Source organism: Oreochromis niloticus, linkage group LG15 (genome assembly GCF_001858045.2).
Source record: "Oreochromis niloticus isolate F11D_XX linkage group LG15, O_niloticus_UMD_NMBU, whole genome shotgun sequence".
NCBI lineage: Eukaryota > Metazoa > Chordata > Actinopteri > Cichliformes > Cichlidae > Oreochromis > Oreochromis niloticus.
The window spans coordinates 30,617,296-30,689,384 of NC_031980.2; the positions used below are offsets into that span (position 1 = coordinate 30,617,296).

General features: G+C 40.7%; 1 protein-coding gene across 1 annotated transcript; it reads right to left on the reverse strand.

The window, feature by feature from the left end:
- Positions 1-12,502: 12,502 nt before the first annotated feature.
- Positions 12,503-16,976, reverse strand: LOC106097162 (retrovirus-related Pol polyprotein from transposon 412). The gene has a single exon (XM_019345533.2). It carries the CDS (start codon positions 16,947-16,949, stop codon positions 12,900-12,902), a length of 4,050 nt encoding a protein of 1,349 aa, XP_019201078.1. The 5' UTR covers positions 16,950-16,976; the 3' UTR covers positions 12,503-12,899.
- Positions 16,977-72,089: the final 55,113 nt, after the last annotated feature.

The window sequence follows — 72,089 nt, forward strand, 5'->3', positions numbered from 1 at the left end:
ACAAGTGACAACAGTGTTGGCTGAAAGTCCCTGATTGTGAATCAGCACCATCTTTGAAAGAGACAAAGGAAAATAGCCTGTGGCTGTCACAAGCACTCATCTTTCCCCAGTGAAAAGGAGAACAGGTCCTACATCCTAATCTTGGATATAGCTCCTGACTAATTTATGGCATTCAAGGCTGTTACCAGATCGTTTAATGCCATTTGGTTTAGTAGTGTTTGTTGTAACCATGACGACAGCAGTCAGCCTTTCTAAATTTACATAAGTCTGAATAATTCAAATACTGAACCTCTTCACCTGTTGCTTCATACAATCGTATGCAAACCTTCTCCTGCACTGAGTGATGATATATCTGCGGATTTGCATGTTTAGTCTGTTTACTGCAAATCACATTAGTAATGATCAGTGTTGCTAAGGGTTTGCTAGTTATTTTCACAATCGGCCTGACTATTTCAGCTTCCACAAACAGCCTCTCCTGTTTATATTTAGTGCAGTCAGCTCCATTTAATGCATGATAGTGCAGGTGCGTCTTGATTTTGAAACTTCTCCTGCGTCTCATGTTTGTTTCTCAGTATTTTCATTATTTGCACCACTATTACAGACCAGTTCCTGTTTTTATACAGACATGCAGTGATTGAAACATCCCCTTAATCTGAAATCAGTAAATTCATTTAGCCATAAATACAGACAGACTGACAAAGTTCTTTTTTCATTGAAAACTGCTTTGATTCACTGACAAATATTTAAATAAGTCTATTTAACATTAAGGGTTTTCTTTCACATCTATCCTTTAAAAAAAAAAGTCTTTCAAGAGAAAAAAAGATTTGAAGCCTTTTGAAGTTGAGAGCAGCGTCATGGCTGTACCTCTCTTAAACTTGCTCACTGACTCAGTTTTACCCCCGCACCCAACTAAAGGAATTAGTCAATAGTTTCTTCTGTCGAGGCTGTGAATCAATATGACAATAGCAAAACAATGCCAGTGCTACTAGTTCTCCATTTCTTTCCAGTGGCTAATTATCATTTTCTGTTAAAAGGGTGATACTCTAAAAGAAAGGATAGCAATCCATCTCTCTTTGGATATTTTTGTATTGTTTCTTTTGGTGTCAGAGATTTTCCATGGTTTTGAAGTACGCCTCTCCACTGCAGGTGAAGAAGTTCTATGTTACATCCAAGTAGCTGGGAAGACTTCCCCATTGAAACAGAAGCAGAATAATGACCACAGACCTCACTTTTTATAAATATGGGGATTATTTTTGTGCTTTGGTTGAAGTGGGAAATTTCCCCTTGTAGTGGAGGACACATTTTATTACCTCTGGATGAACTCATGCACATGTAATACATAATGGTTACTAAATTGAGGTTTCTGAATTCAATATTTCTAACCGTATATAAACATATCCACCTCAAATATCTAATAATAAGACAAAAGAGCCATCTGAGTAAAAAAGAAAAAAAATCACCACTCCAATAATAATAAAAATAATAATAATAATAAAAATAATAATAATAATAATAGGATTCTTGTCGTGTAGTAATGACAATAGTAGGTGAAACTGAAAATTAAAGTGATCTGCAAACAGCTGTCAGTCATAGACTGTATATTAAAGACGCACATAGCCCCCCAATGTCACTCACTAGTTTGTGAAGTCCTGTTGTAATGTTTTAGTTGTGTGTGTAGGTTCTTGGCCATCCAGGTAATGGTAGTCTTGAGAGCTTGAAAAAGAAGCAACTGGACTTCTTTGAGTTTGTGATGACGTTTCATCTCAGTGAATCATGATGGGTTATGGCAAGGTCTCAGAGTGGTTTCACCTGACCAAAGTCCTTCCTCAAGCAAGTCTTGTCATGTGGCATAATCTAAATTACTTTTAATGTCAGCTGACGTAATGCTTTGCACTTTTTTTTAAAAAACTGGAAGTACTTCAACAACCATCTTTGATGCTGATGAATCCTGATTTCAGTTCATGTTTCTTTGTGTGAGACGTCTCTATCTCAGATCTAAGATATAACAGACATGCTGTGTGTTCATATGGAAGCTACTTCAGCCCTAAAGTATAGCTTGCTTTACCTTTTTCGCTCTTCATGGGAAATACCATTTGCAAAATGAGAATCTTGTTGTAATCATCATGTTAGCCATTGCCACATTTGGAGCTTGATTTTGGGGCCAGAAATGTTCATCATTTCACAAAAAAAGTGGACTGCTATTCTATCAGCTTATTCTACTAAACTTGGCTAACGAGCTAAATACATACATGTGTACATTGTTTAATACGCAAACAAAAAAATCTTCTAATTAATGCTAATAAATTAGGAGAATTTCACTGGCTAAAGCTGAAGCACAAAGCTCTTGAATGACTGGATTCAGTGAGAGCTAAGCAGTAAATAGTGTGGCACAAATAGACAGATGCATGCGTAGCTTTTGGCGGTTATGTCATATTCATGCAACATTAAACAAACCCCAAAGTAAAAAGATAATCTGACCCTTTCCAAATCCTCACTTCTTTCAAGTAACTGCAGTGGACTGGCTTTTCATTTCTTGCAGCTCTCCGTTTAACGTAAGAGCCAGTGTTCCCAGCCCCTCCCTCCCTGCCTCCCCGCCGTTGCATTTGCCTCAGCCTGCATCTGCTCTAGAGAATCCTACTGACCTACATTCAGCTGCAGTTTACTGCCGGCTCCAGCCTGGGCTTCATGCAGTCCTCTGCCAAAACCAAATCCACACTGTTCTTGCACATCAGTGCTCTGACCCACATCTCCATGGCAACAGCTCCATAATGCCATGGCAGTGTAGTGGCGGCTGGTTAGGGCTAGTGAAATAGGGTTCCCTGACCTACGCAGTAGGGAATGTTGAGGTTGCACTCGCCTTCCAAAAAACCACCACCCTTTCGCTCTGACTCTGATGAGGGGATTAGCAAATACATGATAAAATATCTCCATGAATTTAGGGACTCCCCAACACTGAGCTGGCCTTTTTCTAATCTGTCATTGCCGTTTAACAATGATAAAATTTTTCTTGTCTCCTTTAAGCCATCCTGATGATTCCCGTTGCTCCTCTCATCCTGTACCATATGTTCCCACAATTCCCTGCCAGATTTTTCACTTCACGTGCTGCATCGCTCTGTCACTGTTCCTTCCTCTTTGTTTTCCCGCTATTACTGCTACTAACATAAGTGTGAAATTCCAAAACGGGGCAAAGTGTTTTTGGTGAGTATTTCAGTGGAATACGCTCATATATTTCTCCACAGGTAGGGACTGAAAGGGACTGAGCAGCGACAGAAAAGGGCTGCTAGCTACAGCAGATTCTCACTGCTCACTCAAAGAGGAAGAGGCAGTTTGGGTTGAGCTCTCATTAGAAAGTTGGCCCCTATCACCGTATCCTTGTCTCTGGCCGGCTGAGCCCCCTGGAATAGGACTGGCCCCTGTTTGATTTTTATCACAATAATGCACTGTCACTTCACATGTACACTGGGTGAAACTTACCCCACCAACTGCCACCACTCGGTTCAGATAACACCAGTGACAATTGGCGCTCTGTCTCTCTGTGTCTTTGGGTACCTGCTGCGGCAGTTTATAACGTGGCTGCCAGATGGCCCCCCAGGACACACAGATCCCACCCGTAGATGTTCCATGTAAAAGTCTGCTGACAGTACAGACTACTTGCTTACTGATAAAACTATGTTCTGTGAAAACTACATCTACATGCTACAAGAGAAACTCCACCTATATACTTTTACTGGTCTCATTAGTTGCATCTCTTGCAGTGTAAGCAAGCACTCTGTAATCACAAATAATCAGATTCATAGCAGACCTGTACTAATGTTTGAAGTGGATTCAAATAATTATGTACCTATTTCACCAACAAAGGTGCGTTAGGTATTTAATTCAAATGTATGCTTGAAATAAAATTTTTGAAATAAAATTAAAAGATTTTTTTTGTTTTCTTTTGTAAACCCTTGTTCTTGTTCATTTATGCACTGTGAAGAAAGTCTTAAAATTGACATTTTCTACCTAGACTCACCTTCTGTGCTAATCTGAGTTTTATATTCAGTATAATTTCATCTTGTGTTGCCCGCTGGTATGAGCAGACTGAATGGTCTCTTCATGTCTTTGGAGGACACAAGTGCGCTGCATGTGCAGCTGTTTGCTTTTGTCAGTGTGTGAAATTAGATTCTTCTCACTCTTGTAGTACTTCGTTCCATCAGCCTTTTACCAGTTCAGACCTGTTTTCTTTTTTTTTCCCGACGTATGTGCCAAAATGGGAAATCACAATGCGCCAATGTGAAGGTTTCCTTGGGGTTATTTGTCTGATATTCCATCTCTGCCATTTTTCTCTGGCCTAAACAAGCTTTTCCAGTCTGTCAGCTTTATTCTGCGGTAACCAGAGAAAACAAGGTCAGTTAAAGAAAGACACCAGACCACATCATGTGAGCTTGAGCTCAGTACAACTTCTGAAACTGATATTATAAATGGATTTCAGCCCAAAGTAGATTGTTTTCACACTTTTCACATTTTGGTTGTAGTTTCTATCATAGATAAAGGCAACCACAGTAGGTTATTAGCTGTTATTCCAGTCACCTTGTTTCTTCTCACTACAACTGGATTTATGCAGTTTGTATTTAAAAATGTTTTTTTAAGAAACATATTTAAAGGGGTAATTATTTAGTTATTTTCTGTGCCATGTCCCTTAGAGGGGCAGTACAGTATTTTGGCTGCTGGTTTATCCACTGGAGATTAGTACAATCAAATTTATTCATTTAAATTATGTGTAAATTTAAAGGAGGCCCGAAATTAACTCTAGAGGAAGCTGGAAAAAGTCTAAAACTAAAACCTATTTTGCAGTGGCGTGCTCTCTAGAACCTGCTAGAGTTTCATGGACTGGTCCTCACAGCACTTGAAGTGCACACAGCAATGGCACAATGAAATAAAGAACATGTCGGATTGAGTTCATTCAATAGTGGACATTGGTTGCACAGAGATGTTTTGCTTTGGCAGCAACTTAAACAACTGAGTTAAATTGGCACAAGTTATTCGTAGTCAATAAACATGTGCATTTTGTGTTGACATTAAACTTGTATGTGGATATTTTTTTCCTCCAATTTAATTGAATTAATAACAAAAATCACATAGTTGTCACATCATCCGTCCGCTTGTCCTTTTCAGGGTTGCAACAGCTGGAACTTGGCAACAGTTGTTTGTTCACATTGTTGTATGAACACTACAGAATGCGTCATTGGTTATAGTGGAGGAAAAGCTGTGAGAAGGATGTGACTGTCAAATGGCTATAATGTCAAGCATGGACAGTGTCAATGCATGCCTACCTCCCTCATGCAATACTTTGTACTTTGGGACAACTTGGTGCATTAGTTGATTTTTCAATGACCAGACAAGCACATAGTGACTTTCCTGGAGCCCCTGGTTCCCAGCACCTCTAAGCCTTATAATAAATCCAGCCTCAGCAGTTGTAGTCCAGCTGTTGCGTATGAGTTGGGCCATAATCACAGATTGATGTGTGAGCTGATGTGAGCACAGGCTGGGGGCTTCACACAATGTACCACCCAGAATGTCTTGAATTGCCTAATCCTTTCCCACCATTGTGCACATATCTCTATGGCTACAAGTGACAGCTATCATTCTCATTTTTGTTACTTATGCCTTAGTTGAGAGTTTTGGTTTAGTTGCCCTGGTAATGCTGTTTGTGCCCTAGAAAATGCTGGCCTTCTTCAAACAGCGCTTGTTTTTTTGTTTCTTCAAACGGTTAGAGTGTTGTCTCGATGTGACTTACAAAAGCGTCTTTGATAGCAGTCCTCTCCTGCCAGACTCTGTTCACTTTTTAATGGGGTTTTGACTAACCTTACTGCCAGTGCTGTAGCAGTAGCTACACATCCAAACAATCTAAAACACAGCCTGTAGACTTATTAAACCTACTCGGTGACTCTGAGCTCCCTCTGTTAAATCATGCACTTTTAAAGAAAATTTCATTTATTTGTTGACATGTCACAGCTCAAATTAACCAGTGGATGAGTGCATTTTATGGTTTGGTATTAGCGTCACTCATATGTTTTACCACATGGATGATGTTGACCAAACAGAAGCTTGTCTTACTGGATGACTGATTAGTCATTCCGGTTTTCTTTCTAAAACTGCATCCAAACAGAAAGCAACTCATACTGGAGTCAAAAGGACCTGGATTGATGTCGTCATGTAACAATAATAAAAATCAGTGTTTACTTTTAGCATGCTTTTTTCAGACAGGTATACTAAATGGCTACAGTTTCAGACAATAAGCTTAGGTTATGTACAAGTAATCCCTCCATTCCACTAAAACGGCTTGTTTTATTGACATTGTCTTCCCTGTTAGATAATATTCATTTGGAGTAGCATCTCTGTGCTATGTGGCAGTGATCAAATAAACGTAGGTATTACATTCAATTGATGTATGTAGACTGGAATTTGGTAATAACCACTGAATTGCAGAGTATGGCACAAAGCTGCTTTTCAAAGACATTTATTTCCTTGTTGACCTTCTCTGTGAAATGGATGAATAGCAGCAAATGTTATCTGTGAATGCACAGTTTCTTTGTCATAGCTGATGAAAAGGTCGCATTATATGACCCCCAAAAAGTTGGGATACTGTAAAATGTAAATAAAAAACTGAAAGACGATTTAAAAGTTTGATAAACCCATATTTTATTAACAGTCAAATAAAGAAAATATCAATCTTTAAACTGAGAACAAGTATAGTTCATTTTGAATTTATGGCAGCAACATTTCTAAAATAATTGGGATGGGGCCATGTTTTCCCCATGTAGCATCTATAAATGTCTGAAAACTCAAGCAAAAATTCTACTTCAGTACAATAACGAAGGATTTGTACTTGTTGCTTCCCACCTGTGCAGTGGAGGGTACTTTGATTGCTCTCAGCTTCTTGACTGTTCGAGGCTGACTCATGTCTTGTAACTGCACTGGTCTACTAATTAGGTCTGACAGAGAGTGATGGGAGCCATAATGTGAGAAAAAGAGCAAACAAGGCCATAGCAAACAGACTCACCTTGACCTACAACACAGCAGTTTGATTTTCCCACATACAGCATGGCTTTATCAGGATTTACACAGACCACAGTATAACCTTTAAATCTTCTTCCTGACTTTGTAAATGCATGCAACTTGGGGAGATGGCCATGCTAGCGAGGAGTTAATCATTATAAGAAATGCCTAAGAAAGCGATGGTTCATTTGAGTCATTAAACAAAGCCAGTCACGGTGGTGGTCTGCCAGTATCAGCCAGAGCCTTTGCACATTGTGTTATGGGAGATTGGCATCCAGGGAAAACACAGATTACTGTAACATAGCCATTAGCGCCTCTCAGCTCATCTCACATATTCAATACACAACAGCTGTCCTGGTTAAGCAGCAGTAGTGTGAACTGGAAGAAGTTTCAATGTTGAATACTTTTAACTGTTCAGACCTTGTTTCCACAATTCAGGGCTCTTTTTTTCTCCTGTTTTTTTTTTTCTTTCTCAGTTTCAAAAAGCTTTGAATCCTGTTTGATCACTGATTGATAGTGAATTTTCTCCATCTGTGCTTAAAAAAGAAATCTGATCTAATACTATGATATATCATAGTTTTAGTAGCTGTGTCACAGCCAGGTACTGTTTTAAGTGATAGTGAACTAATGAGACCAGGGGTTCATTACCCTTACCTGTATTTTTATTAATTTGAGTGACTGGTAAGTGGTTGAAGTGTATATGTTATTGGATTATTATGTTATTATGTTATAGGACTTGGTAGAAATATGAATGTGTCTTTCATGTGTTAAATTGTGGTTTGATGTTTTGCTCGTGTTATTTTTTTATTTAGTTTGCTAACCCCAGACTTGGGCTATTCCAGATGGGCACCTGAATCAGGTAGAGTATAAAAGGAAGCCAGCTGCTTTTAGTCTGTTTTTTTGGTGTGTGTTGGGGTGGGAAAAGTCTTCCAGTCTCATGCCCTTTTATTTGAATCAACACATGACTGCCGGTCAAACTAACACAAACTAATTGATCTCCTGTAAAATGTCAACATTTTTGAACTTCGACTTCAATCTATGAAGCAACCAATGTCCACGCTGCTAGAAAGGCAGCAGCTCATGTAGAAGGAGATGTAGCACAAGTCACACATCCACTTTTATTAGCGGCACTTTAAATTTCTCTCATCACAGAAGATGATCCTGCTCATCGTGCCAATGGAGGTCATTTTCGATAGGTGTTGTCACTGGAGCTGCTGCTGCTGCTGCTCTTTGAGCTGGGTTACCAGAACAACCTGCCCCAGACTAATAGAGCCCTGAGAGCTGTCTTCATTAAGACAGCCGGCACTGGATGACACACACAGGAGGTCACAATGGTGACGAGTTTTGGGTGTGCTGACGTGGGATCTAGAGGGAACCAGAGAGAGTGTTCCTCCAGGGATACACATACACACACGAACCAAGAGAGGAGGAGTAGGAAAAACAAGGCCAGCACTACACTACATACAAAACTATTGGTCTGTGTTCTAAGCAGTATACTGTTAATCAGACACTGTTCATATTTGAAATCCAAATATGACGTTTTCACACTGTTTTGTAAGAAACCACTGAATCAGCAACAAATATCAGGCCTCTTAGAATAATTCAAATAAAAATACTGTAATAAAGACTAATACTGTAATAAATAAACAAGGTAAACTTATGTATTAAGGGGTTAAAAACAGTCTGACATTAACAGAGCAGAAGTTGTGGGTGACTGAAACAGACGCCAGTTTCATGTAAACTGTGACAGTATCACTTTCACTTCTTCTTGGGTTCATTGTTGCTTCACTCAGCAAACCACGCTGTTTTATTTCTCTTTTGCTTGGTGGTTTAAATTTTTTCCTTCCTCATCCATGACAGCGAAGATGAAAGTATTTACACCGTCAGTGATGCAGAACTTGCAACCAATGAGGGAAATTGTGTTTGTGCATAACAGCTCCCCGATGCCCCTGAAGCGCAGCAACGCGGCAATTTGAAGAAGAAGGAGGGATGTTGCAATCAGCTGATAAAACCCTAACTCCTGGTGCTAAGTTGAGTTTATGCTGTGCGCCCACTGCATGAAACTCTACATAGCAGATAAACTAAGTTATGGTATCTTTGACTGGAGTACCAGGTTCAGCAAACAGCGCATTTCAGCACTGAGTGCTCATGCTTTGCTGCGGTGTTTCAACACAAAAAGTGTAGGAAATGTGTGCTGACTCCGAGTACAAAGTGTATACTAACAACAAAATACACTCATTAAAATATCTTAAAGCTGTATGACGTTTGAAGTTGTATCTAGTTGTACAATTTGGCAACAAGTAGTACTTGAAATGAATCATTGTGTTTCTAAGTGTATTCAAAATAGTTTCCAAAAAGGGAATTGCTTATTTTAAAGCACCTTTGAGCAGACCTTTTCCTTCCTCAGAAAACCATAGAAAATGAGAAGTGAGAAAAAGAAGTGAATTAAGGGATCCTGGAATTATATTAAGGGATGTGTGCATAGGTTAAAGATATATAATTAAGTCTTAGGGAGAATAAAGGTATAAATAAATACGATAAAGGGATTTTAAAACCATTAGATGGGTCCCACTGGATGGGGCATGGAGCCACTACAGGTGGGAATAACACTAAGCTAATGTTAGCGCCCATGATGTTACTCATAGACCAGTGAAGACCCATTCATGAACCCTCAAACTGATGATTTTTGAGTCTGTAGATTTTGATTTTCATCCCCAAAAAACAAAAAAACAAAACAAGACAGCAAGACTGATTCACCCAACCACACGTGCACATTCATACAGTGTTTTCTCTATGCCTAAGCACTTTTATCTAACACACTTATCTAACACACAATCCAGGATGGAAAAAAAGCATGTGCTTTTAAACATTAAAACTGTTCATATTTTAGCAGGAATTCTAAAACTGCATCAAATCTTGGTTAAACAGATGGTTGCCAAGGGGTATTAGGCAGGGTTTGTTCACTACGATAGAAAAGTATGGAATTTACTAAATAACAATGAAACTCCAATCCAAGACTCCAGCTCTGACAGAAGAGAAGTGACAAGGCACTTTATGTTAACTTGTCATACAAAGTAATTTCTGCTCATTACACTGCACACAGCTGGAGAGCAGCCTGGCCTGCCCCAGCAGTCTAATTGCTGTTCTTTATCCTACCCACCAGCTAAATGGGTTCGAACAGTTGAGGGAACAGGGTTTGAGTTTACCTTTTCCTTAGTGATGTGCAGAAAGCAGAAATGAGTGCTTGTGTTTGCCTGTTTGTATGTGACTATATATAGCCAAAAAGGAAGAAGAGCTGAGAGCTGACTAGTTATGTTATTGAAAGTTGTCCTTAGGAGACTGGACTGCTGGTTCGCTTGTACAAAAAAACGGAACTTAAATGCAGTGAAAGCACTTCCTCCACTCAGCCCTACACTTACTTTCAGAACACATTATAAATGAATGTTAAAATTGGTCGCAAATGTAGGGCTACATCTGAATTTGTGTGTTTTATCTACATTCGACGTTTAAACCTCTTCTAAAATGCTTGTGACTGAAATGCAACCCGTTCCTAATTCACTTGTTGTATCTTTTCTGCAACTGCGCCACAAAACACAAAATTGGGACTCTTAAGTTGCTCAGCTCACTAAGACCTCAATCACAAAACCACCATGCTGGGAAAAATGCTAATTCAACAACCAGCTGGAGAGTGGTTGCTGGCTATCGCTAGCAGTGTAATAGTCCAGAATATGCTATTGATTCAATGCCAAGTAAATACAGGGCCAGTAGCACTAATACAGCTACTTCATACTTTTAAAGGCAGCTTATGTAGGGGGAGCAGTGTGTCATGATTTATGATGCAAGTGCATCATCAGTATGCTTAATTTGAATACATTTTAATGAGCACTTCATGACCGTGACGTTTTCTTTCCACTCTTAATTAGTTAACACAACAAACACACCTTTTGAAGGTGCTTTGAAAATGTTTTTTGTCCATCCATCCATCTTCTTCCACTTATCCAGGGCTGGGTCGCGGGGAGAGCAGCGTAAGCAGAGAAGCCCAGATCTCCCACTCCACAGCCACCTCCTCCAGCTTCTCCAGAGGAACACCAAGGAGTTCTTTTTTGTTTTTTTGAGGGTTTTTTTTAAGGTTTTTCCCTTAAAAAGGATGCTTCTGTTGTTTTCAATAACCTTTAAATAAACTGACTTTACTTTTAAAACAAAAAGGTTATTATATTCAGATATTTTCATGCTTCATGTTTGAATAATTTTTTCCCAAAAAGTGGGTGTTGTCTGTAACATCTTTTAAAATTATTTCAGAGAAAGCATACGGTTTGATATCTTCAAGATAAAAATACATAAGATGTAAAAACATTTAAATGAAATCTCTTTTTTGCACATTAATCAAGAAAATATTTTGGACCTAAGCTTTATTTTCACTGTGTCACATGTCTCCTTTTAAAAACAGATTATCTTTGGAAAATGTACCCTGCACATGATGTTTCTAATTTAAAAATCTTAATCTATATTTTAGAATGTGTGACCAAGTGGTCGGCGGGGTTAGATAAAAGGAAATAAAATGACAACGCCACCTAGGGGATTTTCACCCCTAGGAAATATATTTAAGAAAAATAGATAAAAGGAATAAAAAGAGGCCGCACAGATTCAAGGATGCACTCCGAGGCAGGTTGGCTCCAATATTAAAACAGTTTATTTATAATAAAAATAAATAAAATATTAGAAACCAAAATGTAGCGTCATTGTTGACAGTGTCTTAACGTGAAAATAAAACAAACATGGAACTTGGACTTACCAGCAGCCGTGGACCCAAAAGAAAATCACACAAAACGAAAATCACTGCAGCCCACCCGGTGCTGTACAAAAGAAAGTGTGAAAACGACCCACCACCTGAGGTCCCAGGGCCACTGGTACGTCCTCCGTTCACTAAAAGAAAACACAGAAAAATATGTTAAAAGAATAAAAGGACACTGAGCGTCAGGCTCGCTACAGATGATAAAAAGAACTAAAACACACTTTAATAGCTTTAATAAAAGAAACCACACACACACACACACACACACACTGGAAGGCTTGTGCCCCACGGGTCCACTCGTACTGGTAGTAATTGTCCCAGCCTCAATCGCGAGCTGGTCTGGCTCCCCACAGGCTAAGACCAGCAACGGGGGCAATTTAAAATCCCCGGCACGACACTCGGGCAAAGAATGGCTTCAGCCCGATCACAGAAGCGTGGGCACACGCCACGGTTCAGAAATAAAATAAAATAAAACCAGGCGAACCAGGAAATGGTAGGCCTACTTAATAAAACCAAATAAGACAAGGTAAAACAATTCAAAACCAAACAAGACAAGACAAGACAGCAGGCTCCACTGAGGAGGAGCCCTCACAACAACGGCTAGGCAGGTGTCTTGATTCTTCACTTAAGGCTGTGCGAGTTGCCACGGAGGTGAAGGCAGCGCTCAAACCCCCAGGACCGGAGGCGCTATACTCTCACTGGTGGAGGATCACACAAGCACCTCTCTCCGCAACGCCGGAACAAAACAACCTGCCGCGCTGTGGCTGTCATATGATCTACTCTTGCCGATCAGTCCGTCGCAGAGTGCCAGCATTTACTACTGCTTTGTGCTGAATGCATGGGAGGAATAGTTCAGAGAAGCACAGGCTTTGCTTTATACCTGATGCCAGCCTGCAATCAACATGCAGGTGGGTTCCCAATTGACCTAGTTTTGCAGTGAGAGCGAGCGCAGGAGAGAGCGAGAGCAGTAGAGCGGGCGAGCGAGAGAGAGAAAAGAAAGGCGAGTAGCCCATCCGGCTACATCTACCCCCCCTTTTTGTATTGGCGCCCCGACAATAACTCAAGAAACCTAACACCATGGCCTGAATACGGCAAGCTGAGCATTAGCGACTGGTGCAGATTCAACAGGACGTGGCAAGTGATGTACATTGGAGTGCTGACCAGCTGTTGAACGTGCCGTTCTCCGCAAGCGTGGCCCACTCACCTCAGACTGTTCAACAGAGCCTGAGGAAGAACCTGGGGGAGCAGAGGTCGAGGGTGCTACAATCACACTGGGAGTAGACCTGAGCTCCACCGATGGAACTCTAGAGGCATCAGAAGATGACGCCACAGGTGCCACAGGTTGTGAAGGTACCTCAGGGACAAGGAGCCACAACTCATCATCACTCAGAGAGGTCCGCTCCGAGTCAGCAGGCACAGGCGGGGGTGGAGCCTGTGGACCAGGTGCAGGAGGTCCTGGGCTGACCTGTGCCTTCAACATGTCGCGATGGACATGTCGAACCTTCTCCAAGTCTCCCACGGGGGCAATGGTGTAAACAGCCCCATTCTCTTGGGGTGCCCTCAACACCTGATAGACCACAGAGCTCCATAGGTCCTGGATCTTGTGCCGGCCCCGGGCGCTGTGATCTCGAAGATACACCAGCTGACCGACCTTTAAAGGAACAGGGTGGACTCTCTGGTCATGGCGCTCCTTGCGACGGTCAGCAGCCAGCGACAACCGTGCCCGAGCTCCCTCAAAAGCCACCATTAACCTGGCTTGATGCTCGGCCACCCAGTCCTGAACCTCTCCAGGCACTGGGTCCTGAACCCGGCCTAGAAGGAAATCAATAGGCAGCCTAGGATCCCTGCCAAACATCAGGAAAAAGGGCGACTCTCCAGTGCCCTGATGGGGCGTGCTATTATAGCAAAAGAGCACGTGTGGTAAGCATGCAGCCCAGTCGCGTTTCCGCGATGATGGCAGGGTCCGAAGGAGGTTATGGAGGGTTCGGTTAAACCGTTCACACTGCCCATTACCCGCTGGGTGGTAGGGGGTTGTACGGGACTTAGCTACCCGATACAACTCACATAACTGTTGCATCACCAGACTCTCAAAATTTCTACCCTGGTCAGAGTGGAGGCGGCTAGGAACGCCAAACTTAAAAAACCACTCCGTCAATAGGACCTGGGCCACAGTAGAGGCCCGCTGGTCCCGGGTAGGGACTGCGACAGTGTATTTGCTGAAAACGTCAGTCATGACCAGGACGTTTTCGACTCCACTACGAGAAGGTTCCAACAGTGTGAAATCTATGGCCAGAATTTCATTTGGCCTGGATGCCAACAGGTGGCCCATATAACTATGAGGCCCCAACTCTGAGTCCTTCGCGACCTGACAGCGTTCACAACGCTGAACCCATTGTTTGATGTCAGAGGACATCCCGGGCCAATAGCAACGCTGCCTGACCAGTTCAGTGGTACGCTCAATACCTTGGTGCCCATGGTCCTGGTGCAGCTGCCTCAAGGTCCCAGGCTTCAGAGCCTCTGGAAGAACAAGTTGGAGGGCTTCCTCACCTCCACCCGGACGCAAAATACGGCGATAAAGGATGCCATCCTTCTCCACCAGACGATCCCACTGACGCAGCAGAACCATGACTGGTTTGGGGAGCTGACTCCTTTCCTCCGAAGAGAGCGGGGACTGCCTCCTCCAGTATACCAGGAACCCTTTCAGGAGGGGGTCAGCCTCCTGCAAAGCACGGATATCCCCCGGAGAATGAGACGGGAAAGCCCCAATCTTTAACTGAGTAACGGCTGGCCGTACCTCTGGACAATGAGCCTGCTGAAGCGAGGCCGGGATGGGAGTCCCAAGCGACACGCCCTCGACCAGGCTAGCGCTCGTCTCATACTGTCGGGAGAGCGCATCAGCATTCCTATTACTGCGGCCTGAGCGATACTTAATCTCAAAATCGAATGCCGCCAGCTGGGAGGCCCACCTCTGCTCGGTGGCACCCAGCTTAGCTGAAGAGAGGTAACTGAGTGGATTGTTATCAGTGTAAACCACACACTTGTGCCCCAGCAAGTACTCCCGAAACTTCTCGGCCATGGCCCACTTGAGCGCAAGAAACTCCAGCTTCATAGAGCTGTAATTGTCCATATTGCGCTCATGGGGCCGGAGACCTCGACTGGCATAAGCCACTGGCCGGACAACACCCTCTACTTCTTGGGAGAGGACTGCACCCAAGCCACTGTGACTGGCGTCAATCTCCAATATGAATGGACGTGTGAAATCAGCATACGCCAGCACAGGGGCAGACACAAGTTTGGCTTTCAGGGCCTCAAAACTCTCCTCACACTGAGGTGTCCAGATAGCACTCAAACTCTGTCCCGAGCCCTTCTTTGTCTTGGTGCCAGCCAATTTAGCCACCACTTGATGCAGGGGAGCCGCCAATGTGGCAAACCCCTCCACAAAGCGCCGATAATAGCTGGCGAAACCCAAAAAGGATCGCAACTCTGACACGGAACGAGGACACTGCCACTTGGCTACTGCGTCAACCTTGGCTGGATCGGTGGAGACGCCCTCACACGAGATGACATGACCCAAGTAGTTGACCTTTGGCTGGAAAAAGGTACACTTTTCTAACTTAGCCTTAAGCCCCTCTTGCTGCAGCCTTTTCATCACCATCTCTAGCCGTTGCAGATGCTGAGAAACGGACGAGGAAAACACAATGATGTCGTCCAGGTACAGCAGTAGCGACTGACACTGCTGATCCCCGAACATCCGCTGCATTAGGCGCTGAAAGGTACCAGGAGCATTGCACAGCCCGAATGGCATTCGATTCCATTCGAACAAGCCAAACGGCGTGCAAAAAGCGGTCTTAGGCTTATCCTGCTCAGAAACTGGCACCTGGTTATACCCACTGGCCAGATCGATGGTAGAGAACCAGCGTGCGCCAGCAAGGGCATCCAGACTCTCCTCAATACGAGGTAGCGGGAAGGCGTCCTTCCTCGTTTTGCTATTCAGCAAACGATAGTCAACGCACAAACGGAGACTTCCATCCTTCTTGCGGACCAACACAATGGGGGAGGCATACGGACTGCTACTCTCCCTGATTACCTGGGCCTCCAATAGCTGATTGATATGGGCCCTGACGGCCTCATAATCAGAAGGAGGAATCCGCCTATACCTCTGCCGGACGGGTACGTCATCAAGCAGAGGTATATCGTGCGAGATAAGGTTCGTGCAGCCCAAGTCTCCCTCATGAGTGGAGAAAACAGAGCGGTACTTCTGCAAAAGTAACCGTACCTCATGTTGCTCTGACTCAGTGAGAGCAGACAGGTCAATCGCATCCACCATGTCTTGAGCAGGGCTGCTGGTTGGATGGGAGGAAACTGTGGCGGGAAAAGAGTGTTCCTCACTAACACCAGCAGGGAGGCTAACAACAGTAGCTTGGCTGATCACTCCTAAATGGGTCCGTGGGTGGAGGACCGCTTCAGCTGTTCCCACATTAGTGACTGGGATATAGGCAACACCCTTATCCACCTGGACCAAACATGGAGAGGCCAGCAACCCAACTGGCAGCCCGGACTCAGGAGGCTCGAAAAGCACAGACTGGCCTGACAACTGCTGTGAACAAGTGGTGGCCACCAGCTGCATGACACCACCAGGTATCCGCACGGCCCGCGGGCCCTGTACCTTGACGGTACCAACACGGTCCTCTGGGGCTTGGGCTGCAGACTGGTGACACTGATGTAAGGCCTCCAAAACTGGTCTCGGTGCCTGTGACACAGAAGGAGAATTAAACAAGGAGCCACCGAAAGCCCCAAACAGCTCTTGATAACAGCGACGGATGACATTCATTCCTAAAATACCAGGAACAGAGGGCATGGCACCAGGAGGGTCCTTCACTATGAGGATCCCACAAGAGGGCATTTCCTTGCCACACAGGAGTACACTGAGCTCCAAATAGCCAATGTAAGGAATGGCAAGCCCATTGGCAGCCCGAAGCTGTAACCAATGGCATGACTGAAGGCGTTCTTGTCCCCAAGGGGCAAAATGCATCAAAAAGAAGCTCTCTGTAATGGTGGAAACCATGGAACCAGTATCCACCAAACAAGGGACAGTCACCCCACTAATCAGCACATCCATCTTTGGACACGATGAAATTAACCTGCCAATCCTATCTTTCTGTGAGCCAGTGAACTCCCCACCTGAACTGTGGCTCTGCAGCTCAGAGGGTTTTAGTTTTCCGACTGGGTAGCGGAAAGGTGATTACCAACTGCCGTATGAGGAGGGCCTGAATCAGAACCTGCTCTGGTGCGGTGTGAAACCCGCTCCCCAGTGCACTCCCTAGCAAAGTGTCCTGGCTGCTGACACCGGCGACAAATCACCGAGCCAGCCCGTGGAGGCCGAACACCTCTTTGGGGGTTCTGTAAAGAAACCACTGTCTCAGTGAGCTGATTTAACTGCTCTTGCTGGCGCTTTAGGAGTTCCTTTAGCTCATGCCACTCAGACTCGGGCATACCAACAGGAGCAGACCTAGGGCTAGTGCGCACCCCACACTGGAAACCATACGCTGATGGGTGGGAATAGCCACGGTCGCGAACACCGCCTGGAAACCCTTCTCTTTCCCATCTAATTGCTTCCCCACGCACCTCTAACAAGGTGGCAGTAGGCACACGGCGAACATATTGTTTAAGCTCTCTGCGGAGAGCACTGTCAGCAACATGTTCTACAAACTGGTCTCGGAGCAACACCTCTGCATTACGCATGCCATCAGGTGCACTTTGTTTCACTTGCTCCATCAGAGCCATTAGCGCTAAGGAAAACTCCTGCAAAGTCTCTCCCTCCCGCTGTCTCCTCGAAAAGAAAGCCTGCTGCAGAGTGACATAGGACTGCGCATTACCATACAGTTCCTTTAAAATGGTCAACACGCGAGCAGGATCCCCTCGCTCTGAATTAGGGCGAAATTTGATCTCCTCCCTTGCTTCTCCCTCTAAATGGTCAAAAATAAAAAATGCTTGATCAGCAACAGACAGGTGCCGGGCACGCATGCACGCTTGAACCTCTTCGACCCATTCAGCTATATTGATGCCCGTTCTGCCATTAAACATGGGACATTTACGGTCCCTAGGCACCACCACCAAACGCTCTGTAACAGCAGCCTGGCTACCAACATTTGGTATGCAACCAGCTGGTGCGAAGGAGGCCGACGCAGCACCACCACCAGACTCCAGCACAGCGCCTCTATCCCGGCGCAATTGCTCATTATCTGCTTTTAACTGTGCTACCAAGTCTCTAAGTTGCTGCAATTCTTCCTCCATAATAAATTTTAGACCAAAACAGGGAAAATTAAATCAGCAAGGTGCTAAAATCCTATTACTCTTCCTCCTAAACCTGGATACTGCTGTCTTGTCTATAATCACACTTGAAAAGAAATAGAGCCTTCAAACAGGTAAACTATGCTCTCTACAAAAATAAAACAATTTACAAAACCAACATCTACCTCAAATGTGCATCCTGTCGACCAACGCCAAGTATGTGACCAAGTGGTCGGCGGGGTTAGATAAAAGGAAATAAAATGACAACGCCACCTAGGGGATTTTCACCCCTAGGAAATATATTTAAGAAAAATAGATAAAAGGAATAAAAAGAGGCCGCACAGATTCAAGGATGCACTCCGAGGCAGGTTGGCTCCAATATTAAAACAGTTTATTTATAATAAAAATAAATAAAATATTAGAAACCAAAATGTAGCGTCATTGTTGACAGTGTCTTAACGTGAAAATAAAACAAACATGGAACTTGGACTTACCAGCAGCCGTGGACCCAAAAGAAAATCACACAAAACGAAAATCACTGCAGCCCACCCGGTGCTGTACAAAAGAAAGTGTGAAAACGACCCACCACCTGAGGTCCCAGGGCCACTGGTACGTCCTCCGTTCACTAAAAGAAAACACAGAAAAATATGTTAAAAGAATAAAAGGACACTGAGCGTCAGGCTCGCTACAGATGATAAAAAGAACTAAAACACACTTTAATAGCTTTAATAAAAGAAACCACACACACACACACACACACACACACACACACACACTGGAAGGCTTGTGCCCCACGGGTCCACTCGTACTGGTAGTAATTGTCCCAGCCTCAATCGCGAGCTGGTCTGGCTCCCCACAGGCTAAGACCAGCAACGGGGGCAATTTAAAATCCCCGGCACGACACTCGGGCAAAGAATGGCTTCAGCCCGATCACAGAAGCGTGGGCACACGCCACGGTTCAGAAATAAAATAAAATAAAACCAGGCGAACCAGGAAATGGTAGGCCTACTTAATAAAACCAAATAAGACAAGGTAAAACAATTCAAAACCAAACAAGACAAGACAAGACAGCAGGCTCCACTGAGGAGGAGCCCTCACAACAACGGCTAGGCAGGTGTCTTGATTCTTCACTTAAGGCTGTGCGAGTTGCCACGGAGGTGAAGGCAGCGCTCAAACCCCCAGGACCGGAGGCGCTATACTCTCACTGGTGGAGGATCACACAAGCACCTCTCTCCGCAACGCCGGAACAAAACAACCTGCCGCGCTGTGGCTGTCATATGATCTACTCTTGCCGATCAGTCCGTCGCAGAGTGCCAGCATTTACTACTGCTTTGTGCTGAATGCATGGGAGGAATAGTTCAGAGAAGCACAGGCTTTGCTTTATACCTGATGCCAGCCTGCAATCAACATGCAGGTGGGTTCCCAATTGACCTAGTTTTGCAGTGAGAGCGAGCGCAGGAGAGAGCGAGAGCAGTAGAGCGGGCGAGCGAGAGAGAGAAAAGAAAGGCGAGTAGCCCATCCGGCTACAAATGCAAAGTTTTCGATATTAGTTTAGTATTGGTTTGAGTGTGCTTTTGACAAATTGGCAGCCCTGGTCATGTTTTTCCCAGCATTTCTGTTAAAACAAGGGAGTAACAAGGGAGGGACTACAACATATAACACAATATTTATTTCTCCCTGTTTGAGAAAATATGGCCTTGCATATTTATTTGAATGTGTTCCAGATTACATTCACAGCCATATTGATTAATTGAGCTCTAACTGATGGGTTTTGCTTAAGGCTTGCACTCTAGTTGGGAGAATTTTTAAATTACAATCCCTTACATGATATAATGCTTGAGATTGCAGAAATGGGACTATCGCTATCCAAGCACACACCACTATATGTGGATGTGCACCAGAGGAGGCTAAATTCTTTTATTGAATGCCCCCCCCCCCACACACACAAGAAGAGAGACGTTTTCTGTGCTGTTTAAATTGTAACGCTTTGCTAATAGTTTTACTCTGTTTTATCTGCAAAAACCTAAATGCCTAATTCACATGCCTTGTGCCAAGTTTTTTCTTTCAGGCTGCCATATCAAGGTGCACTGAAACAAGTCTGCAAATGGGCCCAGTCAGCGAGCCAGCACGCAGCTGAGCTAACAGCTAACACATTTATCACTCCCGGGGCCTCGGCTTTCACAGGAGGTCACAGAGCAGCCAGGCGCCGATGTGCTCAGTGACGTGTCGGCTATAGACGCTCAGCCAGCCATTCTTAATGGCATCTCTCAGTGACAACGGCGCTGATTATGTGGTCCTTCTACCATCAGGCTGGGGAATGAGTGTTGACAGTCACATTGTGCCATGAATGCAGGTTGACCCTTGAGAGGTCATTGGGAAGAGTGGAACTATGATGTCACAGGTCAGCACGTGTTGCACTCCCAACTGTGAGAGAAGGCTGGTCCACTGGTCAGAAGAGCGAAAGAAAAGTTTGCTTTTGAACTGAATGGCAATTAACAGCTCAGACTTTTAATTGTGAAGCTGATTACATGTGTAAACACTGGCTGGGATAGTAACACAAGGGATTTAGTTGGGTTTCTTTCAATAAAGTGAATAATTTGTCTGTACAGATAAAACTGTTGGCAGTTTCTACTAGCCCTGTGATCAGAATAATGATTGTGTAATTTATTGTTTTTGGGACTTCTTAATTTCGCTTCTCACTGGCCCACTAGGGAATTTAAGGTGTGAAAAGCCTACATTTGCATTTGCAATCCCCCCCAACACACATACACACACAAACACACACAACTCCCATTGAGCTCCATTAATTACACAGTAGCCTTGCCAGATGGACAGATATCTGGCGGCTATGAGGTTTGGCTGGCACTGCTTGAACTTCATTATGTTCGACCTTCTTTTGCAGCGGTTTAATGGTGCTCAACTGGAGAATTAGCCTGACCAGTGGTTCATCATGACAAAATCAGTAGTTGGTAAATAATTAGCATTTAGTTTTACTTTGCATAAAGGCCATTAACAGTGTTTTTACTTCATTTGGATTTTTTATTGTTACTTTTCTTAAGCTCAGGTGAGAAAATTGGGCCACATTTAAAGACTAACTAGGGTTATACAGTCACCATGGCTGCTTATGCTAGCTAAAACAGGAAAATGCTGTTGCATGAATTGTCTTAGATTAATAGAGGTGTTTTAGAACACATGGATTAAAATGTTATTTTGAAAAGACAGAAAAGTATTTATTTTCAGATTATGCAGTATCTGTTTGCCTATATATTTTTACTTTGTTCTTACACTATTTATGTAAGAGCAAGGTAAACGTACTTAGAAAAACACTATTCTAAATTGCAGTGCCCTGAGTTGAATACTATTTGTGTAGTATATTTAAAGATGCCAGTATAACAATAAAGGTAATAGGGTAGTATATGTTTTCTGTAACATTTAGATTTAACATTTAAAATTGTGTTTTAAATATAAAAAGTTGCAAATATTTTAGTAAATGTTGTAAAAAATGACTTGAAAAAGCTTGTTTTTGTAAGGTTTTGAGCTAAATGTGGAAAAGTGTTGCTGTTAATTTCAGCATGTTTCAGTTTACAAACAGTGTCCCATAGTAATAGTTTATATTTCTCACACATAACTACTAGTTGCATTAGCATTAGCAAATCAGCGTAGCAAGTCAGAGAAGCCAGACCACAGAAAAACAGGATAATGTGTTTTTGCAGTGGCAGTTCAAACAACATATTGTGTATTTGTAGTATTATGTATTGACATAACACTATGGTGGCGTAAGGTAACTTACTTACAGAGTTGCAAAATATTAAAAATAACAGTCACACTAAGACATGTTACTGATTTTACATTCATACAAATAAGTACATGCGGGTAGAAACTGAATTCAGTACTAATCTAACATGCTAATATGACTTAGATCATGTATAATTTATTCAGTCTTCCAAAAAAGAGCAGTTTCTGCAGATTAAAGTCAAAGAATACTCTGGTAAATTCTATGGCTCTATGCCTCAAACGTCCCACAAGCATTTATTAGTTCCCTATTTCCCACAAAACATCATTACTGAAAGTTACAGGATGGAGCTCCTCGGGGCAAATGCAGTGAAACCCGTTTTAGTGGCAAGAACTGGCAACCAAGCATTTCCATGCTGACACAGAGGGGCAGTGGAAAAAACAAAGTGTTATGCTCCTCTGCTGTTCCCCGTCCTTTACTCGGTAACCGTAATTACGTCCCCACATCCTGATGTGAAGCAGATATTCACCAGGAGCGTTTAATAGGCTGCATGTGCAAAGAGCAGGAGCAACAGCAATTCATCCAACGTGCTGAGTGTGCAGGAAATGTCTACTGCAGCTTCTCGTACACTTCACACTGCTGAGATGCCTCTCCTATGGCACACTTCCTCTGGTAACAGAACTCAATATCAACACTTGGCCTTTGTGTTTGCATGATATGTTTTTTTAATAATAGTATTTCTGACCCACTTTCTTTGTGCCATATCTTTTCAGCCTAGGAATCCAAAGGAATTTTCAATCATAGTCTAATTGTTTGATGACTTGTAAACTGTACGCCAACTGTGTATGTGGCACAAACACTAGCCAAACACAGTGGTTGGAAAAGAGGATATCATCCTGTGATTAGGCCTACTTTTTCTATTTGTAGAGGAAAACTTCCTTGGTAATTACAGAGGTAATACACGTTTCCTCCCACATGTTAGTATATGATTTAAGGCAACATGTGACTGAAATTTTTTCCATTGAACTATGAATAGAAATCAATTAGACAATTAGATGGGATGATCTCAATTTTGGGGCTGTCAGTATGACCAGATCAGTAAAGCTCCATGTCACTGAATACAGGCTAGAGAGAAGAAGTCTGTTTGTCACTTTATCCGTTATGTTTTCTTGGTATTGACACAAAATGTTGAACACTGCTGGTGTCGCCACTTGAAGACTTGCAGGGTAGTATGTGGCATAGGCAAACTGGCACATGTGACTCCTTACAAAACCACAAACAGGCAGATGCGGTTTCATTTTCCCAGGCTACGCAGTGGCCGAGTATACAGAACTTAGCAGCACTCTGACGCCAGTGTTTGACAGTGTTTCCTGTATTTTAACCTCCTGAGATTCAGCACGTTGCTGGCAAACTACTCAGGGGTAGGGTCAGAGTTTAACCACATGTTAAATGAGTATAATTGAATTAACTGGAAGATGTTAAGTTTCAAATGAGGTCTGATACGCAATTTGACCTTAGAATTCTTCTCTTATGCAAGTTCCACCCAGGAATGCTCCATAAGTAAAGATAAGATAAAGGGGTAGATGGAAATGTAGCCTTGACCCTAACAGATGAAAGAGATGTGGTTTGAAATGCAGGTGTCTTTCACGCCTATTTAAAGGGTAAAAAGACTGAAGCTGCTTTGGTCGAAGCTCTTGCCTGTCCACCTACAAAATCTGGAAGATTGTGTCTTCTTCCCTAATTTCGATGCCAGGCATGTCCTCAATTCAGCTTGTGAAAAGGCACATTCCTTTCCAGCTGAACAGAGGGTAGTGTTACCCCAAAGATTAGCTCTCTATTTGTCCACCTCCTAGAAAGTGCTTTTTGACTTTTGTGCTGATCTTCTGGTGTCCATGCATCCCCGCAGGAAACCCTCTCTTCCTGTTGCAGTTGATAGACAAGCAACAACAGCACAATAAAAACACACACAAGTCTTAAGACAAATCTATAAACTTTTGATGAAAAGATCAACAAGCCTTAATTAAGCAGCTGGTAAAATGCACTTTACAGTTTGTTTGTTTTTCACACAGTTGCTTTTCTAATAAACATGTTTGGCCTTGTTGAAATTCTGGTATTCTGTTGCTTAGCACTAATTATTTTCCATGTTGCAGCCTTACACTTTACAGCTTGCTATTATTAGCTTAACACTCTGTTCTCTTTTCCAAATATGTTTTTGGTTTTAAAGAAAAAAGAAGAAGTTATTGTTGAGGTTTCACAAGATGAAGTCTAAAAGGTGACGGGCAGCATTAATTTTAAAAGTATAGTAATTGTCTTTTTTCAGCTGCTTCTGTTAGGGTTCACCACAGTGGGTCATCTTTGTCCTGAGCCTATCCCTAGCATGTCCTCCTTCACTCCATCCACAAACCTTCTCTGTGTTCTTCCTCTGTTCCTTCTACCTGGCAACTCTATATTCAACATCGTTTTCCCCGTATAATCACTCTCCCTCTTCTTCTTCCTCAGCCTTGCCTCTCAAACTGTTTAACCTTAGCTGTCCCTCTGATGTACTGATCTCTAATCCCGTCCATTCTGGTCACTCCCAATGAAAATCTTAACACCTCCAGTTCGATCTCTCCTCTTTTTGCATAAAATGCAGACGGTATGATCTGTGAGCACATTTCTCTGTTCCTGTACATCACCTTGTCCCTCCCTCTTCTTAAAGTATGTGTTTATCCAAGCTATTTGCAAGTTTTTAGCAGAATCCATTCTTTCTGTGTGCATTTCTCTACTTATCGCCATATCTACCCACCATGTCCTGAAAATTATTGTAACCTTCACCTACAAGTCCATTGAAAATGCTTCAAACACTAATTTCTCCCCTCTGGAGAGCTCTCTGGCACTTCATCTAACTTAAGCAGCTATCAGGGGAGAGTTTGCCTTGCATGGTAGCTCTGATGACCTCTGTATGTGAGCGAGGCTTCTTAAGATTCAACACTTCTGTGCGATAACATGAAGACAACACATATGGGGACAATTCATGCTTCACAAACTTAAAGATTACCTTTAAATACTAGAAAGTGCCTACAATGCAGTATGTATTTCATCTGAAATATTTACGGATTAAACATCGACATGGTTTACTCACTGGACTGTCTCGCTGCTAGATAAAGAAACCTTAGGACATTCTGCATGCAGAGGCATATCCTTTTTTCTTTTCTGTCCAGCCTTACTTCAGCTGCTAATGGATTTAGCACTTGCAGTCTGTCTGGACATTTAAAAGCACCTGGAAATGCCATAAAGCAGCTTTTTAATATGGTTGTTCTTTACAGTTCAACAAAGACGTGTCTAAGAGTTCTATTAAGCTCTTCAACATCTAGTGTGTACTTTGACAGTTGTTATCCTGATGTGGGTATGTTATGAATAACCTGTTATTGGTTTCAAATATACACATAAAACATTTTTGACTTCATTTGAAAAACTTATGGACAAAATGCAAAATGTCATTTTATTTCTACAGCACATTCAAAAGCAACAAGGTTAACCAAAGTGCTTCATGAGTTAGATTAAGACAAACAGGATAAAATCATAGATCAATAAAATAAATGCAATTAAATTAAACATAAAAACAAATAAATACAATATATTTGAATAAAAACAACCTCAAACGAAAAGACCACAAAAAGCAAAAACGCTGATGGAACTCAAACCATACAGATAAAAGACTATATAGACTCTGCAGTACAAATACAAAACAACCAGTTATTCCAATGTCTAGGCTGCAACTGTGAAAGTCAGATCTTCTCTATGCTTGAAACCAACACTAAGAGCATCTGACTGGATAATCTAAGTGCTCTTTGCACTTATAAAAGTCATGCAGTTTGCTAAAATAGCCACCTTTAAGTAAATTTAAAAAAAACAAACCTGCTAAAACCGGAGTGATGTGGTCATACCGGCTAAAAGACATGCAGCAGCATTTTGGATTAACAAGTAATGAAGACATGAGTGTTCAAGACCCAAACACAGAGACCTGCAGTAGTATAATGAAGACATCAGTGAAGTTTTGGAGAAAGACGTGATTTTGCTTTTGCAACTTGATGTAACTAATAAAAACTGGTCTATTCAATTTTCAGCGCAGTTCAATTTATTCGATTATGAAAATTCTGTTTTTATTTACATTATTTAGGACAATGTCTCAACTTCTATATATATTTGGGTGCTAACGGTGTCATTTTCTTCTTTTATTTAAATTTGACACTGAATCACTCTGAATATAAATACAGCCCATTGATACTCTTATCTGAGGATCTTGCAGCTAAGAGTATCGACTGAAAGGCTGATGTGAAATGAAATGTACAGGGGCTCTATATTAGTTCTGTATCTGCTTCCACTTATGAAATGAAATATTAGGAAAGCTGTCAAGACTCAAGTTGTTTTCACTGAAATCCTAATTACTGTGATGATAGAGTGGCCTCGTGGATGGCAGAGACACCCCTATTTGATGGCATCTCTAACTCCTCGGAATGATTTCCCAGAGGAACACTCTGATTAAGTAAGATGTAGTAACAGCCCACCCATTAAGCAGATGTCCATTCACATTAAGGTAGTGATCTTGGTGGGCGAATGCTCGGGGTGTACCGCTGCTCCCCGTTTGACATGCTGTCTCTGCTTCTACCTTTGAAAGTGATGCTTGCAATCTTATTGCTGTAAGATTGTTGTTGACTTCCGCTCGGTGACCTTTTGCCATAAAAGAATCAAAATAAAGTCTAGATTGCAGCTCTGATGGTGCAGGGCCTAATAGAGGCATTTAAAGGAGAGATTTTAGATGAGATGGTACTCCCTGGAGACAGCTTACTGTTACTGTTTGCTGACACTTGTGCTGGAGTATTACTTTGTGAAATTATTCTCCATCTTTGTCATTTTTATGATAATTAAAGTGGTTTTCATTGTTAGCTGCCTCTACGTTCCAAGGACACAAAGACACCATTAAAAATGATTGAATGATAACGTTATTATTAAATCTGACTTTGCTTTAGATCTGTGTGAACCTGATACAAAAATATGATTTCAGTGGCTCCTTTGAAATAGATTTTTAGTGGTGGTCTAATGCCTGGGCTCCCAGAGTCTTTTAGGCCATAGATCAGAGTGAGGAGAAAGCTACCTTGCATTTCTCTCTTCAAGAACAAGCTTTCAACAGATTAACCACAAAGCTCCTATTTCAGCCACTTAACCTCTAAACTCAAATTAAACTTGGCCTGTCCCGAGGTTAAGCCACTTATACCTCTGCTGGCAGGAGACTTTCTGTTTTAGTGTTACGTAAGACCAGCCAGTATTAGTGAGCTTGCACACATCTGGAGGAAAATAACAGTGTTTCCATTCCTGGTACACTCGTCTTGTCTAACATGCTGCATTTTTAGCAATTTCTAGTAATTGCCTAAGTGCCCATTAAGGTCACCTCGTTAGAGGTCACTAGGATTGGCTTGATTAATAAGGACATGGACATTAACAGAATATATTGAGTAGTCCAAATCTAAATAAATTATGGAATGATTTTTTTTGGAATAAATAGATAGGTTTGAGCACAGTTTTAGGATTAAAATCAAATTTCATTAAAAAAATGCAAATAATAAAGCAACAAGGTTATCTGGAAATATGTATAAAACATGCATTCAACATATTTTTAGTGACTTCTACTTGACAAAAATCTTAAGAACACATTTAGCAGTGAAATGTTTATACCAACATCAATAATACAACTAAGAAGAAGAGACGTAGAAGATCTGACAGGTGTTTTTCTGTTAGAACAACTGTATTCACGATACACAAGTTATAAGCCTAAATATCTGTGAAACACATACTGCATTGTTGTGGGACCAACAATATGGAACCAAGTGTGACACTGAAGCTTCCTTTGAACAAAACGTGGCCAGTGTTGGGGTAGACAGTATTTCAAGTAACATGAAACATACAATACACCTTTAATCTGTGTGTTTTAAATACTGAGCTGAAAAGTTTTTAGGTTGAAATTTCTTGCCTTCTTAAAGCTTTTAGGCTAGCTTAGCACAAAGGAACCAGGAGGGACAGCTAGCTCAGCTCCATCTCACATAAAAAGAAAAAAAAAAGTGCAATACTATCACATATGAGCATGTTGCTTGAGTTTAATGCTTTCTCAAACAAAACTTTTAAATCACAGTTAGTAGTTTTAGTGGGCGTTGCATAGTGAAATGTTTTAAACCTAGCTTAACTTTAGCATTAAAGTTAATGTGCAAAGTCAAAATATAAAATATATAAGGAAACAAAAATATCTATATGATATGTTTAAAGTGGCATCATTCTCACTCCCAATTTGTCACATAGGGATGCTTGTTCAGGATATGTGTCACATACACCATAATATATTGTAATTGTCGCATTCAGTGTAACCATAATTTTTAGTTATGTCTTCTTCTTTTTTTATGGAAAACTTTTTCCAGTTCCAAAAATCACTAAAACACCTTGATGCATAATTGAAACAACATGAATTACGCTATCCAACACCAGTGGAAAAAGGAAAGCATTTTTTTTCCCGAATAAATTTTCCTCAGGCTTACATCCTACCTTTTGTGAACTTTAAGCTGGATAGACATGAGAATGTTAAAATGAATTTCCACAGGCACAAAGTAGAATGTAAATCAAACACTGTAAATCATGATGGGAGCAAGGAGAACAGTGTATAAAAGTGAGAGGAATGCCAAGATTCCTTCTATCCCTTAGGTCACTTTGGGTTTTTAGATTAGAACTCCTAGCTGTCTTGTATTTCACTGGACTGCTGGCAAAAAAATTCCCAATGCAAGCTCAAGCCACGAGCAATATTCTAGTTTGAAAACCAGAAAGCATGTCACTCAGCACATTATAATTTACAGACAAATGAAGTAACGCATTCTCTTTAAGTAAACAGCTTGGATAACTTAAATATGGCTGAAGCGGCATAATATATTTTTGCATTTCCCACTGACTTTATAAAACATGGATGTAGCCACCATGAAGACACCCAATGACTTTTGGCTATTAATGTGTTCGTTTTCTGGAGTCAGAAGTGACGAGAATCTCTACCACATAGCAGGCTATATTATTTGTCAGCTAGTTCCAAAACAACACAAACACAGCTGAGAGGTCCAATTCAGTGTGTCCAGTTAATTTCAGTTATAACCAGCTACTTCTCTCACATACCAAAAGGCCATTCTTGATCATTGAGTTTTGTATATAACCACAACACCCCTCTTACCCCTGAGCCTAAATGGGTTTTTGGTAACCTCACGAATTTTGAGACTGTTTACAAAGCAGCCATTATTCCATGCCTCTTTAGCTTTTAATTTCTCTCTGCAGTGTCGTAGTTTAGGAATTAAGTCCTGCAATGAGAATTAATGGAGTCAGTTATGGGTGAAGCAGACCTGGTGTTAATTTTCTATTTAAGAAGCCTTAAAAACATTTTGTGTGTTTTTCTTCATTATTGTGTTCCTTTGTCATATTTTTATCCCCACTATTGCACATTCTGCAGACTTTCCTCTGTTACTCTGTTTTTATGCTTGCACATTATTTGCTGGAGGATGCAGAGCCAGTTCTAGACAGCACGAGGGAAACACACCAGCATATTGTCTCATCTTATTTGTCCCTCAGCTGGGCTTTTGTTCCAAAATGGTTTTAGCTTTTCACTGTTTGTTACTAGAATCCCTCCTGAACAATTGTACACCTGCAGTCCAGATAAGCGAAGTAGCCATTAGTGCAGGCTGTGCTGCCATCAGTGATAATGGTGACTATTTCCACAGACTCTCACAGTCGGAGTTGATGATGAACCAAGCCCATTATAGTGGTCATATGTGACTCTGATGACGCATTCATCCTTTTATTGATTCTGACATTTATTGATTAGACATTTCAGATAAGTGATTCCTGAAGATTAATGGCTGCCTTTAACATCCCAGTGTGAAGCTGTAAAATGGAGCCCTTCAAATAAATCACAGGCATTTAATTCAGTGTCACATTAGATGGATAGTAGCTTTGTGAAGCATGGCAGCCTAAAGACAACAGCCTCCTTAGGCTCAGCAGTGTGCAGACAGCAGGGCACAGGGCTGCGCTCCAACTGATTACCTGAACCACAGGCAGATGACATGATCCCATGCTACTTCTCTTCCCATCTCTCACTCTGACCATGTTTTCCTTCACTCTCTCTCAGAGTATAGATCTGGCTGTACACCCTAGGAGAAGAAGCCAGTTAGTTGATAATGATTCTTTGCCTCACCAGCCTGTGAGATAAATAAGGCAAGTGAGCACGGAAAGTGAGTGTGCCCATCTGCCATGGCTTCATCATTCCTAATATGCCATGCGTAACCCTGGGAGACCAGCAGGGGCTAGTGGAAAGTGAGGAAGCATTTACAACAGTAAACAGGCTGCTCGCTAACCTTCGTCATATACTACTGCAGTGAAGCAATTAGATATAAACAAAAGCACACTTTTACACCTGGCATTAAATACTTCCTGGCTTCTATACGTGAATGTGTGTGTGAATGGGTGGATGTCTGGATATGTAAAGCGCTTTGGGGTCCTTAGGGACTAGAAAGCGCTATATAAATACAGGCCATTTACCATTTTTTTACCATTTCTATACAGCAGAAACATACATTCTTGAGTCATTTTCTCCTGGAACAATGATCACCTTAATGATCATCATAAACATACTAAATCTGATTGGATTGTCCTAGCCTTTATTAAAAAGATAAATAAATAAAGTAAAAGTTAAGATCAATCCTGGTCTTTTGTTTCAAAAACAGGGTGTTTGCCTTTTTTTTAATATTACAATTGTTTCCTGAATCCTAAGGGTGCATGGTGGTGCAGTGGAAAGCAATGTCACCTAAAAGCTAGACTATATGGACAGAAGTACGGTGCCACCCACACAGTACATCTTTACAGGTACTGCTTCACCATGGAAACCCAAATCATGAAGCTCCCCACACCCAATTTTTATGCTGATGTTAATGCCAGGGGAGGTTTAATGCTCTGCAGTAACCGAGTCAGACATTTCACAAGCTGGCTTGTTGCAACACTGGCCTCCTATTGCTGTAGAGTGTTAGAATTCCATGAGTTTTTGAGAATAACTTATTCTTTCACAAATGTTTGTAAAGGCATATTGCATGCATTTAAATATATTGGTCAAGGTCTTAAAGAACAGGTGCCCGTTTTTGTCACTTTTACACTTAAATTTATAAAGGGTTATCTTTTTTGTCTTCTAGACCTGGACACAAACTTGCATGCTCTCAACTTGATGCCTGTACAAATGGGATTTTACCAGTGCACAAGTGAGTTGTTTCCCTGTACCTTTGGTGACAGTTCAGAGTACCCAGCGTTCTCAGAGTCACTGGGTTTCGCTAAAACCTGGAGGGACATCAATGGCAGGAACAGCCTGATCTTAACGCAACACTCTATGTTGCGTTGACATCAATGGCAGGAACAGCCTGATCTTAACGCAACACTCTATGTTGCAGATTGATTATTGATTTTGTGATTGTATCATCTGGGCACAGGTGAAGAGATGAGTTGCGCTGTCAACTGATCAGGTGACAGGGAACGATGCTCGACAGGCCTACTGCACCTAAAAGTATAGTGAAGGTGCACTGAAAGTGCCTGGCACAGGCCCCAGTCTGCAAAATCTCTTACTCCCACCTCCAGCAGAACTTCAACAGCTTTCCCAGAGAGGCTGGAGACACTGAGTCTGAATGAACCATTTTCCATACTTCCATTGTATGGTGCTTTGCAAGGTGGTAACCTCCAAACCAGATGAACGGACCAATTGAAAGGAGCCATTTGACATGGTTTAGGCATCTGACAAGGATGCCTAAGGTATTCCAGGTATGTCCTAGGGTAGACCCATAACATGCTGGAGAGATATCTCTCGGCTGTCAGTGCTAATTTGAATACACTGGAGGTGGCTTGGATTAGGCTACTGTCTGGGCTTGGGCTTAGGCTACTCTGCAATGGACAAGTCAAAGTGTAGGTGGATGGATGGATCTGGAAATAACCTTCATCTTCAGAATGTCATGATATGCAGAAAGAAAGGAATCAAATGCAGGCACCAAAAATAGACTGACGAAAACATAGTGAACCTTTAGTTTTGGTTGAAGGCAAAATCCAGAACCCAAAAATCCATATGAAAGAAACAGCAAACTAGAAGCTTTAATTAAAAGCAAACACAAGAATATGACATAAGAAGGACAAAGGAAGGGTCTATAAAGTCACAAGAGCTAACTAGAGGAATGGGAACAAGTGAATAAATAATCAGGTTCAAAAAATCAAGGGATGATGAAACAAAGGAAGTGAAAATAATGTGGGCAACTATACTAACTAAACCGTGGCTAAATTCAAAGGAAAATTAATTCAAACCAAGAGCTAAAGGCTCAAAATTCACGGTGACAATAAATAACCTAAGACTACAAAGAGACATCAAAATCCAGTAAACTCAAAACTCTGGATTAAAGACTCAGGACCAAGACACAGAGGTCTTGTAGAGCTCTTGCTATGGTTTATCACAGCCCTTCTGCCAAAATAATGATCAATAAATATTAGAGAGAAATTGTCATCAAGAAGTGATCAGATTCATTTTAGTGAACTTTCCCAGTCTCAAAAATGCAAAAAGATTATAAAATGATGCTATCAAGATGCATTCATAAACCAACCACTACAAGCACTTTGAGCTGAAAGAAGATATAATGCTTGTGAAATTTTGGATACCTTTAGGACCTTTGTAATGTGCCTTTATCTAAAACTATTGAGATTTCCTGGAAACAATTGAAGGTGTGAACCAGCTGAATGTAATATTATCTAACTGTAATGACCTCACTCCATCTCACAGTCAGTTTTTCCTTCCACGCTGTCCCTTGGTCTCTAGTGTGGTTGGTGTGCAGTGTGCCCAGAGGGCCGGGCGGGAGTGATATCAAACCACTTTGGAAGTGTGAGTGTGCATGTGTGTGTGCACCTGGAGCTCCTCTCCCCACAGGGAGAGGGTTTGTTTCCACCAGATTAATCTGGGGCAGACTTGGGGAACTGTGTGCTTAAACAGACATCTAGCTACAGTGTCTGGAGTATTGTCCGATTTCAGATTACATTCAGTGCTCTTCTTAAAGAGAGCTTATGGTAATTATAGTACACATTGTTTTATTGTTGGCCAGCTCTGGGTACTTGGTACTTGTACTGAGATGAAGAAGGGACAGACGAATTGAAGGTAAAGTTGAAGATATTGTGGGTGAATGGAGGTGGCCAAAAGTTTTACAAAATCTCTGCTACCTTTAAGAAGAAGATGTGGCGAGAGATACTCTTACAATTACTCCAGTTAAGCACCAATCAAAGTCACTCACATTCACACAAGTGATTAATGAGCCTGAATTGGTTCATCCCTGTCTAAGCCTGGGACGGGCTGAGTCAGTGACGTGTAGTGAGTATTATCTTTCACCAGGATATATTAGCTGTGTTATGACAAGGGCATGCCTTTTTGACTTTCTCTGTTTGACCCACAGGGGAAATAAGTGAAAAACAACAAATGAGGCAAAAGAAATCCGAACCACCGCCACCCTGTTTCCTCCAGCGACAATGCTCCACCCTAAGCACATCCATGCATACTGATTTATCTCTTGTTAAAATGAAGAAGCTGAGTTACTTAACATACAGAATGCTGTCATGAGGAGTTAAAAAATAATAACTTTTTTTTTTTTTTTTGCTGTAACAGTAATTAGTAACAACAAGACAGGATCTTTGGCTTCCACCAGGCTGACAATACAATTTGTCAGCATGTTAATGAGGGTGCTGTCAGTGGAAGACAGAGCATGCAAGTCAAATGCAGTGGCAAGTGGCATACAGAGGAACCCTTTGTCTGCTGCATGTACAGTGCATGATACTGTATCAGCCACTGTGTGTTGTTCATTTGACCTCCTGGAATGTCGAGGAAAATCTCCATCTCCTCCATAGCTGCTATGTCTCTTTCTGATGTATGTACAATCCTGTGCATTTCATATATGCTGTAGGCATGCAGAAGTAGGGTTCAGTGCAGGTGATACAGAATCTCCAATGATGTATTTTTACTCTGTAAGATTTGCACATGTAAAAGAGGACTGAAGACGCATAGAAACAGACTTTCTATTAATTTGTCATTTTCAGCATTGTTAATGTTTGTGACTCTTATTTGCATTTCACTTGGTACATGTAGTTTGTTAATCTCTTAACACTCACTGTGTTCCTAGTGAACTAATTAGGGGCAGGAAAGGGGTAGATTGCATTCAGTCCACATGAAAAAGAATAAGTTTGTGAATCAAATCAAGCAATTTCTCTTACATCTATTTTGGCCAATAAGACAAATTGTTACAAATTTTGAAAAATGAGTCTAATGGAGTATATCAGATTATTTTAGATGCATTTCTCTGTCTTAGGAAATCTAACATTGTTATGTGCACAATAAAGCAATGACTTGGACATTTTCTGGCCTTTCTTGGTTTTATGAAATACCCCATAGTACTATGAACCATTTTATCATCCAGCAACCTCGACTCGCCATCAGGAGTAGGCCACTCTTTCCCTCACCTGCCTGCCCTCCTGCCCTCAGCACCAAGCCCAGTGTAGCTCCTGGTTGTTTTCATCTATAACCAGTCACCAGTGTTTCCCCTGATTCCCCACGCAACTCCTATTATGCTCCTTGTGTTTGTCCAGTGTTTTCCAAAAGACATTTACTATAACCACACATATTCATGCATTCATTCATTCCACTAAGCTAGCATGCTTTCTTGGAATAAGACTTGAAAACACACCCTCAGAGGCATTAAAATGCCTTACTTAGAGATTGTGTAAATCAAGAGAAAAAGTTGTTTTCTGTTGCAACAGTAATTGAGTTAAAATGTTAAAATCATTTTTATGAGCACATTAAGATGTCAGAAAGCACAATTGATCCAGTATTTAATGCCTAAATATTTATCTCAGCCCCAGTGTTTACATGTTTTGAGTTCCTAGTCACATCACATCAAGTTTTAATCAATGAAATGTGCTTGAGGGAGTTGTCTTAATTGCATCCATAAGCAACACAGGGTTTTGAAATTATTTTAAATGTGGTCACAACAAACATTTCTGGTTACACCCACGTGTAAAACCTTCACATCAGAGCATAAATCATCAATGGCTACACATTTCTACACAGTCTGAGATCTTCTTGTTGCCCTTTTTCACTTTTGCAGTACAGAGGTGACGGACAGCTTTGTTGCTATCTGTGCCTTTACAGTAGGTGTTCAGGTGCTTCATATAAAAATGAGCCACACACCGGACCATGACAACTAGTGCAAGGCACACGAAGTCCTGGGCAAGAAAAAAGTTACCCAGATAGGTGAAGGTAATAATGAAAGCTACATTATTATAGAATAGCTTATGGATCTGTCATTTTCACTTGTGTACACTAGACATAGAAAAAAGGATTTAACCAGGGATCAAAGTGGGCCAAGCATCCTTCCAGCACCTTCAGTTAACGAGCAGTTAAATCAGAAAATTTAAATTGATGCATATTACTTTTGAATTGGCACATTTCTCATGTGCTGTCACTTTCAGTGATGGCGTGGAGATATTTGGTTTTTAATATGAAAATCATGACATCGCATAGTCTATTTATACTGTCAACACATCCTTTTTTTTAGGTTCTCCAAAAGAATCCCTGCTGGAGTCCTTTTAAATCTAATTTTGAAAGCCCTGGTAGAACATCCTACATTCTGACAATCTGGGAACACTGTTTAGCACTGCTACCACGGATCCCTGGAAGAAAATAGCTTGATTTAGCTTCTAATAAGCTTTGATTCTCAATACTTGCAATGAATGAACAATCGCATGCTTATACATTTTTAAGTTCATGAACGGAAATGGCTGAAGTGGTAGTGCTGGCATATCATATGCAGCATGGGAATTCTAAGAAGCCATTCATCAGTGCCTTCCTTATCAGTTATGAAGGTTTTTGTTTTTTGTGCATGTACTTTGCCTCTGGGTTGAACAAGTCATTACAGAACTATTTGTATTTCTGAATGGAGGATGCAAAATTAATGTAATGCCTTTTTACCAACCAGTGTGCCTCTCTGTAGCCACAGCCAAAGAACAGTGACACTGTTATATCCTCTGGTTTTAAGATGGGAGACAGGGAGTGGTGTCTGTGAGAGTCAGAGGTTTTGCACTCAGTGAATGTACTTTTGTGACAGCTCTTCACAAAAGAGCCACACATCATGTCAAACAAGTCTGTGTACAATGAAAGGCCATTATGCTGTGATGTATAGAGTTGTACCATCTGGATTCCTGGCAAGTGACAGAAAGACGCTTTGGAAGCAGAGACTTGGGGCTTTGTTTGGATTTTCTGTCACTTGCATTAAGAATGAGGCCCGATTAATGTGGTCCGTACCCACTGGAGATAATGGCACATATGAAAATACAACGACTGCACACACAGTCACAGATATAAGCAGCGCCAGATACATAGATGAATCATCTCCTTCAGTTTGCAGGTGTTGCATTGTGGAACCAAAATAAAATCAGGTCAGCTTTGAACTTCCCCAACAAAGTAGGAGAGAAGTTGAGGAAAGTGGCTCCATAGGAGGCAAAAAATAAAAAGCTGGAATGTTTGCAATTTACAACGGGCACGTGAAGAAATTAGCACAGTGCCTCCTAGCCTGATGATAGCTGGTATTTAAGTGCCATTCCACAGTAATGACATAACAGGAAGACATGAGATCTTAATAGACTGAGCTTTACAGTAGATCCAGGCCGAGTATTGTTGTGGTTCTCATGTGTGACAGCTGGCAGGTATTCAGAACGTCTTTGGAGCAACGCCAGAAAGGAAGTTGGAATAATAGCAATGCCACAGCTATATGCAACCACTCTGGGACATCAGATTCAACCAGCAGTGGACAGTCCAAGACGCCCTAGGTCTGTGTGTGCGTCACAGCTGAGCTGTTGCCTGCCAAGTTGGCCAACAAAAGTACATCAATGGGAAGCTTCGTGTGTTAAATTGTTGCCCAGGGGATAGAACATCAAACTGGGTGTGCTCCGTTCACTTGATTTTATCACCTGTCATCCAAAAAATAAATCTTTCTAGAGCAGTTAAGTGTGTTGCTGTTGAAGAAAAATCTGCATAAAATCATGCAGAAGCTTAGCCAAATGCAATCTCTATCTTATATACCAACCACATTAGAGTACAGAGTCCAGTCTCTGTTCTTTCTACAGTCTCAAAGTTGCTACATATTAAAATATTCTCTTTCATTTTGACCATTGACCATTAAAAAAATAGAGGGATAATAGACTCAGACCAGTAAATCATTAGTATTGTGATGAGATAAATTGCTGGTTTACAATTAGGAGAAAGCCAAAGCAAAGCCAAACTAAGTCTTGTGTTAAACTGAAAGAAAAAAATTCACAAAAATGAGTTCCGGGTCAAAACCACCAGGTAAAGCTAGCATGTGATGAGAGAAGAGTGCAGATAACCAGACAATCATGAAAATCTACTACCGCAAGTGTTAGCAGCCTTTCATGCAAGAGTGGTTTGAGGTATAAGGTGATCTTCAAAGATTAGCCTAAACCTAACCAAATGAGACAATCACATAGGCTTTGAGCTACGGGTGGTCATTTTTTATTCAAATAGTTAATCAATTATTATTTTTTTATTAGTTTATTTTAAACACTGACGCTAATTTCAACAGGTCATAAAAAGTTTGAAAATTTTACAGTACATGAGGTGAAGTCTACAACTACCACACAGTCAGCTTGAGCTACACTCCCAAATTAATGTGACATGTGACAAGTTGGTCTCTGATGTGTTTATCAGAATATGAATATTAGTTAAAAAGCAAATAGGTGAAAAAAGGTGCTTATGTAAACAGGTGAACAAGGCATGTTGTAGTGAGTGCTCTAGTAAAGTAGAATAATGCTATACAAAAGCCATGTACTATTCTATTTACCTTGATCAGAGTTAACAGGGACTAGACAGAGAGATCTCTTATATTAGCTCCTCCCCTGTTAAATCCACTTTTGATCTTAAAGCCTTCTCCTCACATAGAAAGTTATGGATGATCAGGCCCTATCATATTTTAAAGACCTATCATATTATGACCATAGGCACTTGAATTTTAGACTGTGGGCTGACTTGTGGTTCCTACAGTTTCCAAAAGTAGAATTGTAGACAGACTTCAGGTATCAGGCTCCTCTTGTGTGGACACCATCCTTTAAAAGTTAGACTTAAAACTTTATATTGAAAAAGCTTATATTTTCCCTTTACCTTTTCCCCCTGAGAGCTCCTTTGAGCAAAATGCAAATGGGAGTGTCATCAACTTTTGTCATTAACTTTTGTCTGCTTTTCTTCTATTTGTGTTTTTATGCTGATGTTCATTATCTTGCTATGCTATCGAATTACACAAAAAAATGAAATAAAACTATAACCATAATAAAATGATCCGTTTGTAAAAATGGCAGTGATTATCTTACAAGTGGTGTTAACAGGAATGAAACATACATGATTTAGCTCTCTGCCACAGCTGCTATGTACTACCTGCAGGTATTTTAGTTCTTCGGGCAGTGTAGAAAGACACATGAGATGATGGGAGTCTCTAATTATGTAGCACCAGTCTATCAGGTTGTCATGACAATGATAATACCCACAAGTAATTTTCCCTCATGAGTTCAGCCCTTTTGGTGTTTGATAAGAAAAGAGGCTACTCGAGAGAAAGAGAGAGTAAGTGGGTTTAAAAGCACACACATACATTTCTCAGTGTGTACACATAGTTACCCAGGAGGGACACTAACGCAAACACACACAGGGATAATGGAGTACAGGATCTATCTGCATTGCTGCAAAGCAACAAATTACCAAATATATGTCATATATATGTCATATATATATATATATATACATATATATATATATGTATACATCAAATTTCACCCTGCAAGAAAAGCAGACTCTAGTGGAATTTAGTCTGGACCCAGAATGTGTAGTCTAACCACAGTGTAATGTGGTTGGGTCATGACCAGTAAGGGACACACCACTGTAGTAATAATGAAAATAAAACAGAAGCTTCTAGTACATGGGAGTACCTTTCTTTCAAATAGGTTGTTAACAATGAGAATATTTTCAATCAAATGATAAAGATCACGATTGTTTGTCTCTCCTACCTCCCTAAAGCTGTCTCCTTGACTGGTCTCAACTGATGGCTTGGCAGGTGCTGGTGCTCAGTCTGTCAGTTCTGGAGTTTAAAACTACGGTGAGGACAGAGCTAATAAGTTGAATTTGTTTTTCAACAGTTTCGACACTGCAGTGAATGCTCACCCCCCTACAGCCTTACCTGCATTTAGCCTGCAACCCACAGCCACAGCACTTTTGCACCACATGTTGCCTCCTGTAAAAGTCCTGACACCCCTCCCCCACCCTTTCACTCACAACCAGGTTCAGAGACAAATGTCTGCTGGACCAGACGGGGTGAGTCCCCGCGTCCTCAAGGCCTGTGCCCCCCAGCTTTGTGGAGTCTTTCATAAACTGTTCATGATGAGTCTGAGTCTGCAGAGGGTCCCAGTGCTGTGGAAGATATCATGCCTTGTTCCTGCACCAAAGACGCCACGTCTCAGTGGCCCCCAGGATTACAGGCCTGTGCCACTGACATCCTATGTCATTAAGACCCTGGAAAGACTCATGCTGTGCCAGCCCCAACCTATAGTCAGGCCACATCAGGATCCCCTTCAGTTTTTTTACCAGCCCTGCCCCATCATCTACCTGCTCAATCGTGTCTACGCCCATCTGGACCAGCCGGCGAGCATCGTGAGCACTGCATCATTATGCCACATTCAGATCCATATACGGAACCATGTCTGACTCAACCCTCGAACACACATGGCCATTTTGCCACAGACTTCTACTGAGGTTTTTGATGTGACGTCACGTTTATATTGGACATGATGGACCACCACTCATTCCTCACTGGCTGGCTGTGGTTTCTTGAGGGTACTTGTTCTAGCTGGATATGATTGGGTGCAAAGAAGGTGCTGCACTAAAAGCCTTCTAGTGATTGCTTTGGTTGCTAGCAGATTGCCATGGTAGCTTTTAGTTTTAATGTTTGTCTGCAAATACTACTAATTACACCTCAACAGAAGTAAAACTAGAAATAGAAGGAGGGTTCACCTTCAAAGTAAATTTATGCCACTGCAAAAATGTTTCAAAGGGCACAACGTTTAGTTTGATGGCAGACCTTCTTTTCTGGTTTGCAATGCACTTTTCACAGTTGCACTACCCAGAGTAGCTGGACAGTGTTTATAGACAAATCCTTAATTTCCATTCAAATACCACTGCAGCAAAATCCTATCTAACTAGTGGGAAAATACACAATTTTCCCTTGTGACAGGTTTTTGCCATTGGGTCATGGACTGCTCTCTTGGCCTAGAAGACTGGAACTTTTGCAATCATTTTTTCAGTGATTCCCACCAACTTCCAAGAACCACTCCCAACTATTTTGAGAATACTCATTTTTCCTTCACTAGCCATGGTTGAGTCTAATGTACCAGTCTCTAGGGCTGTGTGACTAGTTCATTATTCACTTGAGCCTACTTTGTCACTGTGATTGTCACATATCCAAAATGAGATACAAGTCAAAATCACATGGTCACATGTTTGCAAAACCTCAACAGAAAAATAAGTCTTTTTTTTTTTTTTTTACACATTTGATGCACCAAGCAAGGCCCCTAAATAAAAAGGTTATTTAGAAAAGTTTTAGAAAATATTTTCAGACTGTCAAAGTTTCAAGAGAGAAAAAGATGACCTGATGCTGTCCACATTCTCTTATTATGATATTTATGGAACTAACTCTTACTTTTTCTCAAAAAAATGTGTGATGCATTTCTGGTCCAGGGTTAAAAATGACCTTTTTCCTGTTCCCAGATATGGCCCTGGTCAGGAAGTTCTTTGCAGCAGTACCACCTTCCCAACTGTGACAGCAGCTCTGAATAGCAGGATGTCCTGTTTGAAGTACCCCTGACAGACTTTGTCATAGGTCAGGCACCCTGGCAAGGTTCACTGGCCATGAGAAGGATGCCCACTGTTACAAAACAAGGAGGCTACACATTCAGTGCCATGAAAAAGTTTTCACCTCTCCTTCACAATTTCTTAATTTTTCACATATTTGTCATACACAATTTTATTTATATAGCACCAAATCACAACCACAGTCACCTCAGGTACAGTTAAATGTTTCGGATCATCAAAAAAATTCTAATATACCCTCCACCATTGGTGTGGGTGGAGGTGAGGCCAGTGTTCTGAGAAACCGTTCTACAAATCGTCCTACCCGTATTATAATTTGACGATGACTTCTGACTAAACCTAACCTAACCCACCGTGAATATTTGTATATTCACAATGGTTTAAAAAAATGACAGAAATTTGGCCTTTGTATTGTGCGCATGTGCAGCGTATGTGCAGAAACAACAGGTAGGACGGTTTGTGAGGTAGGATGGACTCCCAGAACACCAGCCTGGCCGGCACGCCGACCTCAGGCTTAGCAGGAACCTCGTATGCTTCAACCTCCGTCTCCGGCAGGTGAGATCCCTCACGTATACGTGGCCGCCATCTCGGCCACCATTTGGTCCAGCTCCTCCCCTGGCTTGCCCAGTACTGGGTCTGCCGTGCCCCCATTCTGGGTTTCGGCACCACTGTAAAATATGCACGACATACCCGACCACTTGAAAGGATGATAATGATGTTGTCATTACTAAGTGATGTGAATGCCTTCCTCTCTTCCATGCTGATGTTCAATGCTGGGGGCATTTTAATATATTACTTCTCTTTCTTTATAGACCTCTGATTTTTTGGTCACAGTTCTATTATTATTATTACAATGAGGCATTTCTGCTAAGTAGCTGATGAATTCCCAAATGTCTTTCACAGCCTTGCTCAGTCTTTGAGAAACACTTATGGGAGGCTTTGGAAAGTCTCACACTACAAATACACTCCATAACATGGTTTTATGGAGTGTGAGTTGAGGTCTGCCACTGTGAAGGGCTCTGCCACCTTGTGTCTCGAGTTGCTACAGGAAGTGTGCAGAACTCATTGGCTGGATTTTCCTGCGCACAAATCATCATCCTGTCTCAGAGGAGTTCTTTCCACTATGCCTATCAGCTCTGGAATAAAACTAGGGTCTTTTTTCTCACAGTTTCAGTCAGATTACATACTGATTAGTTTTGTACATGTAAGTTCACATACCATAGTTTTTTTTTCTTCTAACATGTATGCCATATACGTTAGATGACACAACTCTTTAGGGCTGGGATTTCTAGTGTGAGACAGTGCCCAGGATGACACAATGACTGCATCCCATCAGAATGTAAATGCCCTGGCCCAGCTGAGTCCAGCTTACTTCCTGTGGATCAGAGCTTTCTCTCATGCACCTCTGAATGGGGCTGGTGTGACAGCACTGAATTGAGTTCCTGTTTTTGCTCTTCAATCGAAAGCGATCCTCCTGCCAAGGTTCTGCCCACTTTTCAACTTTCTATCTACTAAAACAAACCCAGGACCTCTCAAGAAATGAGAAATGAAAGTGGGCTTCTGGTTTAGAAAAAACCCTGAGCTTAGGGATTTTCCTTACCGAACAAAGAAGGTCAATTTTTTTTCTTAACTAAAGTGAAACACTGACATCAACTGACTTACCAGTATTGGCGCTAAACTTGACTTTACCTTTTCTAGAATGTGGCCTCTTATTTGAGGCTTCATCAGGTAATTTCATTAAAAAACAAACCTATTTTAGTGACTGTCAGAGAGAAAATGTGTTTCAATAAACTGTAGATTCCCTTTTAACTGTCAAGCGCCTTCCTTTTCCCCATATGTCTGCAAGCTCTTTTATCCCCCTATTTAAAACAAAAGGCTGTTGCTACAGTAGCAGTCCCTAAGATGCTCAAAATACACTTTGCTAAAATTGACTTACTCAATGTAAACTTTGCTTGAACTTTGCTTAAACAGAATAAGAATATTAGACGAACTCTTGCCACGACCACAAACCCTCAGGAATGCATGCCAAAAGAATATGTCTTTAATTAATTACACATTACAGTGGCTCTGACTCAGATTCTACAGTCAGGGATGTAATGTGTTCCATGACATTGAAGAATGCACTGATTGGTTTCTTTCTGGCTAAGATGAGACAATGGTGGAAACATTTGACTACTAGCTTGGATGGTTCTAACATGCTCTCATTCTGCATTTTCACCTGGCTGTCCTTGTCACTAGGTGCTGTATAGGAACAGTTGATGTAGTCTTTGGCAGGCCACGCTGCAAAAGGAAATATTCAAAGTAACAGAGACGTAAAAGCTGATTTGGAAAGCTGGTTTTGCCATAAAACTATTGGAAGGAATTTTATCTCTGTACTTGCCAAGGAAAGACTTGAACTGTGCAGATTTTTATGTATTTTAGGCCCTGTAATGAACTTTTAGAAAACTTTTCTCTTTTTTATTGATTCTCAGTTCTCTATATAGTCTCAAATGTTAGATGTAGAGGTATTTACATGTGCTTCCTTGTTGCATGGAATTTGGTCCTTCACTACTATATTTGGTTGGAAGAATGTGTAACAGTTTGTTTCTCCTCCAAGAAATCTCTATCTCACAAAACTATGCCAATATTGACAGTGTTGCTGAGTAGAGTAGCAGTATCCCAGCAAGAAAACCTCATAGCAACTTATCAAACAGTGTCCGGTTGGGGTATATGAAGGAAAAAAGGTTTTCTGAGTCACATCATCACCATGACAACTCCACATAGACCTTCTCTCCATAATCATTTTTCTTCTATGAACAAAACACTGAAGAGTTACTGTCTCAGCAACACACAGCTGAGACATTAACATTTGAAATACTTTATTTTCATATGTCCAAACACAGACTATGAAACTATGCAACTCAAATTTATTAACAAATATTGCAGATGTGTACCTTTTTCTTCTTGGGACCATATATATATCTTTTCAGTCTTCGCAAAGGTACACATGAGGTCCAATATTTGTGTAGAATGTGACTGTAGAGGAAAAGTTATTTAGGCATCAGTCTACATCATCCAAGGATGCACAATCAGATATTGCTGTTTTGACATTCTTAATGCAGTACAATTTCAATATGGAGAAATCATTTTAAGAAACTGAGCATGATTCATTGAGATACAAAATTCAGATGAGCTTTTTGGTGATTAGAGTCCAATGACCCATCATAAAACAGAATCCGAGCGGTGATATGAATTAGCTCAGGCCCGCCTGAAGTCTAGAAGCTGGTGGTAGTGAAAATGAAAATGGAAGCTTGGATGGAGCTCTGAGTGACCTGGTTGAGCCAGAGCTAGGGAGGAGGTGGGATCACGAATGAGAGTCTAAAATGACAGAAGAACAGTGAGTTCAGAACAGTCTATTAGCCAAACAGCCAGGAAAGCAGGCCGCAAAAATGTCACATCATGAAACTCATCAAAACCTTGGTGTCTACTGATATGCAGTTACTTACAGTTTTACTTGGGAATAGCCCTTTAACAAATGAAACACCTGTGTTGTGTTTATACAGTGATGGACAGATCAGAACTTCCATGACTTGTGGTTTAGCCAAGTGGCCATTTCTGTTGGAGACCAGAACTTGAGCTACTTGTAACAGATCTAATCTAAACTGCAAATTACAAATCATGAAAATAAAAGGTTAAATGAATTACAGGCCTCTTGAGAGGGTCTTATATGAATAGGGAGACAGTCATGTGCATAATCTATTCTCTGCCCTGTCATTAGTAACAACACTGAGACCTTGGTGACAGTTGAATGACTGGTGCCAAAGTGTGACTCATTCTCTGGCAGGCACTCTCTGTCCAGAACAGGACTGCTGATGACCAGCCCTGATGGCTAAAGCATTGTGGAGAGAATATGTCTGATTGAGGCCTCTGAATTCTACCAAAGCTCTAGCTCAGTTGCTATAATGACAATAATAATATAATATAGTTGGAATACATGGCAACTGTTTTTACAAAAGCAGACATGTGATTGTCTTGGCAGAAGTGAATAGATGCTGACATTTAAATAACAAAAAAACCCAACATAAACTAAAAGCAAAATTAGAGTCAGGATGAGCTCAAAATCTTGATTTGTGTAAGCTCTTATTTCACATTCATGAATGTGTGTACTTATACCTGGCCAAACAATGAAATGCAAAGACATTCAGTTTGAGTGTAAACAAAACTATTATCCTTTGCCATTGTCAATTTTTGACTCACTACTACTATAATAGCCTGAGGATCAGCTTACACACATCACTTGGGTGTATCTGTTTGTCCCCACAGATTGGAGAGGATTTCACCATTGCAGTGAACAAGTGATTGCTTGGGCTCTATTAGGCACAAAGGGCATTGGTTTGTATAAATGTCAGCACTGGGCAGGTAGATTAGTCCAGCAGCTCTTATCTCTGGCAGGTGACTCGAAACAGTAGATTCCCATCCCCTTTTACCTCAGCTATTGTTAAAAATGCCTGAGGTGGATTTTTTTTGTGTAGTGCCATAGAAAATAAAGAGCTACTGTTCTGTCAATGCTAAGAAACTTGCACTGCAGAATATCTTAAAAATTCGTAAAAATGACAGGACATTACTTTCAACAGCAAATCCGGTAGATTGACCAATTATGTTAAAAAGCAAGCATGAAGGTCCTCAGAGTTGCACTGTTTTTCTGTATCTATGCTATATGTTAACATGCTAACACATGCTTACACAGTGTTGACATGCTAACATGTAGGGGAAGGCATTAAGGGGAAGGCAGTAACACTGTTTTTAAAACAATTCAACAGCATTAGCAGTCGGGTTTCTTGCAACGAATTGTTAAATATGTCCAATACAAATTTAACTTTGGTTACCTTTGACACCTGAGAAAAAACTTGAATTAGTCCTCAATTAGTGTCTTTTGCCTAATATATAGTTTAAATGAAAAAAACAACAACTAGAAATCCATCCATCCATCAATTAATTTTCTTACACATTTAGCAACTTGGGCTTCTAAAAGGAAAGTAATTGCCAACCACAATGTTTCCAGCAGGACACCAGCTCTTTATTGCATCTTCTCTTATTGATTCTGACACATGAATCGTTACATTTTATAGTGTTTTCTTAGCAAAAGCTAAATTGCTCCACACCAATTTAATTTAATAAACTGCTGTTTCTATATCTTTCTCTATCAAGCACATTTTACCACTGTGGGTGCTATCTTTGCCTCAACATACAACTGTCAAAAAAAAAGTTATCTGAAAAATTCATTCGGAATGCTTAATAGCATTTCTTTTCCCTTTCTGTGGGAACAACAGAGAGTCTACAAAGCTGTAATTATTAATGGCTGCCAGAATAATCCCATAGGAACCAGGAATGTCAGTCCCCCAGTTAGATACATATCTTGAATCACAGTTCCAAGTTCTGTTTTCAAAATCTCTAGGAATCATTCCTCCCAAGGATGACCTCAGTGTCCTCAGATGACTTCCTAAAAGAATGAAAACTAATGTACACTACGCTTTTTAGTTCATTTAAAATGTCTTAGAACTGCTGTGGTCCCGCGCTCAGCTTGGCAACTGTGATTCTCTGGTTTTCCAATTTGGCACATTGCACATAGACGTGGCTTCTGAAAACCATGACAGAGGCAGATTTTTATATTCCTGACACAAGAACCCTTCCAGGAGTCCCATGTGAGGACTTTACACAGCACACAGAAGACTTTAAAGGCACATTTCGCATGATGTTACTTTGGGCTTTAGTGGTAATGTGATTGACAAATGCGAATTCCACTTGACTCATTGATGTTTTCAGTCTTTTTTAAAGTATGATGCTGTCACAGTTTAACTCTGAGTCGGCTGAGTTACTTTTATACTACATAATCTTTGGGCATGACTTAGTAGAAACATCTGGAAAATGAACTGTTTTGGGACTTTGTCCATATCCTTGAACTGTCGCTAGTCTACTGTGTATTATATGGCTGGAGTTGGAAAAAGTCCATGTTTTACCTTAAATTAGTGGTCACAGCATTCTTAATACGTGATAATACATGATAATACGTGATATACGCGAATACGCGATAATACGTGAGTAGACTGGCTTAGCTCTCAGAATTAATTGCTAAGAGCTAACACCAACAGCAGTGTGGATTAAAGTTTTTGTTAATATTGTAATATTTTTTCTTTTTTTTTCTTTTGAAGACTTTTGTAGAAATATGCTAATTGTCTAATTTTGAGCACTCTAGCATAAGTTTTCAATTGGAACCAGGTCTTATAGGCATCAGCATCAACATAAAATGTAAGAGACTGATTTGAGCAGATACACTAGTGTAGTGATTGGTTAGAGAAAACCATATTCCGACCCATCCATCCATCCATTTGCTTCCTCTTATCCTTTCCAGGGTTGCGGGGGGCGCTGGAGCCTATCCCAGCTGTCATAGGGCGAGAGGCGGGGTACACCCTGGACAGGTCGCCAGTCTGTCGCAGGGCTAACACATAGAGACACAGACAACCATTCGCACTCACATTCACTCACAGATTCACACCCATGGGCAATTTAGATTGACCAATTAACCTATCCCCACTACTGTATGTTTTTGGACTGTTGGAGGAAGCCGGAGTACCCGGGGAGAACCCACACAAACATGGGGAGAACATGCATACTCCACACAGAAAGACCCTGGCCTGATGGTGGAATTAAACTCAGGACCTTCTTGCTGTGCAGCAACAGTGCTAACCACTGTGCCACTGTGCTGCATATTCCGACCCACAAAATAAATCAGTTAGGTATCAAACAATCTGTCACACTATAAAAAATCTATTAGGCAAAAAAGAAAAAGCCTTTTTCAATATCAGACCAATTATCAGTTTTGTTTTCAGTATAATAGGTCTGTGGATTTCCTATTAGGGAGGGGAAGTATTACTGTTAAAATATGAATGGATATTATTTTATGTCATATTTGATGTTTTCTGGTCTTTACTGTGAAATGATTGCTCAGTGTCTTTTCATGAAGGTACTGGTGTGGTTACACCAACCTGCCACCACAACTCATGAGTCTTTCTGTTACCTCACTGTGCCACTGTCAGAATCCATTTCTGCTTACAAGGTTTAAGGAGATCAGTATGAAAGCTTTTCTTGTTTTCACTGCTGTCAGCAAACCTGTCATTCCCTGATACTTTGGGTATTTGTTCCTCCCAGTTAATCCGCCAAATGACACATCCTTAAGTTCTTAACAGGGCCAATTAAAAACTGATGCGAGTAAGTCAGTAATATACATCTGAAGTGAAGTGAGTCATGGAATATACTGATGTGAATTACATGGATTACTATTTGTTTTACTAGAGACTTTACTAATACCCAAACATGCCTGCCTCTGTTTATTCACACAGTATCAGGAAGCTGAAAAAAAGGAAACAAGTGTGACGTTTCCATGGCAACTGTATCAGAAACACAACTGAAAAGCCTATAGTAATCACAGATACTGGATACATGAATCAGCCTGCTTTGTGAGGGAGCAGAAATTTGCAGCAGGATCCAAACTGGCTGTTATCGCTCAAAACTGACAAGAGTTTTGATTTCAAATACAGTATGTTCAGGGAAAAAAAGTACTGGAAGCCTGGACAAGTAGATGTCCTCCAGAGGGGGCCGGGGGTGGCCGATGATGGCCCAAGCAATTTTTATCACCCTCTGGAGAGCTGCTCTGTCTGCTGCTGAGCTGGTCCCAAACTACAGGGTGGGCCATTTATATGGATACACCGTAATAAATGGGAATGGTTGGTGATATTAAAGTCCTGTTTGTGGCACATTAGTATATGTGAGGGGGCAAACTCCTCAAGATGGGTGGTGACCATGGTGGCCATTTAGAAGTCGGCCATCTTGGATACAACTTTTGTTTTTTCAATAGGAAGAGGGCCATGTGACACATCAAACTTATTGGTAATGTCACAAGAAAAACAATGGTGTGCTTGGTTTCAATGTAACTTTATTCTTTCATGAGTTATTTACAAGTTTCTGACCACTTATAAAATGTGTTCAATGTGCTGCCCATTGTGTTGGATTGTCAATGCAACCCTCTTCTCCCACTCTTCACACAATGATAGCAACACCGCAGGAGAAATGCCAGCACAGGCATCCAGTATCCGTAGTTTCAGGTGCTGCACATCTCCTATCTTCACACCATAGACAATTGCCTTCAGATGACCCCAAAGATAAAAGTCTAAGGGGGTCAGATCAGGAGACCTTGGGGGCCATTCAACTGGCCCACGACGACCAATCCACTTTCCAGGAAACTGTTCATCTAGGAATGCTCGGACCTGGCACACATAATGTGGTGGTGCACCATCTTGCTGGAAAAACTCAGGGAACGTGCCAGCTTCAGTGCATAAAGAGGGAAACACATCATCATGTAGCAATTTCAAATATCCAGTGGCCTTGAGGTTTCCATTGATGAAGAATGGACCCACTATCGTTGTACCCCATATACCACACCAAACCATCACTTTTGTTGTTCCAACAGTCTTGGAGGGATCCATCCAATGTGGGTTAGTGTCAGACCAATAGCGGTGGTTTTGTTTGTTAACTTCACCAATCATATAAATGTTTGCCTCATCACTGAACAAAATCTTCTGCGTGAACTGAGGGTCCTGTTCCAATTTTTGTTTTGCCCATTCTGCAAATTCTGGGTCATCCTCGTTGAGATGCTGCAGTAGCTGGAGTTTGTAAGGGTGTCATTTGTGAGTAGCTAATATCCGCCAAAGGGATGTTCGACTAATGCCACTCTCCAGTGACATGCGGCGAGTGCTACGCTGTGGGCTCTTGCTGAATGAAGCTAGGACAGCCACTGATGTTTCTTCATTAGTGACAGTTTTCTTGCGTCCACATTTTGGCAAATCCAACACTGAACCAGTTTCACCAAACTTAGCAGCAGTTTGCTAACTGTAGCATGGGAGATGGGTGGTCTCGTAGGGTGTCTTGCATTGAAATCTGGTGCAATGACCCGGTTACTGCATTCACCAGATATCAACACAATTTCGATCCGCTCCTCACGTGTTAACCTCTTCGACATGTCAATGGCTGTGAACAAAGAGAAACTTGTAAATAACTCATGAAAGAATAAAGTTACGTTGAAACCGAGCACACCATTGTTTTTCTTGTGACATTACCAATAAGTTTGATGTGTCACATGGCCCTCTTCCTATTGAAAAAACAAAAGTTGTATCCAAGATGGCCGACTTCTAAATGGCCACCATGGTCACCACCCATCTTGAGGAGTTTGCCCCCTCACATATACTAATGTGCCACAAACAGGACTTTAATATCACCAACCATTCCCATTTTATTACGGTGTATCCATATAAATGGCCCACCCTGTAGACAGTTATACAGTACATCATAATGCTTTCTATTGAGAAGCAGTAGAAAGACTCACAGATTTATAGACAGGTAAGTCTTCTTCAGTATTCTGAGGATATAAAGCCTGTGTTGTGCCTTTTCTTTTTATAATAGCAGCAGTGTTCGCTATCCATTTAAGGCCCTCACTGATGGTAACTCCCAGAAATTTAAAGCAAACCATTCTCTCTTCCTCCTCACCCCTAAATTCCTCTCTGTTGCCTGAAATTAACAATGATTTTCTTTGTTTTTTGAATGTTCAGGGAGAGGTTGTTATATGAGCACCACGCAGACAGGCTCTGCACCTCATCTCTATAGGTGACCTCATTCCTATTTGAGATGACCATGATTTGAGGTGACCTAGGACCAGTCTTTCAAAGCATTTAGATAATACAGATGTGAGAGTAACAGGCCTGTAGTCACTGAGGGAGCTTGAAAGTATCTGTAAATACCTCAGTGAGCTGGTGTCACAGTCCTGGAGCACCCTACCTGGGATCTCATTCAGGCCAGCAGTCTTCCTGGCATTGGCTGCCCTCAGGGCCTGTTTTCACCTCGTCTACCTGGAAGATAAGTTGCTGTTCAGCAGGAGTCACCTGAGAGAAAACAGTTCAGTCTGGGAGAGCTCACAGCAGCAGTGTCTGTGTGCACAGCCATCTCATCATCTGTAGCTGAATATACCATTCATCTACAGTTTCACAGGACACATATTATTCATATTTTTAAAAACAAGTCATCATTTCACATAGTAGCATTTTTAGAATTTCAATTTAAAAATGTTTTTGGATGAAAATATTGCAATTCAAAATGTAATAATGTTACAGCAGTGATATGACATTTTATGGGCAATAAAACATTTTAATGCATTAAATATGAATTTAATGTACAAGATATTCCACATAAAGAAATAATAACGCATAATAAAATCCAACTAAAAGCAGTAGTCTATTGCAATTTTGATCTTGACTATTTGTATTATGACTATTTATTATTATTTGTCGTCATTTGTCAGTCGTTCACAGACTTTTGCTTAAAACACAAATATCAGCAGCAGTGTTTTTAGAGGAAAACATGGTTTGTGATGGTGAAATACCCCTGCACTCAGAGGCCAATCCATCGCTCCTTATTGCATCATCTTGCAGTCCAGCATTTCAGCATCGTAACAGTTTACTGCGTGCAGCTATCTCGAGTGTTTTTGTGTTTTTTGTTATGTTCTTCATAAAGGCATAAGATGGCACGCAAACACATATTTAGGGTTAAAACATTCACGGTGACCCCTGTGAATTTTGGGGTCAACTGTATATTTATTATTTTATTATATTATTCATATAATATCTCAAAAAAAATACACAATTGATCATGTAAAACTGTTTTTTAATTGTGGAAATTTTCTGAAATGTATAAATTCACTTCTGTCATTTTACAGGTGACAGAATATAACACTTATTTTTTGTTTGTTTATGTGATTGCAGTTTGTTTTTGTTTGTTTTTTTGTTTTGTTTTGTTTTGTATAAAGACATTGGATACATTTAAAGGAAATGTATCTTTTCTCATCAACTTTCTGGTCATCATAATTCTCATTGTAAATAGCTAATGGAAATAAATGGATACCTGAAACATCAGGAGGTAGATATCTGGGTAGATATCATCACCCAGAGCTATTCATAGAATATTTAACTTTGAACATGCACAATTCAACTTTTTACAATGTTCTGATGCTCCTTAAAGATTCCAGCTTCCAATCCCATGTAGCTCAGTCTAAGAAACTAAAGTTCTTCTTCTGTTTGGCACATTGAGTGTCTGTCTAATGTTAGATCTGCTCTTTGTGTGATGTCACATGTCAGATTCTTTGTATGAGTTTTAGGGGAAAGGTTTGGGAGCTGGTAATAGGGTGTAATCTCACTCATAGTTCTTGGTTTAGCCATCTCCTCAGGGCTTCACCCAGTGCCCTCAGTTAGTCAGCTTGACTTTCATGTAACCCTTTAACACAATGAAAGTGATTCACAGTTGAATATCTGGCAGTTAATTGCAAATTGATTGTAAAATTTGTATTGTAACTTGTTCAGGGACACTCACAACACAAAGCTGGACTGTTTGCAAAGTCTACTAGCAGTCTGCCAAACTGGAAAGAATGACAACATTAGTTACTTATTTCTAGGTCAACTATTGTATTTGCTGACACTGATCTACAGTTGCAGTACACAACATACAGTTGTGAATACTACTGTATACTGTACTGTTAGTTGTAAACTAGATTTTTGTCGTTTACCACAGATGTCTGATATTACAGATAATTCTCATTCATGTCACACCCTTTTTAAACATGATGAACTAATATAACATAGCAGCCCTCAGCAGGGCCCACTCCTGTTTCGTCTTTCTTCGTTCGGCGGTTTGTGTATCCTTGCACAGAGTTACAGTCGACTAACAGTCCATGCTACAAGCTACACCACAAGGGCCACCAGCATCTTCCACTCTCCATCTCTCTTTGTATTCAGATTTGTTTCTCCCTCTCAAATGTAAATCCAAACTGGTCTCAAACCTTCCATAAGAAAACCATTTCTCAAAGTTGTTGCAGTGCACAGTTTCAGAAGCTGTTTTAACATTGACACATTATACCAATGCCATATTTTTTTCATGGACTAATTGAGAATTTCTTTATTGATTCATAATAATCCTTATTTATTCTGTTTTTGTGCCTTGATGGAGAGTTGGCTTATTTTCTGTCTGAAACAAGGTGTTTTAGCTCCTCACTGATGCGCCCCTTAAACAGAGTTTCTTCTGAATGGCTGCTAATTTCTTAAATGTAAGATTTGGACACCGTGTGGGTGGGCCTTCTGTGGACAAAGTCAAACCTGTGTGCCTGAAATCACCACATTTGAAATTATACAGAGCCAATAGTAGTAAAAGCTGCCTGGAACTTGGTGGTGAAGCATGAGCTTCAGACTGCTCTGAAACTTTGGCAATATTTATTTAGTACATCATATACTGTATATGATAGAAAATAAGAACAAATATATAACAGGTCCCCTTTAACATATCTTTAGTGAGCATGGACCATTAAGAATTTCTCCATATGCACTGTTGTAATGACGTCTCACACTTTACTCTGGTACTATTGGGTTTGTCAGCAAGTTGCTGAGATTGCAGAGATCAAACCACTGACCTTATGATTAGAAGCTAACCATGGCTACATCCTAAGCCACAGCCAGCCCTTAGGCCTCAGTATCATGTTCCTAAAAAAGTCTTTGCTGACTGTGTACATCAAGACATTAAAGGGAAACATGAACATTATTCACTGGAAACTGTGTTTCTAGCCTGCTCATGAATGTCCATACTCACAATTGCCTCTCCTGAGAAACCCTGTGACTCTCTGGCTACTGCCCTTCTGGGTGATGTGTGATACACTTCTGTTCACTGCACACAGCAGACTGAGTAAGTTGTGCATAGTGACATTTATAAGAGCTTTTTCTCAGATATTCTCAGATACTTTCTTTATATTTTTTTGAGAAAGCTGACACTATCTTACTTAATGTTGAAAAACTGAATCATTATCAGTAATAATTTTATTATTGTAGACTCTACCTTACAATATAAAGTGCCTTGAGGCAACTGTTGTTGTGATTTGACACTGTATAAATAAAATTGAATTAAAATTAACTGAAGTAATTTACAACAGCCTGACTGACTTTCAGTATACAATCGAGTGTCAAGGTGATATTCACAATATTCTGTGTCATGTATTAATGACATAGCATTTTATTAATTATTGTTTGCAGTTGTGTTAATGTGGGTGTGTCTGGTATTCCTTATGTAATTTTAAATTTCTCTGTATATATATATATATATATATATTCAGTCATTTGAAAAAGATTCTATTCACTGGATTCTATGCAGTCATATGAAAAGCTAAGTACATCCTTACTGCTTATAAGAGGCTATCATTAGCAAGTGTGACCATATCAGCACAAACACCTCAAACCAAGGATGGTGATGGAGGGGTGATGATTTTGGGTTTTTTTTACAGCCACAGGACAGGGAGCACCCAATCACTGAGCCACCTTGGTATACAGAGTGAACTCTGTATACCAAGCAAAGAAAAGCATTCAAAGTCAGATGTGGCCATCTGTCCAACAGCTAAAGTTTGGTCAAAGGTGAGTCATGCACAAGGATGGTGATACTAAGCACACCACCAAACCTCAATGAACTGAAGCTTATAGGAAAGAAGTGTCCTCTTCTTCCACAGCAATGTGTAACACTGGACACAAATACAAGCTACCGAATCATGGGGTGTATTTAGATTTATAGGAGTGAATAGAATCGTGTCAAAATGTTTTTCCACATGGCTGTACATTCTTCACATATTGCTACTGATAGTTCCACAAGACGAGCACCCAAACAAAGACAGGACACCAGTCACATAAAAATGTCAAATTAAAATCTTTAAAGCTGGACTTGACGTAATACTTTAAGGTCAGAGCTCATTCAACAATTAAAAAAAGACTTGGCAAAAATGGCATTCATCCAAAAAGAACACAAAGACTCACATTTACCAATAAAACACGCTGAGGATTCCCAAGACATTTAGGAAAATATTCTGTGGATTAATGGCACAAAAGTGTTCTATCTGGTATAAAACTAACACAGCAATTTCATTAAAATAACTTCATACCAATAGTGTGACGGTCTGATCTGGTCATACTGGAAAACCTTCCAGTGTTGCCGAATTAAAGCAATCTGCAAAGGAGTTTGGGACTAAATTCTTCCACGGTGATGTGAAAGGCTCATTGCCACTTATCACAAACACTTGATTGCAGTTCTTGCTCCTCAGGGTGGCACAACCAGTTATTAGGTTTAGGAAGCAATTACTTTTTCACAGTACTGTAGTCACTACTAACATAACAAACCGTGATCTCTGATTGAGCTCTTGATGATCAAGTTTCACTGTGGGCAGTGAAGCTTGATGATTTTGACAAGGAATGAGAAAACAGAATATGTTTTTTTAAACTCTCCTTTATGATAGAGCTGTACATGGTTGTGTTAGTGTTGATTTCATGGGAAAGGTTTTCATATTGATTAGTGTTTCTGTTCTTAAAAGCACTCTGTACACTGAATGCTCTTGGTAATTATTTTAACATTTGCTGCCACATTTTTTAAAGCGGGCTCTACTCTTGAAAGCCTAAGGGTTCATTGAGTTCTGAACAGAACACAAAGCTGCCATTCATTTTGCAGCCCTTTGTATTTCTTTGTCCTCAACAGAGAAATCTTGTTCTCTTATCCCTGGGAGCTTCATTTATTTCCCATTATTTTGCAAGATGGCTATTTGTTCACCAAATATAAGTCCGATGTCCTTGGAGACAAGTGCACAAAGGATCCCTCTTGGTGGTTCGAAGTTAATTCATTACTCTGTAGCCTCCTCCCACCATATGCCTTTAAGCTTTTCATTGCTCACACAAGTAGCAATGAAATTACACAGTGGAGGAGAATAACACCTTCAGTGTCTTGTGAGAAACCCAGTAGGATACTTTCAAATGGATAGAAAAGCTCAGCTAAATATATTACATTGTCTCTTTTTTTACCACAGAGGTCAGGTAGGGATGGCAACAGTACAAGAGGAAGCACACTCCTAATCCATACACTGATATGTAACATCACTGCTATTATCTAATGCTGATATCAGGAAATCTGAGACTGAGGACTTTATTTTGGTGTGGATGCAGCTCGTGCATTGATCACACTGGCACACAGTGGATAGTGGTTTTGGCTTTTTCTTTTCTTTTCTTATTGCCAGCCCACATTTCCAATCATCAGCAACATTCATATAATGGCACCATTGCTTCTTTTTCTTTCTTTGTCTTCTTTTTACTGCTGCCTTTAGAAGTTGGATCATCTGCTTCCATCTCACCCTATCCTTAGCATCCTCTTCTGTCACACCACCCCTCTGCATATCCTCCTTTACTACATCTGTAAATCTTCTGTGGAGTCTTCCTCTTCTTCTCCTGCCTGGCAACTCCATCTCCAACATCCTTTGTCCAGTAAAAACACTATCCCTCCTCTGCACATGTCACATGTTCAGTCTAACTTTGTCTCCAAACCACTCAACTTGAGCTGTCCTTCTGATATACTCATTCCCACTCCTAATGAAAATCTTAACATCTTAAATTCTGCCACCGCCAGCTCATCCTCCTGTCTTTTTATTAGTGCCAACATCTTCAAACCATAAATGAAAGCAGGTCTCACTACAATCTTGTAAGCCTTACTTGTGCTGCTTATGCTAATCACCCTTGTCTTCACCCACTCCACTCTGTTTGCACTCTCTTCTTTACTGCTCTTGTCCACGCTCTGTCACTTTGGATGGTTGACCCCAAGTATTTAAATTAGTCCATCTTCACTATCTCTACTTCTTGTAGTTTCACTGTTACACCTCCACCTGCTCCTTACAATTGCTGCAGGTCACAATGTTGTCTGCTGTCCAGTGCTCCTGGCCTTGCTTTCCTTCCATCTTGTCTCCTGCAGACAATTCACTTCACTTCATTTTTATGTAACAGCAATCCACAACAAGGCACTTTTTAGTGTTAAATTCCCTACAGCACTGAACAGAAAGAAACCCCAGCAATCACACAAGTCCCTATGAGCAAGCTCTTGGCAAAAATAGGAAGGAAAAACTCCCTTTTAACAGGAAGAAACCTCCTAAAGAATAAGGCTCAGGGAGGGGCAGCCATTTACCACAACCAGTTGGGAGTGAGGGGAAAAAGAAGAGAGCAGAGTGAGACAGAACAATAGGCAAACTGTGAGAGCGAGAGCCAGAGTTTAAAAACTGCTGATGAGTAAGTACAGTCTTCAGCCAACAGTAGTATAGTTTGCCCTGTTGGCCAACAGTACCAGAAGCAGTTGTTAACCCAAGCCCTGACTGATGAGGTGTGGAAATGTCATATCTGATGTTTTGTTTTATGCTGAATCCCCTTCCTGATGCATCCCTTCACATTTATCTGGGCTTGCAACTGTATTGCACTGGGAGTACACTAGCATGTGACCCCCAGAGATGACAAGGACTGTATTACATTAACCTTTGTTGGAAGCAAACCTGCACAACTGAACTGCACAGCATAGTTAAGAGAAGTACTAGAATTAACAGGCAAATATGATATTCTAATTCTGTCCATACAATTGAATGTATGTTGAGCTTTAATCATTAGAATATTACTGCCTGTGTGGTGAGAAGTACAGAGAAAGAGTTATAGAGTAAAAGTACAAACTCAGAAAGCCTGAGACTTTAAGTTCTTGAATCTTTTGGTAAATGAGATGTGAAGTTGAAATCGTAAATATTGCATAATGATTTTCTAAAAAAGAAAACAAAAAGGAAGAGCTATTTGCCAGCTATGTCAGAGCGTCTACTTAAAAGCCCTGGGGCTTTCAAGTGTTGGGTGTGTGGGTGTTTTACTGCAGCATAGTTCCTTTACTATAGACCGGTGCTGGTGTCTGTGCCTGTGAAAATGTAAGAATGATCAATTTAGGCCATTGGGGGATGATAGAAATCCTCTTAGTTTCCAAATTATTTGGCCATTAATCAAAATAATGAACAAATTAAACTTTTGACCCGCTGGTAGTGTTGGATGAGAAATGCGCACTTCACCCAGTCATTACTACATTCATACAATTTTGAGACAGTTTTAAAGTCAAGGTTGAATTACTGAATTTAATTGTCTTTTCTGACCTCAGTAGGAGAAAAATGATTGAATCACCAGCCTCATAGGAATTTATCAGCTCGAGCTAAGGACATTTGAGCCAAACTTCCTTGTAGGCATATGTTTGGAAGTGATGATGGAGCAGTGTTGTTGATAAGGATATGGTTTGCTTTTGTCTGCCATCACTTCCAGCCACCAACTGTTCTGTTTTTTCTCAGTTATGTTAATGGCCCCAGCGCCAAATACATTCTGTAGACAGAAATCATTGTTATTTTAGCCCAGCATTTAACTCAGCATTAGGAAATATCACATTCCAAATGCTACTGTGAAAAACAGAGCAAGCTGGTGACACAAACAGCAAACTGCTGATCCAGCCTCAGAATGCCAGTTTCTTGAAATGTGGTTTGATCTCAGTAATCCTGTTAAATGCATCATTTAGCCGCCTGTGTGTACATCCCAGGGTACCTACTTGAGACACATATGTCATTGTCGCCTTGCCTGGGATGTCTCTAATATGTCATAAAATCATCCAGCTACTGCAGGAATTTAGATTTAAACAAGAGTACAGAGGCCTGAAGACCCACGACCATGTTCATGCAACATGTAGACAATGTCCTCAGTGACATTATCTGTCAACAGTTAGCAAAATAAACTGCGCTATTAAACGAAGCTAATACTAGTAGCAACATGCGAGTAAACATCTAACTTAGAAGAGATTTAGATGGGTTGTTTTTTACCAGTTAGAAATGTTGTAGATGAGCTCACTAAGAGCTTGGGTAACATTTAGGGCCAGATTTGCTAAATGGGGCAAAATAGCATGTGACCTCAATCCCCAAATAGCACTCATAGCGTTTGGTTAGTTTAATGGCTCATTTACAAAAACTGACACCAGTCAGTTCATTTTAATATCACCAGTTAACCAAACCCCACTAACTGCATGTCTTTGGACTGTAGGAGGAAACCAGAGAACGCAGAGAGAACATGCAAACTATCATAGAAAGGTGCTAGCCAGATGGTGGAGTTAAACTCAGGACCTTCTTGCTGTGAGATAACAGTTCTAACCACCATGCTGTGGTATTTAACAGCAATGTAGCTGCTAAACACTGCATGCTTTTTTTTTCTTTTCTTTTTTTAGCAAAAAAAAAAAAAATGGTTCTTGTATAGGACTTTTCTACTCTACTGGAGCACTCAAAGGTCTTTATACAACTTGTCTCATTTATCCATTTATACAGGCATTTTTTTTTCTATGCCCAATGCTTTCTAAGATTCGCACTCTGATAAATGCACCAGAGAGTGACTCGCCCAAGAACACTTTGGCATGTAGACTGAAGCGCCCATGGATTGAACCACAAGCCACAAGGTCATTAGTAAATAACCTGCACTATATCCTGAGCTAGAGTCGCCCCAAACAGTAAATATTAAAATAGCAACAAAGAATTCGTAAAGTGTGTATCATTACTAAATCAGTTTACCCTTGATATAAATATATTCCTCCCTATATTTTGTTTCATAAGAAAGGAACTCCCAGAACTACATACTGTAAGCATCAGGGTCAGTCACAAAAATCTTTTCATTTCGTGCATGCAGTCTTGTTACTGTGATCTACATCCACATTAGCAAATCTGGCCCTTCGAGAAAAGATTTGGGTGTTCTTCAACTTTTCTCAACCTCTATAGAAAAAAGTGTTGAGGTTTGGTCAGTATTATTCTGCTCTTTGGTTTAGTTTAGGTAAGAAAAACTACTTGGTTAGCAAAAGATCACATTAACAACTCCTGTCAATGCTACCCCTGTTTACCACTGATATATCTGTGAACAGCTGAAAAAGAGCTTTGTTTATTTATGTCTGTGAAGGTTCTCAGTCATCCAGGTCATCGTAGTCAAAGGAGTTTGCAAAAGAAAAGCATCTGGACTTCTTTGAGTTGCTTGAAGACATTTCACCTCTCATCCGAGAAGCTTCTTCAGTTCTAAGGTCAAATGGCTGAGAGTCCCAGATTTAAACCCAGTGGGAGTATCCCCCCAAGGTGGGACAAAGGACCCCCTGGTGATCCTCTAATCACATGCGCCAAGGTGTGAAAGCGGGTGTGGGACCTTTGTTTATTTACTGTAGTGGCAAGTCAGGGGAGCTACTGTTTGGCAATGGATGATGTCAGTTCGATTCAAATGTATTTATTTAGCACCCAACCACAACAGTTCCCTTAATGCGCTCATGTGCAACACATAGGTATTTAATGCTCTTTTGGGGGCTTTGTAATGCATTTTATCAATTTATGCCAACAATTCTAATCTGTCAAACTCTGTCTATAGAAATATTTCTGCTGATTTCCTCGGTTCTGTGTCCCTACTGGCTATCATGATCAGTGTGTTGAAAACAGTGGCCAAAGTGTTTGGCTTGTCATGCTGTGAAGGAATTTGGTGCAGCTCTCCAGATGGCAGTGGTCACTCTGTCCCTCTTGGCCTGAAATAATGAATTTGAGCAGTATTGTGCAGGCATGTTAGTCTGTATGTGCCTGCCCAGCAAAACACCAATGCCCTGACCAGCAGACCATAGGAGGGAATGTACTGAGGGTCACAGACAGGCCAGTCGGCAGTTTCAGGCCATCTACTGCTGACGCGCCACTCCCCTCCAGCCTCTCCAGTCAACTGTGTCCACAACCCGTCACACTGTCCGACCTGCATATTGATGTAGATACAGAGAGCCTGAAGCTGTACACACTGCACAGTCCAAAAAAATAGCAATCCGACCCTTGAATCGCCCTTAGAGTGTCATGTATTGTTGCTTTTGATGAGTTTTCTGTTGCTTGGTTTCTGGCAGAAATCCAGCCTACATTAAATCACACAAGTCTTTTATTCTTCGAACAATGGGTTTGTGGTTTCAGGTCCAGCATGAAAGTGTGTTAGCTCAGCTGTTCTCCACTATCTCCACTTTGACAGAATTCAGAGCTGTGCCGCAGTGCTGAGGAACCATTCGTTTGCCCATCTTATAAACTTTTTGACATCCAAATGTCAATATTTGGTTACTAACATGATCTATTTTCCAAATGGATTATTTGTATTTGGAAATGATGGACATACTTGCAGAGAACTCTAGCTGCCACACATGAAAAATTGTTTCCTAGAAAGAGTTGATCATTTGGAATTTGGAAAATCCAAGTAATCCAAGCCTCATCAGGTAGTGTAAGCACTCTAAGACTGCAAATAAACTCCCATCCCACAAAGATTATTGTACTGTGGAGCTGGAGCCTTAGGGAACACTGGAAAAGAAACAATATTCATATTTCTTTCAGCAATCCAAAAAACCAGAGAGCCCACAGCCACAGTGATTCTTAGGAAATGCATGCTGGTGGGCTGTGTTTCACATCAAGATCTCTGTTCTTTTATACAGATATGTGGTGTGATTGAAAAAAACAAATCACAACCAAAATTTTAGAAATTTATAACTTTATACTAAGTGCTTTTGCTTTTTGCTTGTAGTTTAATTACTTCATCTTCAGTTTTTCAGTTGTTTATTTCGATTAGAGAAATCTATTTGACATGTTCTGTCTTATTTCCAATGATTCTGCCCATGTAGTAAGATTTTTTTTTCAGATACTCTTTGTCCCAATGTTCAGCGATTGTGCATACAATGGATGCTGAAAGATCAATATGCTTGGCTGAGATTGGTTTGAAATTTGAATGAGCAAGGAGGGCAAATAAGGAAGTGCAGGCTCTGTGAAATGCCACTATTTAGCTTTTTAACCTGAAAATAAAAAGGACCTCCAATTTTGTGTATTACTTTTCTTTTGCTTATACAGTTATGTGAAAAATAAAAAATTTACAGGACTATACAAGTGGGTTTTGAGTCCCAACTCAAAACCCACTTGTTCAAAATAGCTTATCCCACATAACCTCTCCACTTTGCTATTTTAAATTTGTTTATGTTTTATGATTGTGTAAACTCTTTGCTTTTATGTTGCTTTTTTCTCTACTGTGTACAGCGACCTTGAGTGTTTTGAAAGGCGCTTTCAAATAAAATGTATTATCATTATTATTATTATTATATGTGGTAATGTTAGAAACTAAGTAGCGCCTATAACAGTGATCCAAAGCTCTTCTACAATGATGTGAAAGAGAGCTAGAAGAAAATCATTACTTCCTATTATTGTTGCTACAGGTGATTCTCCAAACTACTGAATTTCAGTGTGTACTTAGTTGTTCACAGGCCTACAGAGTCCTTTGAAAGCTTTCTGTTTTACACTACTGCAGCTGCAATAGCAGTATCTGATCATACTATTCAACACATCAAATTGGCTCCTCATACTGCAGTAGGGCATTCTGTTAAAGCTGTTTTAGCCTGTATAGTGTTAGTGCACAGTGCAAGCTGCTTTACAACCCACCTCTATCCCAGTTTTCAGTAATGCCTGCTCTGTTTTACGTTGGAGGTTTTGCTAATACGCTCCCTGTTGCCATCTTATTCCATATCTCCGCAAGGCAGAGCACAGACAACAGAGTAATGCTGGTAAATTGAAATTACAGCAGAGAGAGAGACTTTTTTTTGACTATGTAGAATTATCATAGTTATTACCTTGAAATTTTGTACTAACCCTGTTGGTCTTATGAGGTTGAATACTGCTGACTTTGCTGTTCCCAGAATTCAGTCAACATTTCACATATCGTGTCTATCTTAAAATTTAATGTTCTTTGATGCTGAATTTAAATGACTGGGACTAACATTTGTCCTGTGATACACATCAGCCGATATATGTAAAACAGAATTATGTGTGCGGGCATAGGCCCCAACCAGGAATACATCTGGCTCTGCATATGTGCCACAGTTTATCGCTAAGTGTGGTAACACAATCGGAAAAACACAATGTTTATTTTTTGCTTTATATTTGTTCTTGAACCATTATTTGTTGCAGAAATCACAACATCCTGGAATCCACTGTTTCTTTTTGTCATAAAATAACCATACCTAATTGTGGGACAGTATGTTTACTGTACAGTAGTTACTGTACAGTAAATAGTGATAAGCAAACATTATCTCTGTGCTAAAACTGTAAGCAGCCATTCTTGAAAATACACAGACTCCTGGTTGGAACCAAAACAAATCAGACAACATAATCACGGCGTAGAAAAGTTTAAAACAACAAAACAATATTCTGAGGTCATAACTTCAACCTGGTCAGTGCAGCGGCCCAGTCTGTTTACACTTCGAAGAGGAAGAAATTGCAAGTGTAGCCACAGTCAGAGAATGTGTGTGATTGCTATCTCACATGTCCTACATACATTTTGAGAGGAGGAATGTCAGTGGTTTTTTTCTGCTAAATGGTAACAGCTGTCTCTGAGTGATGTTTCTGATGGAGGTCGAAAGAGCGGTTTGCTTTTATTTACTTTGGCCACAGCCTTGGAAGGGGAGTACATCAAACAGACGCAGACTGCCATCAGACGCCAGGCCCAGCGGTCAAACATTCTTTGGTTTCCTGCTGCAAAACATGGCATGTAACCCGGGGTGTTTAGTTTCAATGAGAAATACCCAGTTTGTGTTGGGCACCACAAGGCCCACAGCTGGGATTTTACAGGTCAGCACATTTCAGCTGCCGGCTCTGATTATGGGAGAGGAAAAGAAACTAAATAGATTTACCTTAGCCTGGGAATGTGTTTACGGGCTGCTGGTTATTCTCACAATTCACACACTGGTTTTAGCTCTTACTTAACATACACAACGTGTAGTGAAATGAAATGATTCGAGACGTTTTATGGAAAAAGATACATTTTGTCTTGTAAATGTGTGAAGAGGAATGTTGTGGGAAATGTCATGGATTATTTGAAGTACTTTTTTGTATTAACTATTTGTATTCTCACAAGTCAAGTCATAGGCTTCATGGCGTATTGCAGTAGGTACTCCCTAAGAGTTATTTTTTAATGTGAAGTATAATCCCTCACTGTCTAAAACAGCAGCAGTAACCCTTTATTTGTTTTCTGAAATAAAGGGTTATTGCTTTGAAAGGCGTGAATTTTAACCCCAACCACAATTTTTTTTTTTTTTAACTAAACCTTACTAAGCAGTTTTCAGTGCCTAAAGCTAGCTTGTAAGTAAAGTCAAAAATAAAGGGAGAGGACATGAGTCAGTGTTCTTGGCTGACAAACTTGCATTTTATGATGTAAAAAAAGCATCCCAGAACCCAACTTACCTTACCATAATCATTTTCTTTTCTTTTCTCATTTTTTATCTGAATTTTTTGTCAGACCAAAAGATAATCAAGTTTTATTTAATATTACAGAAAAAGAAAACAGTCGTCCATTATCACATTTGATAGGGTGCCATGTAGCCACTACGTTGTGCTTTTGTATTTCTTTCCAGATAAAATGCATTTGTTTCACCTTTTATGATTGCAAAATAATGGCACAAACCACTGTACCTAAGATTTTTCCAATCTGTCAAGTAGTATTTAATAGGGATGGGAATTGATAAGAATTTAGAGATTCTGATTCCATTACTAATATCACTCATTCAATTCAATTCCTTATCGACTCTTATTGGGTTCTCATTGACTCTGCTATGCCTTTTTGTTGCCTGTTGAAGTTCAGGGTCCAGCTACTACACTGGGGTCAGCATTCACTCAGCTTAGCATTAGCATGCTGTCTGAGTAGGTGTTTGCAAAGAGCCAAAGTTAGCAGCATAATGCAGCTGTTTCTGACCTGGATGCAGTTTCCTCTTTACCATCATGCTCTCATCCTTTTGTGCTATAAAAATTTATTGTCCATATCCACAAATTTCCTCCTCCAACACAAATTGAAATCAGCTGATAGTAGCGCAAGTGCAAGAACCGGTAAGTGGGATCGATAGGCAGACATACTAACAATTCCAAGTTGGACTACTGGGAACCGGTTCTCTACAAGAAGTCGTTCTCGATTCCCATCCCTAGTATTGACTGACTGGACAGACCTGTATAGTAAACTGGTAATCAAAGGCAGCACTTGCAATAAGATACTGCCACAGTAAGTATTTATCAGTATAACAGAAATTTGAGCTATCCATTGATAGTGAAGCTCTTCTCCATAGCCATGGGTTGCAAAATGATTTTGTTGCATATAGAAAACCTGCTTTACTACTTAAGCAAAAAAGAAAAGCAAAAAATATTCTTTCAGAAAAGAGTTGGGAACCAATCTATTTGGTTGTATTGATTATTTATAGGTACAAAACTTATATGTGTACTTATCAGCAATTCTGCAATACAACCACAGACATGGCCTTAATAGTTAAGATATAAACTGCAAAGTGAGATAGACTCTAATAATCACATGGAAATGAGACAGGTAGGTGTATTAAATATTTCTCAGGTAAAAAGGTGAACAAACAAGTGGAACTTTTATTATACATCAAGTCATCAGGAACCTACCTATGGACTGGGAAGAGTTGCAAATGCCAAAATGCAATGCCAAAGTGACTGTACGGGTCTGCATTTAAAGTTTTTAAAGCAATATTCTCACTACTATCTGCTAAATCAAGAGGACTCTGATGTAAGGTGAAATCTTAAGTGACAAACTGTTTGACCTGCGCTTGATTCCAAATGCTTTTCTCCTGCAGGGCTTAATAAGGTTGACTTTGGAAGAAGATTCTAAAGCGAAACAAGTGCTCTCTGGTTTTGTTCAGCACCCTTAATTTGTGTCTGTAATGTTCAGTGTTCATACACACAATAATGACCGACTGCCTGACATTTTTTACATATCTGCGGTGCTGCTGGTTGCTCACTATGTTTGGTATTTAAAATAGTACATTTTTGTGTTAGATTTTTTCAAAGCAGCATAGCTGAAATTAAATACTGCTGTCTGGATGTACATGACATGTAGGGCTGATGTTTAAGGATAACTGGCAATCACTGTATCATAGCCCTTTCCTCTACTACATATAGCATCCCCCTGCATCACCACTCAAGTAGTACATTCACATTTATAATATTCTCATTGACCAGTTGTTGCAACTGTTGCATTCTCCATTTCCAGTCTCCATTATACTTTTTCAAGTTTCACTACCGTTGAGTATTTGCAGACAAGTTAATGTCCTCCAAACTAACGACAGCTATGTCAATCTGTTTGCAATTAAAGCAATCACAATGAAGTTTTTGGTGCAGCATCCTCTTTGTGTCTAATTTCACCTGGTGACAGCCAGGAATCTGCCAAACACCAGTTGCCAACCAGTCAAGAAATACACATTTTTCCCTAGTGACCAGAGGTTGCCAGGGGCTTGCCTATCAGGCCTGCATGTTGGGTGCTGGATATCAGCCACTTCCTCTATCTGCCTGTGGTACATACTGTGCAGCGGCCTGTCCTTCCATGATGGTTCCTTTTCTTGCTCCTATTTCTTACGTTTACGACACACTCGATGATGTTGAGATCAGGACTCTGTGGGGGCCATACCATCACTTCCAGTACTTCTTGTTCTTCTTTACTGAAGATAGTTCTTAATGACTTTGGCTGTATGTTTGGGGTCGTTGTCCTGCTGCAGAATACATTTGGGGCCAATAAACAATCATTTATATTTCTGAAAATCTTTTTGTTTACAGGATTTTTCACACCTGCCTAAAACTTTTGCACAGTACTGTATATATTATTTAAAAAAATATCTCAGTTCTGCAGCTGTCTATGTCATGCTGGGTTTTTGCTTTTTCATGTGGACCAAGTTAATGTCACTACTCCAGTGAATGCACAAGTATTGTATGGCTGGATGGTACTTAAACTTGTTTTGGTCTTAAGGTCTTTGCAGCAAATTAAAAATACATTTTCTCAAGTGCTGTTTATATCAGGTGTAATCAGTGGTTCAATATGGATGAGATGGTACAGATCCTATAGCTGCCAGTGTTGTGCAAGTTACTTTGAGAAAATAATTCGTTATAGTTACTTGTTACTTCTTCAAAAAAGTAACTGAGTTACAATATTATAAAAGCAACTGATTACTAGGAAAAGTAACTATTGCATTACTTTTTAAAAAATGTTTAACCCTCTGGAGTATAATTGGCCATTTTTGACTACTTTTGATTTTATCTCTACATTTCACCTTGAAAAACTGTTTACCTTACCTTGTTTGGTATCATTCTTTTCAGCACAACCTCACATGTCTGAATTTACAGTTATTCTTTCATTTTGACATACTGTATTAAGACAGTTAATCCAAAATTAGACTAAAAACACAAAATCTGAGTAGAAAATAATCATACAGCCCAACTGATGTAAGCTCTTTTTTCATGGGTAGTTGAAGATGAACTTAGTCAACCCTGCTAGTAATCTCTACTTCTTACACTGTCTCACCCCCCCCCACCTCACCTCTATCCCTCCCTCTGAGACACAGAGAAGACAAGGGGGAGCTGAGGAATGCACTTTAGCACCGGCACAATGGAAGCCTTTTGTGGAAGATGAAAAGAATATTAGTCACCACTAATGAGATTTGATGTTGGACTGCCATTGTCAGTTCAAGCCAGATGGGTAGGGTACACAGTGGAGCCGCCAGTCACTACACATCAAAGACAAGGGGAACCCTGTATTGCGTACTCTTTCGGTATTTAATGAAGTGACAGAAATGAACAGATTAATTAAAAGCATGGCTTTTGTCAGCCCAGTGCTAATGAGCACACTGCTTTGTGCACAGCCTCAAGCAGCAGCCACCTACAATCCATAGCAGGCTCTGAACTTGACAACAAAACATCCTCTAGTCTGTTTTCTTTTCATCTTCAAAACTACACTTCATCCACCCACTGATTCTTGCCTTACCTTTCTTCACTCTTCCGCCTAAGCTTTGTTTGCTCACTCAGATAGTGTATGATGACACATGTCTGAAAATTCTGTAAATCTCTATCATCTAAATGTGTCTCTGTCAAGGCAAACTCAAACCAATTTTAGTATACTGAAATAGAAGTGATACTGCACCAAAACATCGCGCCGAGAATATACAGCACACAACCACAGATGTAACTAATGCTTGTTTTCCTATAATCTGCCGAGATTATTTGAAATCTGAATCTCCCAAGCAGAAGTATTGTTGGCACAGAAACCCCAGTAAGCTATAAAAGTATTATCTGAGTTAATCAGGAAACAAACCCAAACCTGTTTGTCCAAAGAAGCCCAAACGCTCATCATCTGTTGACTGGCAGATACATAATTAAAAAAAACTGAAGGCTGCATACCTCCACTGAGGTAAAAAAGGAGAGAAATTCCCCACCTCACCCATCACTGAATATATTAAGAAGAATATCTGAATAATTTTTTTAATATGAAGACAATATTCCCCAGTTTTATTACCATTTCAGATGTTTTTGTGAAAATAAGAGACAAAATGCTCAGCCCTGCCCTATTTTTTTCACACTACCCATAAATGAACATGGAGCCTGAAGAAAGGCAGCTCACAGTTGGTTTGATCCCAGCCCTTTTCTTTGTGCTTCTCTCTTACTTCCCAGGGCCAGTGGTTCCTGTGGGGCCAGGGGGATGTTTTACTGACCCCACAGAGAGATAACCCAAAACATTCTCTTGTTGTTCCCGCAATGCAACCTTTTCCTGTCTGGATCTCACCAACACTGATTTATGCATGTTAAGTATTAATGCAAAGACTGTGAAAGTTTAAGGCTAATGAAACCAACCTGATACAACGGGGGGGGGGTTATGACAGTGTTATAAATTTAGAAATAAAGCTATTAAGAGCAAATGAGAACATTCTGGGCTGTTTATTTTAACTCGTGACCTGGAATTGTCACAATGACCGAAGGCTGGTCCAGAACTGGACTCAAACGCAGAAACCCAAGGCAGAGACAGCAGAACGTTGAACAATGTTTATTAAACTAGCACAGGTTAGATTTAACAGTACTGGACACAGGGAGACATAGAATGTAACTATGATGTGGCGTGAGCGGCGTGGTGCTGAGGTCCTGGGCCTAGAGAGGGGAATGGGACTTGGAGGAGCGACTGGAAGGTGACAGGTACGTCTAGAGGTCGCACTGAGGAGAGAGGAGAATGGCGTTAGAATGGTGGAGTAGAGAGGAGCACATGAAGGATCAGGCTTTGAGGGAGAGGTGGTGAGTATCCAAGTGAGGTGATGGTGCGAGGTGGCTGACCTGAGTTCCGCAGGATTCGATAGCGTTCCATGGTTGGAGGGCAGGCAGGTGAGGCTCAGAGAGATTTCCAGAGTGAGATAATTATCCAAGACGAGAAGCCGAAGCCAAAGGCAAGTGTAGTGGAGAGTCCAGGAGCTAAGGCACAGGAAAACAAGAAAGGCACTTAGTAACAGGAACATGGAGCATGGTAGCCAATTACCAACTTGGAGTAGTTGAAAAACTGGTGGTGAAGGAGAGTCCACAGCTTAAATCTCTCAGTCTGATTGCCTTGAATCAACTCCAGATGCATGGAGCTGCTGGAGAGGTAGCAGCCCTGCCCAGGGGTGGAGACCAGAGAAACTCGGGAACCTGGCGGAAATTCCCAGATTACTGTAGTTTCTTAAATTCAGAATAACAAAATGAAGTTCACTATTATGTCTGCACTTAGTTGAGTAACCAAACAGTGGCTTGGAACAATCTCTGGTACCAACAATAACTGTGTCCCCTGCTGACCTGCCGTTAAGATTGTTCTATTTAAAGTCTTCACAGTCATGTAACAATGTAAACCTCTCCTATAAAATGAACATTTGTCATCAATGCATAACTGCCTTGATGACATCACATAATAACATATTTTTACAAAATGTAACTTATTTTCAACATTTGATGTCTTCTTTATACTATTATCAGTTAGTCTGCATTTTATATTTTTGCATTATATATTTTTCTTTTTCACATTTCCAACTATTTGAAACAGGATTGTCCCTTTGATGTACCATCACTGTGTCTTTCCTTCACACTTAGCTGCTGAAAATACCTTTGACTAAAAATAAAAACATAATAAGATTTGTTCTGGACCCCATGTTTCAGTGCAAAACATTTCTCATTTACTGCAGCAACATGTCTAAGTAACAAGCCTGACTTATGCTCTGTGAAATATAGAAACATATGACATGTCTAGCAAAACCTGCAATTACTGAACCACAGATCTGTAGACAAAGTAATATGTGGTCCTAGGCACACCTACTTTGTCTTGAACTACCACCAAGATCCTTTTAAGTGGTCTGACAGATGGTTACATATGTCTGTCAGTCTAGAGTCAAAATGACAAGCACGAGAACCACTGACCATGCCATATAAAGTGCGTTTTAACTGCTGTATTAGCATACTATATGATGGGATCACTGAAAAAAATTAAGCCACAGTGGACGTGCCTGCTTTGAGTTTGACTCAAAGCTGTGGCTGAGGTCTAGCAGACACCAGTTGGCTTTAGGTGCCATGGCTGACACCATTCAATCAATCCAGCCAGACACCTAATTTAAATATACAATGAGTTAGAAGCAAATTTAACCCACTCAGTAGTTACAAGGGAGGAAACTATCCATAGAGGCCAAATCAGTGTTTTATATCAGGCTGTAAATATCCTTCTTTTGCTGGCCAAGCTGGCCACAGAATCCGTGGGAATTGGAATCAGCTTCAATCCATGCAGCAGTAGCTGCTAGCTCTCTGCTGGGTTTCACCTCTTCTATTGGAAGAGACTAAACTGGACCTCTCTGTTGTGTTTGCACTGTTAACTCCTTTTGAAATATTTTAAATGAAATTATCTGACATAATATCCTCTGATGTAAATAATAATCAAAAGAATCAGTGACAAAGAAAACCATACTAATACTAATGTCAATTTTAAATTCATCCTATGGATCAAACAAAGACCTTGAAGTTCACCCTCAGCCACTTCAATGATAATACATTAAGCAGGCTTCCAAAGGAAGACAAATCCTGAGGCATCAGAGGCTTAAGAAGAAAGGAGTGTTTTTGTTTAGGCACTCAAAGGGGACCATAAGCCGTCTGTCCCTCCCTATCTCCCTTCTGCCTGAGCAGGAGAGGGGGGGCTTAGGGGTGCGTGGTGACTTTTGACACTAGGCATCTGTTGCTTAACCAAGGAGTTCCTTCTGGAGTCCATGTGCAAACAAATACTGTACCAAACATCCCCATCCCCTGCTGGCTTTTGACCCCCAGACACATGGCCCACACGTCTTGCATTAATGTTACACAAAACCTCAGTGGATCTAATTTCAGTTAAAGGTTTCTTTTGAAATTAGTTTTAGAAACACTTGAGAATTATAAATGTTTTTTGGGTTACTTATTGTACGTCTCCAGCTTATTTTATTCTACAAAATTAGTTAAGAACCCCATGCACCCTTGGGAAGACACAAACTGTTTCCAACTGCTTTCCAAAAATTATCCAGTAAAAATGAATCCTATTAGTTGCCAATCACAGTCAGTCTGTGCTTTTTCTCTTAATTAAATAAGAGATGTTTCTTTCTTTTCCTTTTTCTGCTCTACTGACTATGTCTCCTTCGTTAATGCTACTGGTGTGATAAATGGCTCCATTTCAAGTAGGCAGTGTCCTGCACCTGTTGTCCTCTCAGTTGGGGGGCACAGATCTTTCTTCTCTTTTTAGAGAAGCAAAGATTTGGCCTTGTGGAAGGTGGTGGAGACTGAAATAATGGTATGGACTTGAAAAATGAGTTCATTCAGTAGTCACAATGACCGTGAGCCCACAACCAGCCAAAATACATCGTGGGCCAAGTCCTGTCATCATCTCAGGTTCTTGCTCTGTATTTGTTGAGTTTCATTTTGCTCTTTATTCTTCTTTTTTAATCATATTTCCTGGTGTCCCCAGTGTTTCCCTGTCTTTTCCTCCTGATTTCTGAAAACACAGCTTGTGAAAAACTCAAAAATCTGTGTTTATATTTGAATGAGAAAACAGGTTTAGTTTATTTTTACTCCAGAGAAACTCTGCTTCTCTAGGATGCTCTTTTTTATACCCATTCTACTCTACCTGTTCCCAATTAACCGTCTTCTTCTCCTTTTGTCTGCTCACTTTAGGGGTCAACACAGCAGATCATCTGCCTCTGTCTTACCCCATCCCTGCTATCCTCCTCTCTGCATATCCTCCTCACACCAATCCTCTGCATATCCTCCTTCACTACTTCAGTTAATCGTCTTTGAGATCTTTCTTTTCTCCTCCATCATCAGCATCCTTTGTCCACTATATCCATCATCCTTCATCTGCACATGTTCAAAC

What these genes read in the sequence shown, in the direction of transcription:
- LOC106097162 (XM_019345533.2), bottom strand. Translation starts at nt 16,949, where the DNA reads ATGGATGTGCTGATTAGTGGGGTGACTGTCCCTTGTTTGGTGGATACT.